This window comes from Triticum urartu, chromosome 3A (assembly GCF_056163025.1).
Source record: "Triticum urartu cultivar PI428250 chromosome 3A, HENAU_Tu73, whole genome shotgun sequence".
In the NCBI taxonomy this organism is placed as follows: domain Eukaryota; kingdom Viridiplantae; phylum Streptophyta; class Magnoliopsida; order Poales; family Poaceae; genus Triticum; species Triticum urartu.
Genome location: NC_141875.1, coordinates 216,816,628 through 216,888,716, shown reverse-complemented (window position 1 = coordinate 216,888,716; position 72,089 = coordinate 216,816,628). Strand labels below are relative to the sequence as shown.

At 44.5% G+C, this 72,089-nt stretch overlaps 2 protein-coding genes across 2 annotated transcripts; one reads left to right on the top strand and one right to left on the bottom strand.

The window, feature by feature from the left end:
* Window positions 1–22,458: 22,458 nt before the first annotated feature.
* Window positions 22,459–23,268, top strand: LOC147979262 (uncharacterized). The gene has a single exon (XM_087515114.1). It carries the CDS (start codon window positions 22,459–22,461, stop codon window positions 23,266–23,268), a length of 810 nt encoding a protein of 269 aa, XP_087371240.1.
* A 4,655-nt stretch (window positions 23,269–27,923) lies between these two features.
* On the bottom strand, window positions 27,924–65,449 carry LOC147979261 (uncharacterized). Its single transcript, XM_087515113.1, has 4 exons — window positions 65,372–65,449; window positions 29,472–29,550; window positions 28,458–29,369; window positions 27,924–28,036 (listed from the first exon to the last, which is right to left on the bottom strand). The coding sequence occupies exons 1-4, from the start codon at window positions 65,447–65,449 to the stop codon at window positions 27,924–27,926; spliced, it is 1,182 nt and encodes a 393-aa protein (XP_087371239.1).
* Window positions 65,450–72,089: the final 6,640 nt, after the last annotated feature.

The window sequence follows — 72,089 nt, the reverse complement described above, 5'->3', positions numbered from 1 at the left end:
AGAGACAGAGAGCGATTCCTATGTAGATCTGCAGCCAGGATGCATGATCCGCCCCCGGATCAAGGAATCCAATGAAGATATATGGGTTTCAACATAATTAATGGTGTAGTCCCGATAGGATTAGCGAGTAAACGGGAAAAGGAGAACAACTAAACGTGGCCAAATGGTCACAACTGACAAGGTTAGCTGACAATAACACCCTGTTTAATCGGACGTGGGGGCACTGCACATGTACATCAGTACATTCCATGCGAAAAAATGACTGTTGTCCAAGACATTCTGGCGGGAACAACAGATCATTACGGTCTCCGTGTTAATTGTAAGATTGAATAGAACTATGTTTTTCTATATAATTGCAGCCGTATATATGAGATTATATAGGAGGGTACAAACCGACTAAGGCTATTACAAAACAACTAGGACTTCTAATTAACTTGAGATCCAAGTAATAGTCTAACATCCCCGCAATATCAACGGAAGGCTCGACGATGTTGAAACTGAATCGAATGTCTTCAAACTGTGTAGTAGCCAGGCCTTTTGTAAATATATCAGCAAATTAAGCTGTAGTAGGAACGTGAAGGACCCGAACTTGTCCGAGAGCCACCTTCTCGCGAACAAAATGAATGTGAATCTCGATGTGTTTAGTCCGTCGATGTTGAACAGGATTCCCAGACATGTAGACAGCTGATATGTTATCACAATAAACAATGGTAGCCTGTTTAATTGGTCGATGTAACTCTAAGAGCAACTGACGGAGCCAAATAGTATCAGCAACAGCATGTGCCACTGCACGGTACTCAGCTTCAGCGGACGAGCGGGAGACCGTTACCTGCTTTTCAAGGACCAAGAAATCAAATTATTACCAAGAAAAACACAGAAACTAGATGTAGATCATCGAGTGTCTGGACAACCAGCCCAGTCTGCATCAGAATACGCGGTGAGAGAAGTAGGAGAAGAATTATTGATGTGGATACCATGATCAAAAGTACCTTTCGAATACCGAAGAATACGTTTGACGTGATTATAGTGAGGAAGACGAGGATCATGCATGTAGAGACAGGCTTGCTGGACAGCAAAAGAGATTTCAGGACGAGTGATGGTTAGATATTGGAGGGCACCAGTGAGGCTAAGATAAGAGTAGTATCGGGAAAAGGTTCACCAGTAGCAAAGAGTTTGAAACTGGTGTCGACAGGGATGCGAGAAGATTGACAGTCAAGCATACCAGCACGATTGAGAAGATCAAGAATGTATTGCCGTTGGGAAAGAAAAAGACTAGAAGAATCCCGAAGAACAGTAATACCCAAGGAAGTGATGAAGAAGACCAGGATCGGTCATAGAGTACTCAACGCGAAGTTGAGTAATAATATGGTCCAAAAAGTCTTGAGAAGATGCATTGAGAATGATTTCATCAACGTAGAGGAGTAAGTAGGCAATTTCAGAATTGTGATGGCAGACAAAGAGAGATGTGTCCAAAAGAGAAGGAAGAAAGCCTATTGTTTGAATGAAGGAGGAGAAACGCTGAAACCTGTTGGGGAACGTAGTAATTCAAAAAAAATCCTACGATCACGCAAGATCTATCTAGGAGAAGCATAGCAACGAGACGGGAGAGTGTGTCCACATACCCTCGTAGACCAAAAGCGGAAGCATTTAGTAACGCGGTTGATGTAGTCGAACGTCTTCATGATCCAACCGATCCAAGTACCGAACGTATGGCACCTTCGTGTTCAGCACACGTTCAGCACGATGACGTCCCTCGAGCTCTTGATCCAGTAGAGGGTCGAGGGAGAGTTCCGTCAGCACAACGGCGTGGCGACGGTGTTGGTGATGTGATCTGCGCAGGGCTTCACCTAAGCACTACGACAATATGACTGTCACACCCTGATTTTCATGCCACAACACTTAAGCTAATAAATCATGATAAAATGTGGTTTGACAAAAACTTTTGAGTGTTTTGGTCTTTGCTTGATTTGATTTTTGTGTGTTGGTTGCAAGTGCTCTAAAAATCAAATAAATCCTCCAACTCTTATACTCCTCCTTGAACCAAGCATTTGCCCAATGATCATGTCATGTGTATAGGACAGAATAGTATTTTCTTACAAAAATGTTTTGGCTAAAAAGTATTTTCTAAAATAGCTTTTCCAAAATCCCCTGAACTGAGACTTGAACTACAAGTACTTAATTAAGGGTCTGAAAAATCTTTCAAAAATTATATCTGAATCCTATTAGATATAGGACTCCCAGAAACCACAAAATATTATTTTAAAATTTGTTTTACTATTTTATTTAAAGGCTTTTTATTAAGGCCAGAAATGGTCTTTAATAGGTTAAAATTATTTAACTATTTCAAAAAAATTGAGAAAATTTAGGGAAACTAATAGGACATATATTGTCCATATATAAGAGTTTCAACACATGGTCATGTTCAAAATATTGGACAAAATCCTCCAAAACCATTTCTGTCCATTTCAAGAATTTGAGATATTTCTATAAGAAATATTTTCAAATAAATTCAAGAAAATTCTAGCAAGTCACATATGCATAATGTGATTATCCTGCAAAGTTTTGTCCCAATAAAAATTGCTTTGATTCACAAAAGTGCCCCAAAACCCTCTCTGTCCAAATGCATGTTTGGACAACTTTACATTGCCAACTTTTCCCAATTGACCCCAAACCTTGTGGTCATGCTCACAACCCCAAATGATGACACTACACCAAGTGGTGCAACAAGGGGAATGGTTTTGCATGACTAGATCTTGGTAAATGCATTTCTGTTGATTTCTAGGGTTTACAGAAGTTGCTTTGGCCACTTTCTCCATTTGACCTCAAAATTGGTGGGCACTACTAAATTGTAATGCCACTCACTCCTGTTAAGTTTCAAAGCAAGTTGAGCAACCCATCAAACACCTTCTGACAGAATTTAAAATTCCAAGTTTCGGCCCCTTCCACTAATCTCCTTGAGCCACAGTCTTTACCACAGCGTGTCCTAGAACCCCTCTACCACTGTAAAGAGTATGGCCTCAACTCAATTATATGGGGGTGAGAACCTCATTTTTCCTCTCTGGACATCATCATTCCCACTCTCTCTCAACCCCCTCTCTCCTATAGTGGATCCCCAGGGCATCCGATGCCATTTCCACATTGTTTACTCCCCCCTGAAGTCTCTAGACACAAGTGGACGCATGGGTGCGCGCGGAAAAGTCGCAGATGCCGGCCCAAAACACGCTCTGGAGCGCCTGGCAGGGTGTTCGATCGTTGACACCGCATCCCCCGACCACCTCCAGCCTCCCCCTTGCGCCAGTCGAGGTGCCTCGACGTCCGCAACACGCCACCGTGCTGGGGCCCCTCCTTCCCCCTCTGTCTTGTCCGTGCCGCGCGTGCCCAGAACTGCCCGAGACCACCAATGTTGTGCGAGCTCGTGGCTCCACCCGGAGCTCGCCCCGCTCCCTCTCTCTCTCTCTCTCTCTCTTCCTGGCGCCCTACTCCACCCCCACGAGCATTGCAGACAACCCCTCGCTCTCTCTCCTGGCCGCCCGAGCCGTTGCCACGGCCACCCGTGCGCCGCATCCATGGTAAGCCGCGGGTCGGCTACTTAAGGCCGTTCCAGGCCCTCCTCGCTTCTCCGTTTGCTCCCTCTCTCTCTTCCTCCCCCGCCCTCCATCCACCGCAATGGCCAGAGCGTCGCCATCAAGATCCACCTAAATTCGGGCTACCCCGAGCCCCTCCTCTCCCCTAGTCGCACCAGCGCCCTCACTTCACCACCGCAAGGCCCTATATCGTCTCCGTTCATCCCCGGGTGCGTCGTGTGCTCACGGCCAAAGATGGCCGACGGCCTCCTCCGCGACCATCCAAGCCGCCGCCACTACGGCGCTCCTCGGCGTGCGTGAAGGACCTAGGCGGATGCGGCGCGGCCTCCTGAGCATGCCGATGGGCGGAGCGTCGCCACAGACGCCCTGTAACGCCGGCAGTCGCCGTCGAGGCACCTCCTCTGTCTCTTGTCGCGCCCGCGCGGGAGGTTGAGGACGAACCTGCGAGCAGGCCCCCCGTGTCGGCCGGCCAATGAGGTTGAGCCGCTAACGGGTGGGCCCCTTCCCGTTAAGTGGAGATGGGCTCTACTGCTGCCGCCTTCGCTCGGGGAATGCGTATTCCCCTGAATATGCCTCATGTGTCGACAGCCCGCGGGCAGCCGAGCAGCTGGGCTAGGCCTAGTATGCTGCCCCGCTAAGTCTCACCCAGTGCACGTTGTTGCCGCCCAGATCCAGCCCATTTGGGTAAAAAAACCTTTTCCTTTTCTTTTCTGTACAATTTGTAAAATCCATAAATAATTCAAATTAGCTTCAAACTTGATGATTCAAATTTCTAGTAGTTTATAAATTCATGCCCTATCTCATGGTGCTAGTTGCCCATTTTTCCAGAAATATTTCTTTCACAAATAATTATCAAAATACCATTTTCCATTTCTGTCATAAACTTTAGAAAATCACAGTGGGCCTATTCTTGATCCAAATGCAATGATTCAAATTCCTAGACACATATATGTTCATAACTTAGTTTTTGAACATTTTTCCCAATGCTTTCTGTACCACATCAAATATTGGTCCAATTATCCATGTTTAACCAACTTTGCAAATCCCTAGGAAATTCCTTTGAACTCCAAATCCAATAAAACCGACTCCTAGGTGCTCCTAAAATTATTCCTTGTTAAATGGATGCATTTGCTCATTTTTTCAAATAATATTCCTATACACTTCTTGCAAATCCATAAACCCCTTGATTCCATCATATCAAAATGTTTAGAAATATCCACTGACCCAATTCCAATGAAACCACTCTGGTTATTTTTCATATGACCAGAGATGTCCCAGAAAAGTCAAATTCATATTTTTAGAGCGCTTTTTTCTGCCTTTTTGTGTTGCTTATTGTGTTTGTTTCCGATGTTAGTTGACGAAGTAGACAGAGTACCTGGAGATGGACCGGGAGAGATGAAGACTTTGCTAAACCAGGCAAGCAGCCCTTTGACCTTGTCTCTGAAACCCTTTTTATGCATGTCATATAGCACTTTATTATTGTTGCATCGGAATCATGATGAGATGGTAACCACATTGGTGGGTTCCCTCGTTACTTCCTTGTTGATACTTGCATTGTGCATCACCCTACCTTCCTATGAGGGTTATGCTGGTGGGAGTAGATAGGATGCTAAAGTCGTTGCTACGCAAGTGGGACAGGGTATATGCATGGTGATGGGGACAAAAGTATTCTCAAAGACTTTTTGAAAACCCCGTCGGGTGCCACTAATACCCGAGGGAGATGCTGAGCTAGGTAACCACTTGACAAAGAAGTGGTGTACCGAGGCAAGTGAGTGTGTTGTTTTCAAAAACGGATTGGTTTAAGTTGCGACCGTTACTCCAACCTTACATGCGCAACCACTCTACCCTTATATGAGAAAGGGCATTATTGATTACCTAGTTCGTGCTAACATGGATGCCCGCATTACTAGTGACGGGAGTGGCGTGGTCACTCTCGGGACGGGGTCGTTCCAGGTAGGGCGGCCATGACTGTTTTCACAGGGCACCGTACACATCATTGGTACCCCGTGCTTATGGTATGTGATGAATATGGGAGCGTGGCTCCACAAAAAGAATGTATTGTGTGACAATGTTTGGCACGGGGGCTGCTACCAATCGAGTGGACTCCTTATTAGTCGTGGCTAGGGAAAGGTAGTGATCGGGTGCTTACCCCGGGTACTTGAGGTACCGCGGGTCGTGGATGACATGGAAGTTCCCCGGATCTTGTGGGTAAAGTGTGCAACCTCTGCAGAGTGTAAAACTATTCGAATAGCCATGTCCACGGTCAAGGACAATTGGGTAACCGCTCTTGGGCTACGTCCACATGTTTTACAGACGTGTGTGTGTGTGTGTTCGGATAAGTGGGGAGAACTACTTGGGTCAAGTCAAAGGACTTTACATGATTGAGTTGGGTTGATGCCCGCTCCATTTATGTTGTTATCTGTAACCAGTCCCTATGGTTACTTGAATTCATATGATGCATGTTTTACCAGTTGTTGAACATGTCATAGCACAATAAAATTAGCTTTCTGCAAAAATGTACCTATATCATGCATTGTTGTATCTTGAACCAAAACATGGGTTGCTCGCGAGTACATTCAAAGTACTCATTGGCTTGCCACTGGTTATTTTATTGGCCAGGCATGAAAGAACAGGAATAGAGGAAGAGTTCTTTGGTGATGATCGTGCGATCTAGGACACTTCCCAGTCAGAGTGCCTGTAGGGTTAAGGCAGATGCCATGGGTCCAAGTTATCGACGAAGATTTCCGCTGCGAAGTTATACTCAAGACTTGACCATAATGGTCATAATTTATGTAAGACGGTATGTATGGATGTAAGACTCTTGTTATTCAGCTTCTGTGTGTTCAGTGAACATTGATCTCTGGGATCACCGTACACGTGCATTAGGTGATCACGATTTATGAGTCGGGGTCTCCACAATGACCGAGGTGGTAAACTGTGGAGGGGGGCACCGCACGCGGCTGAGGAACAATTGATGTGCCTTTGGGGTGCCCCCTGTCCCCATATATAAAGGAGGAGGGGAGGAGGCCTCCCCCCTAGGGGCACCCAAGTGTGGGGAGTCCTGAAGGGACTCCCAAGTCCTAGTAGGATTCCCCTTTTCTTTTCTGGAGGGGGAAAGAGGGAAAGGGAGAGGGAGTAGGAAAGGGCAAGGGGGTACCGCCCCCTCCCCTAATCCAATTCGGACTCCATGGGGGGTGCGCGCCTCCTCCCTTGGTATGCATCCTCTTCTCCCTTATGGCCCAATAAGGCCTAATTACTTCCCCAACGGGGTTCCGGTAACCCCTCGGTACTCCGATAAAATACCCAAATCACTCGGAACCATTCCGATGTCCAAATACAACCTTCCTGTTGGGGAACGCAGTAATTTCAAAAAAAATCCTATGCACATGCAAGATCCATCTAGTTGATGCATAGCAACGAGAGGGGAGAGTGTTGTCCACGTACCCTCGTAGACCGAAAGCGGAAGCGTTATGACAACACGGTTGATGTAGTCGTACGTCTTCACGATCCGACCGATCCTAGCACTGAAGATATGGCACCTCCGCGATCTGCACACGTTCAGCTCGGTGATGTCCCACGAACTCTAGATCCAGCTGAGGTCGAGGGAGAGTTTCGTCAGCACGACGGCGTGATGACGGTGATGATGAAGTTACCGACGCAGGGCTTCGCCTAAGCACTACAACGATATGACCGAGGTGGAAATCTGTGGAGGGGGGCACCGCACACGGCTAAACAATCAACTTGTGTGTCTATGGGGTGCCCCCCTCCCTCGTATATAAAGGAGTGGAGGAGGGGGAGGGCCTGCCCTCTCATGGCGCGCCCAAGGGGGGAGTCCTACTCCCGGTGCGAGTATGATTCCCCCTTCCCTAGTTGGAGTAGGAGAGGAAGGAAGGGGAGAGAGAGGGGAGGAAAGGGAGGCCGGCCCCCACCCAATTCGGATTGGGCTTGGGGGCGCGCCCTCCACATTGGCCGCCTCCTCCTCTCTCCCACTAAGGCCCAATAATGCCCATACACTCCCCGGGGGGTTCCGGTAACTCCCCGGTACTCCGGTAAATGCACGAACTCACCCGGAACCATTCCGATGTCCAAACATAGACTTCCAATATATCGATCTTTATGTCTCGACACTTTCGAGACTGCTCATCATGTCTGTGATCATATCCGGGACTCCGAACTACCTTCAGTATATCAAAACACATGAACTCATAATCTCCATCGTCACCGAACATTAAGCGTGCGGACCCTACGGGTTCGAGAACTATGTAGACATGACCGAGACTCACTTCTGATCAATAACCAATAGCGGAACCTGGATGCTCATATTGGTTCCTACATATTCTACAAAGATCTTTATCGGTCAAACCGCATAACAACATGCGTTGTTCCCTTTGTCATAGGTATGTTACTTGCCCGAGATTCGATCGTTGATATCTCAATACCTAGTTCAATCTTGTTACCGGCAAGTCTCTTTACTCATTTCGTAATGCATCATCCCGCAACTAACTCATTAGTCACATTGCTTGCAAGGCTTATAGTGATGTGCATTACCGAGAGGGCTGGGAGATACTTCTCCGACAATCGGAGTGACAAATCCTTATCTCGATCTGTGCCAACTCAACAAACACCATCAGAAACACCTGTAGAGCATCTTTATAGTCACCCAGTTACGTTGTGACATTTGATAGCACACTAAGTGTTCCTCCGGTATTCGGGAGTTGCATAATCTCATAGTCATAGGAACATGTATAAGTTATGAAGATAGTAATTGCAACAAACTAAACAATCATCATGCTAAGCTAACGGATGGGTCAAGTCAATCACATCATTCTCTAATGATGTGACCCCGCTCATCAAATGACAACTCTTGTCCATGGCTAGGAAACTTAACCATCTTTGATTAACGAGCTAGTCAAGTAGAGGCATACTAGTGACACTCTGTTTGTCTATATATTCACACATGTACTAAGTTTCCGGTTAATACAATTCTAGCATGAATAATAAACATTTATCATGGTATAAGGAAATATAAATAACAACTTTATTATTACCTCTAGGGCATATTTCCTTCAGTCTCCCACTTGCACTAGAGTCAATAATCTAGATTACATAGTAATGATTCTAACACCCATGGAGTCTTGGTGTTGATCATTTTTTGCTCATGAGAGAGGCTTAGTCAACGGGTCTGCAACATTCAGATCCGTATGTATCTTACAAATCTCTGTGTATCCCTCCTTGACTTGGTCGCGGATGGAATTGAAGCATCTCTTGATGTGCTTGGTTCTCTTGTGAAATCTGGATTCCTTTGCCAAGGCAATTGCACCAGTATTGTCACAAAAGATTTTCATTGGACCCGATGCACTAGGTATGACACCTAGATCGGATATGAACTCCTTCATCCAGACTCCTTCATTTGCTGCTTCCGAAGTAGCTATGTACTCTGCTTCACACGTAGATCCCGTCACGACGCTCTGCTTGGAACTGCACCAACTGACAGCTCCACCATTCAATAAAAATACGTATCCGGTTTGTGACTTAGAGTCATCCGAATCAGTGTCAAAGCTTGCATCGACGTAACCATTTACGACGAGCTCTTTGTCACCTCCATAAACAAGAAACATATCCTTAGTCCTTTTCAGGTATTTTAGGATGTTCTTGACCGCTGTCCAGTGATCCACTCCTGGATTACTTTGGTACCTCCCTACTAAACTAATAGCAAGGCACACATCAAGTCTGGTACACAGCATTTCATACATGATAGAACTTATGGCTGAAGCATAGGGAATGAATTCCATTTTCTCTCTATCTTCTGCAGTGGTCGCGCATTGAGTCTGACTCAACTTAACACCTTGTAACACAGGAAAGAACCCTTTCTTTGCTTGATCCATTTTGAACTTCTTCAAAGCTTTATCAAGGTATGTGCTTTGTGAAAGTCCAATTAAGTGTCTTGATCTATCTCTATAGATCTTGACGCCCAATATATAAGCAGCTTCACCGAGGTCTTTCATTGAAAAATTCTTATTCAAGTATCCTTTTATGATATTCAGAAATTCAGTATCATTTCTGATCCACAATATATCATCTACATATAATATCAGAAATGCTATAGAGCTCCCACTCACTTTCTTGTAAATACAGACTTCTCCAAAACTCTATATAAAACCATATGCTTTGATCACACCATCAAAGCGTATATTCAAACTCCGAGAGGCTTGCACCAGTCCATAAATGGATCACTGGAGCTTGCACACTTTGTTAGTACCTTTTGGATCGACAAAACCTTCTGGTTGCATCATATACAACTCTTCTTTAAGATAACCATTAAGGAATGTAGTTTTGACATCCATTTGCCAAATTTCATAATCATAAAATGCGGCAATTGCTAACATGATTCGGGCGGACTTAAGCATCGCTACGGGTGTGAAGGTCTCATCGTAGTCAACTCCTTGAACTTGTCGAAAACCTTTTGCAAAAAGTCGAGCTTTGTAGACAGTAACATTACCATCAGCGTCAGTCTTCTTCTTGAAGATCCATTTATTCTCTATGGCTTGCCGATCATCGGGCAAGTCAACCAAAGTCCACACTATGTTCTCATACATGGATCCCATCTCAGATTTCATGGCCTCAAGCCATTTTGCAGAATCTGGGCTCATCATCGCTTTCTCATAGTTCGAAGGTTCGTCATGGTCAAGTAACATGACCTCCAGAACAGGATTACCATACCAGTCTGGTGCGGATCTTACTCTGGTTAACCTACAAGGTTCGGTAGTAACTTGATCAGAAGTTTCATGATCATCGTCATTAGCTTCCTCACATACTGGTGTAGGAATCACTGGAACTAATTTCTGTGATGAACTACTTTCCAATAAGGGAGCAGGTACAGTTACCTCATCAAGTTCTACTTTCCTCCCACTCACTTCTTTCGAGACAAACTCCTTCTCTAGAAAGGATCCGTTCTGAGCAATGAATATCTTGCCTTTGGATTTGTGATAGAAGGTGTACCCAATAGTCTCCTTTGGGTATCCTACGAAGACACATTTCTCCGATTTGGGTTTGAGCTTATCAGGTTGAAGCCTTTTCACATAAGCATCACAACCCCAAACTTTAAGAAACGACAACTTGGGTTTCTTGCCAAACCACAGTTCATAAGGTGTCGTCTCAACGGATTTCGATGGTGCCTTATATAACGTGAATGCAGACGTCTCTAAAGCATAACCCCACGATAGTGGTAAATCAGTAAGAGACATCATAGATCGCACCATATCTAATAAAGTGCAGTTACGACGTTCGTACACACCATTACGCTATGGTGTTCCAGGTGGCATGAGTTGCGAAACTATTCCGCATTGTTGCAAATGAAGACCAAACTCATAACTCAAATATTCACCTCCACGATCAGATCGTAGAAACTTAATTTTCTTGTTACGATGATTTTCCACTTCACTCTGAAATTCTTTGAACTTGCAAATGTTTCAGACTTATGTTTCATTAAGTAGATATACCTGTATCTGCTCAAATCATCTGTGAAGGTTAGAAAAAAACGATACCCACCACGAGCATCAACACTCATTTGATCGCATACATCAGTATGTATAATTTCCAATAAGTCTGTTGCTCGTTCCATTTTTCCAGAGAACGGAGGCTTAGTCATCTTGCCCATGAGGCATGGTTTGCAAGCATCAAGTGATTCATAATCAAGTGATTACAGAAGTCCATCAGCATGGAGTTTCTTCATGCGCTTTACACCAATATGACCTAAACGGCAGTGCCACAAATAAGTTGCACTATCATTATTAAACTTATATCTTTTGGCTTCAATACTATGAATATGTGCGTCACTACTATCGAGATTTAGTAAAATCAAACCAGTCATAAAGGGTGCATGACCATAAAAGATATTACTCATATAAATAGAACAACCATTATTCTCTGATTTAAATGAATAAGCGTCTCGCATCAAAAAAGATCTAGATATGATGTTCATGCTTAACGCTGGCACCAAATAACAATTATTCAGGTCTAATACTAATCCCGAAGGTAGATGTAAAGGTAGCGTGCTGATGGAGATCACATCGACTTTGGAACCATTTCCCACGCGCATCGTCACCTCATCCTTAGCCAATCTTCGCTTAATCCGTAGCCCCTGTTTCGAGTTGCAAATATTAGCAACAGAACCAGTATCAAATACCCAGGTGCTACTACGAGCATTAGTAAGGTACACATCAATAACATGTATATCAAACATACCTTTCACTTTGACATCCTTCTTATCCGCCAAATACTTGGGGCAGTCTGCTTCCAATGACCAATCCCTTTGCAATAGAAGCACTCAGTCTCAGGCTTAGGTCCAGACTTGGGCTTCTTCACTTGAGCAGCAACTTCTTGCTGTTCTTCTTGAAGTTTCCCTTCTCCCCTTTGCCCTTCATCTTGAAACTAGTGGTCTAGTTGACCATCAACACTTGATGCTCTTTCTTGATTTCTACCTCCGCAACCTTTAGCATTGCGAAGAGCTCAAGAATTGTCTTATCCATCCCTTGCATATCATAGTTCATCACGAAGCTCTTGTAGCTTGGTGGCAGTGATTGAAGAACTCTGTCAATGACACTATCATTAGGAAGATTAACTCCCAGCTGAGTCAAGTGGTTGTGGTACCTAGACATTCTGAGTATATGGTCACTGATAGAACTATTCTCCTCCATTTTGCAGTTGTAGAACTTATTGGAGACTTCATATCTCTCAATCCGAGCATTTGCTTGAAATATTAACTTCAACTCCGGGAACATCTCATATGCTCCATGATGTTCAAAACGTCGTTGAAGTCCCAGTTCTAAGCCATAAAGCATGGCACACTAAACTATCGAGTAGTCATCAGCTTTGCTCTGCCAGATGTTCTTAACATTGTCAATAGCATCTACAGCACGCTTGTCACCCAGCAGTGCTTCCAGGACGTAATTCTTCTATGCAGCAATGAGGATAATCCTCAAGTTATGGACCCAGTCCATGTAGTTGCTACCATCATCTTTAAACTTAGCTTTCTCTAGGAACGCATTAAAATTCAACGGAACAACAGCACGGGCCATCTATATATAACAACATAGACATGCAAAATACTATCAGGTACTAAGTTCATGATAAATTAAAGTTCAATTAATCATATTACTTAAGAACTCCCACTTAGATAGACATCCCTCTAATCATCTAAGTGATCACGTGATCCATATCAACTAAACCATGTCCTATCATCACGTGAGATGGAGTAGTTTTCAATGGTGAACATCACTATGTTGATCATATCTACTATATGATTCACGCTCGACCTTTCGGTCTCAGTGTTTCGAGGCCATATCTGCATATGCTAGTCTCGTCAAGTTTAACCCGAGTATTTTGCGTGTGCAAAACTGGCTTGCACCCGTTGTATGTGAACGTAGAGCTTATCACACCCGATCATCACGTGGTGTCTCAGCACGACGAACTGTAGCAACGGTGCATACTCAGGGAGAACACTTGTACCTTGAAATTTAGTGAGAGATCATCTTATAATGCTACCACCGAACTAAGCAAAATAAGATGCATAAAGGATAAACATCACATGCAATCAAATATAAGTGATATGATATGGCCATCATCATCTTGTGCCTTTGATCTCCACCTCCAAAGCACCGTCATGATCACCATCGTCACCGGCTTGACACCTTGATCTCCATCGTAGCATCATTGTCGTCTCGCCAACTATTGCTTCTACGACTATCGCTACCACTTAGTGATAAAGTAAAGCAATTGCATGGCAATTGCATTTCATACAATAAAGAGACAACCATATGGCTCCTGCCAGTTGCCGATAACTGTGTTACAAAACATGATCGTCTCATACAACAATTTATATAATCACGTCTTGACCATATCACATCACAACATGCCCTGCAAAAACAAGTTAGATGTCCTCTACTTTGTTGTTGCAAGTTTTACGTGGCTGCTACGGGCTTCTAGCAAGAATCGTTCTTACCTATGCATCAAAACCACAATGTAGTATAGTGATTGCTCTTTGATCTTCAGAAAGAACCATGTTCATTGAAACTGATTCAACTAAAGTTGGAGAAACAGACACCCATTGAATCAGCCTCGCGTAAGCGTACGCGTAATGTCGGCCTGAGCCGCTTCATCCAACAATCCTGCTAAATCAAGAATCAACTAGTGACGGCAAGCAATATGTATATACTCACGCCCACAACTCCTTTGTGTTCTACTCGTGCATATAACATCTACGCATAGACCTGGCTCGGATGCCACTGTTGGGGAACGCAGTAATTTCAAAAAAAAATTGCTACGCACATGCAAGATCCATCTAGGTGATGCATAGCAACGAGAGGGGAGAGTGTTGTCCACGTACCTTCGTAGACCGAAAGTGGAAGTGTTATGACAACGCGGTTGATGTAGTCGTACGTCTTCATGATCCGACCGATCCTAGCACCGAAGATACGGCACCTCCGTGATCTGCACACATTCAGCTCGGTGACATCCCACAAACTCTAGATCCAGCTGAGGTCGAGGGAGAGTTTCATTAGCACGATGGCGTGATGATGGTGATGATGAAGTTACCGACGCAGGGCTTCGCATAAGCACTACGACGATATGACCGAGGTGGAAATCTATGGAGGGGGGCACCGCACACGGCTAAACAATCAACTTATGTGTCTATGGGGTGCCCCCCTCCCTCGTATATAAAGGAGTGGAGGAGGGGGAGGGTCGGCCCTCTCATGGCGCGCCCATGGGGGGAGTCCTACTCCCGGTGGGAGTAGGGTTCCCCCTTCCCTAGTTAGAGTAGGAGAGGAAGGAAGGGGGAGAGAGAGGGAGGGAAGGGGGGTCGGGCCCCCACCCAATTCAGATTGGGCTTGGGGGGCACGCCCTCCACCTTGGCCGCCTCCTCCTCTCTCCCACTAAGGCCCAATAAGGCTGATACGTCTCCAACGTATCTATAATTTTTGATTGCTCCATACTATATTATCTACTGTTTTGGACATTATTGGGCTTTATTATCCACTTTTATTATTTTTGGGACTAACCTACTAACCAGAGGCCCAATCCATAATTGTTGTTTTTTGCCTATTTTAGGGTTTCGAAGAAAAGGAATATCAAACGGAGTCCAACACAGAATGAAACCTTCGGGAACGCGATTTTCTCACTGAACATGATCCAGAGGACTTGGACCCTACGTCAAGAAACAAAAGAGGAGTCCACGAGGTAGGGGGCGCGCCTACCCCCCCCCCCTAGGCATGCCCTCCACCCTCGTGGGCCCCCTGTTGCTCCACCGACATACTCCTTCCTCCTATATATACCTACGTACCCCCAAACGACCAGATACGGAGCCAAAACCCTAATTCCACCGCCGCAACTTTTTGTATCCACGAGATCCCATCTTGGGGCTTGTTCCGGAGCTCCGCCGGAGGGGGCATCGATCACGGAGGGCTTCTACATCATCACCATAGGCCCTCCGATGAAGTGTGAGTAGTTCACCTCAGACCTACGGGTCCATAGTTATTAGCTAGATGGCTTCTTCTCTCTTTTTGGATCTCAATATAATGTTCTCCCCCTCTCTTGTGGAGAACTATTCGATGTAATCTTTTTTTGCGGTGTGTTTGTTGAGACCGATGAATTATGGGTTTATGATCAAGTCTATCTATGAACAATATTTGAATCTTCTCTGAATTCTTTTATGTATGATTGGTTATCTTTGCAAGTCTCTTCGAATTATCAGTTTGGTTTGGCCTACTAGATTGATCTTTCTTGCAATGGGAGAAGTGCTTAGCTTTGGGTTCAATCTTGCGGTGTCCTTTCCCAATGACAGTAGGGGCAGCAAGGCATGTATTGTATTGTTGCCATCGAGGATAACAAGATGGGGTTTTCATCATATTGCATGAGTTTATCCCTCTACATCATGTCATCTTGCTTAAGGCGTTACTCTGTTTTCATGAACTTAATACTCTAGATGCATGCTGGATAGCGGTCGATGAGTGGAGTAATAGTAGTAGATGCAGGCAAGAGTCGGTCTACTTGTCTCGGATGTGATGCCTATATACATGATCATACCTAGATATTCTCATAACTATGCTCAATTCTGTCAATTGCTCAACAGTAATTCGTTCACCCACTGTAGAATACTTATGCTCTTGAGAGAAGCCACTAGTGAAACCTATGGCCCCCGGGTCTATCTTCGTCATATTAATCTTCCAATACTTAGTTATTTCCTTTGCTTTTTTACTTTGCTTTTATTTTACTTTGCATCTTTATCATAAAAATACCAAAAATATTATCTTATCATATCTATCACATCTCACTCTCGTAAGTGGCCGTGTAGGGATTGACAACCCCTTATCGCATTGGTTGCGAGGATTTATTTGTTTTGTGCAGGTACGAGGGACTCGCGCGTAGCCTCCTACTGGATTGATACCTTGGTTCCCAAAACTGAGGTAAATACTTACGCTACTTTGCTGCATCATCCCTTCCTCTTCGGGGAAAACCAATGCAGTGCTCAAGAGGTAGAAAAGGCCCATACACTCCCCGGGGGGTTCCGGTAACTCCCCGGTACTCCGATAAATGCCTGAACTCACCCAGAACCATTCCGATGTCCAAACATAGCCTTCCCATATATCGATCTTTATGTCTCGGCCATTTCGAGACTCCTCGTCATGTCCGTGATCATATCCGGGAGTCCGAACTACCTTCGGTACATCAAAACACATAAACTCATAATATCGATCGTCACCGAACGTTAAGCGTGCAGACCCTACGGGTTCGAGAACTATGTAGACATGACCAGGACTCACTTCCGATCAATAACCAATAGCCGAACCCGGATGCTCATATTGGTTCCTACATATTCTACGAAGGTCTTTATCGGTCAAACCGCATAACAACATATGTTGTTCCCTTTGTCATCAGTATGTTACTTGCCCGAGATTCGATCGTCGGTATCTCAATACCTAGTTCAATCTCATTACCGACAAGTCTCTTTACTTGTTCCGTAATGCATCATCCCGCAACTAACTCATTAGTTACATTGCTTGCAAGGCTTATAGTGATGTGCATTACAGAGAGGGCCCAGAGATACCTCTCCGACAATCGGAGTGACAAATCCTAATCTCGATCTATGCCAACTCAACAAACACCATCGGGGACACCTGTAGAGAATCTTTATAGTCACCCAGTTACGTTGTGACGTTTGATAGCACACTAAGTGTTCCTCCGGTATTTGGGAGCTGCATAATCTCATAGTCATAGGAACATGTATAAGTTATGAAGAAAGCAATAGAAACAAACTAAACGATCATCGTGCTAAGCTAACGGATGGGTCAAGTCAATCACATCATTCATTAATGATGTGATCCCATTCATAAAATGACAACTCTTGTACATGGCTAGGAAACTTAACCATCTTTGATTAACGAGCTAGTCAAGTAGAGGCATACTAGTGACACTCTGTTTGTCTATATATTCACACATGTACTAAGTTTCCGGCTAATACAATTCTAGCATGAATAATAAACATTTATCATGATATAAGGAAATATAAATAACAACTTTATTATTTCCTCTAGGGCATATTTCCTTCACTTCCAATATATGAATCTTTACCTCTCGGCCATTTCGAGACACCTCGCCATGTCCGTGATCTCATCCGGGACTCCGAACAAACTTCGGTCACCAAAACACATAACTCATAATACAAATTGCCATTGAACGTTAAGCGTGCGGACCCTACGAGTTCGAGAACTATGTAGACATGACCGAGACACATCTCCAGTCAATAACCAATAGCGGAACCTGGATGCTCATATTGGCTCCTACATATTCTATGAAGATCTTTATCGGTCAAACCGCATAAGAACATACGCCATTCCCTTTGTCATCGGTATGTTACTTGCCCAAGATTCGGTCATCGGTATCCTCATACCTAGTGCAATCTCGTTACCAGCAAGTCTCTTTACTCGTTCCATAATGCATCATCCCGCAACTAACTCATTAGTTACATTTCTTGCAAGGCTTATAGTGATGTGCATTACCAAGAGGGCCCAGAGATACCTCTCCGATACACGGCGTGACATATCCGAATCTCGACCTGTGCCAACTCAACAAACACCATCAGAGACACCTATAGATCATCTTTATAATCACCCAGTTACATTGTGATGTTTGATAGCACACAAGATGTTCCTCCGGTATTCGGGAGTTGCATAATCTCATAGTCAGTGGAATATGTATAAGTCATGAAGAAAGCAATAGCAATAAAACTAGACGATCATAATGCTAAGCTAACGGATGGGTCTTGTCCATCACATCATTCTCTAATGATGTGATCTCGTTCATCAAATGACAACACATGTCTATGGTCAGGAAACTTAACCATCTTTGATTAACGAGCTAGTCAAGTAGAGGCATACTAGGGACACTCTGTTTGTCTATGTATTCACACATGTACTAAGTTTCCAGTTAATACAATTCTAGCATGTATAATAAACATTTATCATGATATAAGGAAATATAAATAACAACTTTATTATTTCCTCTAGGGCATATTTCCTTCAAAACCATGCTCTAGGAGCTTGTTTGAGACAGTATAAAGATTTTTGGAGAAGACATACGTGGTTGGGATAAGAAAGATTTTCAAAACGAAGAGATTGTTGACAATACACGGTCTCTTGGAGAGAACCATGAAGGAAAGCATTTTTGACATCTAATTGGTGGATGGGCCATGAGGAGACAACGAGACTAGGAACGATGCGAATGGTACTTGGTTTAACAACAGGAGAGAGTGTTACGTCGTAATCAATCCCATGCTGCTGAGAATAACCACGACATACCCAACGGGCTTTATAGCGGGAAAGGCTACCATCAGAGTGAAACTTCTGGTGAAAAAACCATTTGCTTGAGACAATGTTTGTGTTGATAGGGCGAGGAACAAGCTGCCATGTATATATTCTTCATGCATAGCAGCAGCCCAGTTGGGATCTGGGAGAGCAGATTTGTAGGATCTAGGAACTTGATAGAGAGTCAGGGTGGCATGAAGGTTTAGACGATCAACGGGTTGACAGAAACTAGACTTGGATCTAGTGTGCGTAGTGTGATCATTAGTAGGTGGGAGTGTTGGAACAACATGGGCTGGTAATGGAGGAGGAGGAGAAGGGTCTGGCGCAGCGGAAGATGCTGACATGAGAGGGGGTGATGGAGGGTGGAGTGCTGGTGCTGGTGGAGAGGGGCGGTGGTGAGGCGGTAGTATTTTGATCGTCGATAGGTGGAGGAGAAAGTGCTGGTGCAGGAGGTTCGGCAGTAGGAGGACTCTTCATGAGAGGGGCATAGAAAGGGAAGGGGGTACGGTGAGGAGAGGGTTTGGCCGAGGGGTTTATGATGGTGGTGGGATCAGCAGGAGGACTCGTCATGAGAGGAGCATAGAAAGGGAAGGGGGTACAGTGAGGAGAGGGTTTGGCCGAGGGGTTTATGATGGTGGTGGGATCATTGCGTTGAGCAAAAGGAAAGATGTGCTCGGCAAAGGTAACGTGCCGAGACACAAGTACCCGTCCGGTGTGCATGTCGAGACATCAATATCCTTTGTGTTCATCAGAAAAACCTAAGAGGACACACAGGACAAATCGGGAAGAGAGTTTGTTGGTACAGGTAGCGGAGGTATTCGGAAAGCAAAGACTACCAAAAACACGAATGACGGAATAGTTTGGAAGACACAAGAAAGGGAGAAATAAGGAGCGGTATTTGGATTAGCTTTGGAAGGGAGAATATTAAGAAGAAAGGTAGCGGTGTGAAGAGCTTCTGCCTAGAATTTTGGTGGCATGGAGGATTGAATAAGGGTGCGAACAATATCGTTCAAGGTACGAAGAGAGCGTTCTGCTTTGCCATTTTGGGGAGAGGTATAGGGACAATAAAACCGAATAGGAATGCCATGTTGTAAGAAGAAAGTACGGTTTTTAAGATTATCAAATTCACGGCTGTTATCACATTGAATAAAGCTAATAGGGAGAAAGAAGTGAACAGAAACATATCGCTGGAAATTGAGAAAGAGGATGTGTTCATCGGATTTGTTGTGAAGAGGAAAGGTCTAGGCAAAGTGTGTAAAATCATCTAGTATAACAAGATAGTATTTAAAGCCAGAAACACTTGCAATGGGCCATGTCCATAGATCACAATGTATTAATTCGAAAGGATAAGTGCTAGAAGAGCTAGATGAGCTAAAAGGAAGGCGCACATGTTTGCCTAATTGACAAGACCCACAAAAAGAGGAATCGTGAGAATCTCTATTACAAGGTATGGAAAATTCACTAAGAACAGAAGCTCAAACATCAAGGTTGGGGTGTCCTAAACGCTGATGCCAGAGATCAACGGACGCCATCATGCATGTTAGAGGTGCGGCAACAGAAACACCATGTAGAGAGTATAAGTCGCCGGAGCTATTGAAGCATGCGATCTCGGCCTTGGTCTGATAGTCCTTCACAGATAAGCCAAAGGGGTCAAACTCTATAGAAACTAAATTATCACAAGTGAATTCGCGAACAGAAAGTAAATTTTTGATGAGAGTTGGAGCAACAAGGACATCACGAAGAAGAAGTGGTTTACTAGGAGAGGGAAGTTGAGCCTGACCAACACAATAAATTGGAATAGTGGAACCATCACCAAGAGTGATGGATTGGAAAGAAGATGGAGTACAAGAGGACAGAAAAGTACTTGATGCAGACATATGACTGGAAGCACCAGAATCAAAGATCCAATCCGTACCTGAGTTGCCTTGAGAGACAAAATTGTTCATGGCCTGTAGAAAAGCAGCTTGATCTCAGCTCGGCATTGTAGTTGAGGTCGGTGTAGGCAGCAAGGCTGGCTGATATGATGGTATAGACTGCATAGCCGGCGGATACGATAGTGAAGGCAGGAGGGCCGGCGTTGGCGTGTAGAAGTGGCCTCCGTCGGCGTAGTAAGGTGATGGAGCGCCATAAGAAGCATAAACTAGAGCAGCATGGTATGCATGCGTCGGCTATCAGGGTGTGAGAATCCCGGGAGCACCAGTATGTGGATGAACGTCGGGCTACCAAGCGCATGTATATGCAGGTGGAGCACCGAGAGGAGACGGAGCAGACCAAGGCATGAGCCACGCCTGTACGAGCCCTGTCCAGGGATCATGCGAAGGATGGTAGGTTGGAGCCGCGGGAGAAGCGCTGGCAGCCGTCACAGCGCGTGTAGTTGGTGGTGGTGGAGGAGGCATCAAGCGTGTCGCAGGCGGCCTGTAGATGGGGTTCTTGCCGCGATAGTTGGGGCTGGGATGCCAGCCTGGAGGTGGCGCCACAGGTGAGGATGGCGGCGGCAGTGGTGGTGGAGCGCGAGGGATGGCCGTGAAGAGCTGAGGGCGAGCATCCATGTTGGATTGGGCGCGATCGGCCCACTGGAGCATGGAGCGCACTTCGGCGAAGGACGGAAGCGGCCGCGTCATGGGGATGAAGGAGGACTGCTTGTCGAATTGCTCGCTGAGCCCGACGAGGAGGATGTTGATGAGCTGCCGGTCTTCAACTGGATCACCGAGTTCACGAAGTTCATCGGAGATGGCCTTGAGGCGTTGGCAGTAGACGCTAAGAGAAGTATCTCCTTGCATTGTGTTCCTGAGCTCGGTGTGGAGGATGTTGGTGTGAGCATCAACGTTGTCCTGGAAGAGCTGTCGGAGGGCTGCCCAGAGATCGGCGGCGGCGGCAGCATCACGGAAGACAAGATTGAAAATCTCGATGGAGACACGCATGTAAATTCATTGAATGATGGCAAGATCATCCTTGACCCATTGTGGATCGTGAGGCTGCGGAACGGAGCCGACGCCAACGTGGGAACAGAGATTGCATCGTCCAAGATGGATGTCGAAGAGGTGGCGCCAATGATAGTAGTTGTGGGAATTGAGATCAAGGGTTATAGGTACTCCCTCCGTTTCTTTTTAGTCCGCATATAAGGTTTGGTCAAAGTCAAACTTTGTAGAGTTTGACTAAGTTTATATTAAAAAATATAAACATTCACAATATGAAATCAATATTATCAGATGCATCATGAAACGTATGTTCATACTATATAGTTTTAGTATTGTAGATGTTCATATTTTTTCATATAAATTTGGTCAAACTTTATGCAGTTTGACTTTGACCAAATCTTATATGCGGAGTAAAAAAACGAAGGGAGTATATAGGGGCTAACATCGGCGATTGTATCGATAAAGGAAATTGCGGGAGGCAGCGGTGGTGCTAGAGGAGGGGTGGACGAAGAGGCGACAGCGGCGGCTTTGGCGAGGATGGCGGCCCGGCACTCGAAGTAGCCGGGCGGCGGATGTTTGGGCAGCGGAGCCATACCTTAGGACTGAATATCTGATACCATGTAAGATTGAATAGAATTATGTTTTTTATATATATAATTGCAGCCGTATACACGAGGTTATATAGGAGGGTACAAACCGACTAAGGCTATTACAAAACGACTAGGACTCCTAATTAACTTGAGATCCAAGTAATAGTTTAACATTAATAATCCTACAAGCTAGAAGTCAGGTGCCTTCACAGTTAGAAGCGCCTACAAGCTCGCTGATTCTCTCAAGAGAAATAGAACGGAGATAGCAACAAGTTTCTCAAGAGATCCGGGTGACCGGAGCATATGGGATGCAATTTGGAAGGCAGATATACCGGAGAAGATAAAGGTATTCGGATGGAGAGTAGCCACAAATTCACTCGCTACCAAACACAATGCTTACAGAAGGACTCTAGCCGATGACAATGTATGTGAAATTTGCGGTACAGCTACGGAAGATGAGTACCATGCGATTATAGCATGTACGAGGAGTGTTGCCCTCCGCCAATCCATGAGGACATACTGGGACATCCCTAGGGAATCTGTACTTACATACTCTGGTGGGGATTGGCTACAACTGATGCTACTGGGACAGCATAAGGAGATCAGAACTAAGTTGATGCTAATCATGTGGCAGTCTTGGAACCTAAGAAACAATGTGATCCATGGTGATGGGAAACAAACGGTGTCAGGTGCTGTCCAATACCTGCTCAGACTCCATGACGAGATCCGATTGGCTGCACGCGAACCGATGCACGAAGGTGAGAAGAATAAACAGTCTCTATTCCCGACCAAACCGAGCATAGTGACTATAACTGGACCTAGCCATTGGACTGCACCCCCAGCAGGCTGGGCAAAGTTAAACACAGATGCGGCGTTCCTGGAGGAAACAGGAGAAGCGTGGGGCGGAGCGGTTGCGAGAGACAACAAGGGCCATGTGTTTCTTTCTGTAGGTCGGCGACTTCTCAATTGCAGTTCGGCAGAAGAGGCAGAGGCTGCAGCGGCGGCATTGGGATTATCTGAATTTGCAAAGTATTACTTTGGAAATTTGATCCTTGAGATGGACAACACCGGAGTCGTTCGGGATCTGAAGGCGGAGGAGAAATGCAGATCCTCATGGCATGCATGGATTGCGGAAACTAAGGCCCTCCTCTTGAGCTACACAAGTGCAGAGATCAACACAGTCAGAAGGGAAAAGAACAGGCTCGCGCATGAGCTAGCCTCGAACGCACGTGTCTCAGGAGATTTTATGTTCCTTGCTGATGTACCAAATGACATGAGGGATGTAGTGAGGAACGAATATGTCCCCCCCATGGTGTAGGTTGTAGCCATGGTTCTCAAAAAAAATAATCCTGAACTTCTTAGTGCTATAGATTTCTCGATGGAGTTGAGTCGATGAGCTAGAATAGATTGCCGCAGGTGCAGGTGCAGGTGACAGAGCATTGCCATAGCGTTGTCCTTGGCTTAACGTAAAGTGCGTGCAAATCAGACGCAACCCATCCATCAGCTTATGGTACGTACATGCTGTCATGACGACATGGAGACCTAAACATATTGGAATTAGCACGCGGCCGTTTGCAGCTCGGACATGATGCTCTGTAGCAGGAGCCTGGCTACTGGCTCAAGCTAAGGGCCAGTTTTTTTCGACGATTCTTCCAGAATCACCCCCTTTCCCAGCTTCTTCCAGAATCGCCACTTCATATTTTTTTTACAATTCTATCTAATTAAGGTCTAATTATTTAGGATTGTAAAAAACATATGAAGTGGTGATTCTGGGAGAAGCTGGGGGGGGGGGCGATTCTGGTAGGATCGTCTAAAAAAACTGGCCCTAAGGGTGATTTGGACGGACCCGGCAGAGATCTGGGGTTCAACGGCTGAATCACCATGCCCTGTCGTCGGTGCCTCAGTGCTTGTCGGGTTAGGTAATTATCGTTTCTGCAGCATGTGAACTCTTGGGGACGGCTGACCACAGGATGCATCGCGACAAAATAAATTCTCAGGATCACGACCACCCACATGATCATTTTTCTTCTTTATCTTTATATAAAGAAGAAGCCTGGAACAAAATTGGGAAGAAAAGAAAGCCCACTTATATCATCCGGTTGCAGGATTACCTTGAGCCAGCCCAGAATACTTGCTGGCCATCCAAAGGGCGCGTCTATGTCGGGAGCTCCTGTTCGGCGCCTTAAGCGCTCAACACGTTTAATCAGAAGAAGTGGGATTTGAACTCCAAACGCGAAACTGATTGCCCACAAGCATTAACCACTAGGACATGCTTGGTTTGTTAATTACTAATGGAAACCGATCACATTTGACCATTCATTAAGTACAAAAATTAAACATATACTAGTATTATATGCTCACCATAATTATATGTCAATAAATAAATTTCAAAAAGCATTCACAAAAAACACGAACTGAAAGAAATAGAAAAAATTCAAAAAGGTTTGTACCAATTGAAAAAAATCACAAAAAAGGAAAGAGTTCATCAATTTTTTTGTAAAATCAAAATTTCAAAATATTTCATTAAATTTTAAAAAAGCTCATAAAATTTGAAAAAAAGTTCATCGATTTTGAAAAAAAGTTCATCGATTTTGGAGAAACAAATCATGAATTAGAAAAGTAGTTCATCGATTTTGAAAAAACGTTCATCGACAATGAAGAAAGTTCATCAAATTTAGAAAAAAGTTCATCGATTTCAAAAAAAGTTCATCAATTTTGTAAAAAAGTACATTGATTTCAAAAAATGGTAATCAATCTTGAAGAAATGTTCATTGATTTTGAAAGAAATCACGAATTGCAATAAAAAGTTCATGCATTTAGCAAGAAGAAAATAATGAGAAAAAAAAGCTGAACAAAACAGTTCCCAGAAAAAAGAAAAAAAGGAAAAATAGAATAATGTTTCGCGAACTGTAGAGAATAATTGGTAAAGGCGATGTGAGTCTGCACAATCAATCGAGATGGCCTAGTGGTTACTACGCTTTGCTCGGAATGAATAACGGGCGCCTGCAGCTCCAAATAGGGAATGCCGTATATGTCTTGTTTCACGCGAGACAGACCGCCTCGCCTGAAGGCCAGCGCCGGACTATTCCGGCCCAGACATGCGAGAGACCGCTGCCTTTATTTTCCACGTTTTACTTCATTTTTTGAAAAAAAATCACTTTTGATATACTTCTAAATATTCTAAAGATATATATTACAAAAATACACTTCACCTACATTTTTGAAAAATATTAATCATGCATTTGAAAAATATTAAATCTGTATAAAAAAATCTTTCCGGTGTACATGAAAATGTATACAAAAAATATACAATCCGTATGGAAAAAAAGTAGACATAAAAATATTTTTAAAATGTTAATCATATATTTAAAAAATGTTAAACATGTGTATAAAAACTATTACGAATCGATAAAAATGTATAAAGTGTATGGAGAAAGTATACATCCAAACCTATATGTTTCAAAGTGTTAGTATATATTTAAAAAATTGCTAAACATGTACAAAAAAATGTACATCATCTATACTAAAAATATGGAATGTGTATTAAAAAATTGAACGTAAAAACATAAATTTTGAAAAAAAAACTGATTGTACATAAAAAAAGTGTTCATAATATTTGCAAAGATTTTAAATGTGCAGAAAAATGTTCCTGGCATATACAGAATACGTACAATGTGTATGAAAGGTGTAATCATCAAACACAAAAACCTTTAAAATGTTAAAACATTATTAAAAAAGTTAAACGTCTACAAAAAATGTTTCTTTTGTATACAGAATATAGAGTGTATTAAAGAAATTGAATATAAAAAATATAAAAATGTTAATCATGTATAAAAAAAGTTAATCATATATTTAAAAATTTGTAAATATGTACCCCCTCCGTTCTTAAATATAAGCCATTTAAAGGTTTCAATATGGATAACATATGGAGCAAAATGAGTGAATCTACACTCTAAAATATATCTATATACATCTATATATAGTCTGTATTAAAATCTCTAAAAAGGTTTATAATTAGAAATGGAGGGAGTATTAAAAAAATCCGCATACATACCCAAATATACATGGTTAAGAAAATATGTCATCAAAGATCAATTTTTAAAATATTAATCATGTTTACGAAAAATGTAAAACTTGTAAAAAATATTTAATGATGTCTACGTAAAATATACAAATGTGAGTAAAATGTAGGCATGTGTTCAAGAACAAGAAAAAACAAATAAAAACAGTGAAAACCTAACAAACGGAAGAAAGAAATACACCAGAAACAGAAATTCCGAGGAAACCTGTAAAAACCCATGAGCAAACCAAGAAAAACAAACGAAACTAAGGAAAACTTTGAAAGAAATAATAAAATCGAAGGAAAGTAAAGAAAACAGGAAAGGAAAAGGGAAAAGCAAATAAAAAGAGAGAACAAAGTAATTAAAAACCGAAGAAAGACGAAAGAAAAGAAAAAATCAGTAAAAAACTAAAAAGAAGAAAGCATTGATAAACACAGGGAAGAAAAAAATAAAGTTGTGAAGAAAGAAACAAACCCATAAGAAAGAACAGAGATAAAAAAAAGAAAACCGGAGCAGAATTGTAAATGCATCAAGTGCCCCCTTAGTGGTTTTGGAGTATTGAAGACAAATAGGTTGAGGAACTAATGTGTTTGTGAGTATACACAGGTAATAGAGTCCCTGAAGATTTGGTTTAACACATGGAAGACGACCCCTAAAATTGGATTTCTTCGACAAAATATATTTATTCCTATGAGATTGTGGGCGTGGATCCAAACCACCTGCAAATTTATTTATTTTTGTATTGGGAGTATTTGACAGGTTAAGGTGCTATTTCCAGTGTCGTTTTTATTTGGGTGGTGCCCTCGCTAATTGTCTTAATGCTTCATACGGAATATAAAAATATGCATGAAATGCAGACACTTCCCTCAACTTTTTACCTTCAGCTATACATTTTAACAAACCTTCAGCTACACATAGGTATAGTCCTTTTCCCGCTCAAGTACCAGGTGACTCAGATGTTGCAATCATCTTCATCATTGCTTCTTCCAAGCACCTTATTTTATTTTATTTTGCTACTATAGACTTTGTTTGATTAACGAAGACGAGGCCCTACTACCTGCGATGTTTCTAGAGCATTGTTTCCAATTATTTGTTATCTCATATTATGGTTATGAGAAGATACAACTATTTAATGTAACACCAATTTTTACAATTGTTGATATGAACTACTTGGCTATACTTTGTAGAACTTATGTGCTGACATGCATAAAATTGATTTACAACAAGAGTCTAACATAATACACAAGAAGTATCTCAAAATGGCAATATGTACATAACCTTTCATGGCGTCTCTATTCCATATCTTTTCTTAATTTGCTTATATACATTAGAATTATTTATTCCTATGAGATCACTTATGTCATATCACTGTATTTAGTAAAAGTAATGATACACTTTGCTATCTTTACAACTATACTCCAAGTACTATGTATATTGCAGTTTTTTCTCCTATATATAAGAGACCTACCATGCGAACAAATTTAGTCAACTTATGTATTCTCATGCGCATAGGACTAAGAGTTCCTGCAGCAACGCGCAGGGTATCATCTAGTACAAGCAAATGGTAAAACAAGAACATGCTCTTGTTATACCACACCAGTCACAAACAAACGCGCGAACAAGGCATACTCCTCCCTAACCTTGGCCACCGCCCGTCTAGCCCTTTTTCATCGCAAGCACGACCACCCTATGAACTGATAGTGATTTTCCTTCGACAATTCTAGCGTTGTACTCATTGTTAGTGGCGTTCACCTATTGATTGAACGTGTGTGAACTCTTCTTGTTGGTAGTTGTAACGACTCCTACATGGACACATTTTGTATTTGATGTCCTTGCGTGGACTGTTGAATCGAGGACGAGGTCTAGGGAGCATATTTGTTGTGAGCTAGGAGAACATGTCTTCTCTTTGATCTTAACTAAACTGGGTGATGTTGTTGTAAGTCGATATCTTGCTTGTTGCAAAGTCAGTAAGGTTGCACATGAGAGATGTGGACTGAATGTGGCGGGCCTGTCCGGTGTACAACACTGAAACAGGATCAGAGAACGGGAAACAAAACGACTGAAATGTTGGGCGATCACTTTTTTTCTCTTTTAAGTTACGACTCTTTGCTTCTTACTTCTATCATGGGGAAAGTCGTCGATCTCTGAAATCCTGCGCCTTTCAAAGATTTCTAAGAAGCCCGAGGAGTGTTTTCAGCACCACTTAGCCCTTCGGTTTGGCCTGCATAATGACGGTCCACTTCCAATAATTTCATTCTAGGAGCAGCATGTAACAATAACACCCTTCAACTTTCACCTTACAGATCTACAAGCTGTCATTTGGTATGGAGGAGTTTCAAGTCACTGAGGCACATCGCTGCGAACACGTGAGTCACAACCTTGAGGCGTTAACTATCTTCTAGACTATAACTATGTACAACTAACATGCCAAAACTTTGTCGCACACTTGAGATAACATCAAACTGGCTATAAAAAGCTAGCCAGCCACTAGATGAAATATGCACTCTGGTGTCAATAGTCATCAAAAAGTTAGAAAGCTGCTCATCAGTCCATTCTGGTACAGAAGCCACTGAAACCATCTTATGACTGGAAGGTAATGTTCCGCCGGTGGCAGACATTGAGCAATTTTCTTGAGTTGGCTGGAGGATACCCACACTTGTGCCATGGATGTCCTTTTGCTGATGCTCGAGCTTCCTGATCGAATTGTGATCACCGAGGAAATCATCTGCTATGTCATCTAGACCATTGCCATCGGAGAGCATTGCGTCACTCTTAAGTTTTTTACTACGAGGCTGCATCGATTCATCGCTAGAGAGTTTCCTCAGATTTTCAGTATAGGAAGCTTGTGAACAATCTTTGCTTCCAGCCATAACTGAGCTTCCACCTAGAATCGACTGTGTGCATCTTGTATCTGCAACCGGGTTTTGCTGTTGATGCTCATCCCTGTTGTTGATCATTTCACCACATGTGATTTTTCTCATTATATCGTCAGCCGAAGTTTCAGCTTCACTGCTCATTCCATACTTGGGTACGCTTCCTCCTTGTTTCAGCTGGCAATTAGCTAGATTCATGCTAGAAATGATTTTATGCAGCTGCTGGCTGGTGTTTAAGCCTGACAAATTCTTTATTTGAGAACTTGAATACATTTGCTCCATCCGTTTCTCGTGATGATTTTTTACACCATGAGTATCTTTGTCCGTTCTCAGAATACTACTGTTAACAGCTTTTGCTGCACCACCATTATCACAAAGTAAGTCGACTATCCGTCCATCCTTGGTCCTCGAGAGCTTACTGAAGATCGTTGTCATTCCATCAGTTGTTTCCGCTCCAGCTTCCCTTTCCATGTTATCTCCTTGGCCTGCGAAACTCATTGTTACTTTGCATTTCACTATGGAAAGCACGGCAAATCACCATCAAATTTTATTGGGGGGATGAATAAAGAAAGAGATTTGTAAGTCACCAGACTGTTGGCTTTGCCTTTCAGAATTACTTGATGGAACTGCTTGCTTACATGGGGAGACATTGTCATTTTGCAGCACCTGGAAATGTGACCATTATTATGAGTTCAATGACCTAAGATGAACTTCTGTGATGCAACAGTTACAACATAAAACATAACGGCAATTCAAAACTGAGGAGATATCATCTCGAAAGTGATGGCAAAAGATGATTACACAGTTTTCAGGTCCTGAAACTTGAGAAGCAATTAAATTCAGGTAATTTTGCTGACAAAACAAGTACCAGTGCATATAACTAGAACTCCGCTCTATCTTGTCTATTAATATAACCAGGTAATCTCTTTTGCCGCGTTTCAAAAAAAGAACTCCAATCTATGACACACATCCTTAATTTAAGTCTGAACAATTACATAAAAACATGCGCATCTAAGTGCAAGTAAGCTTCAATAGTGTTCCCTAATCTGCTTCATTAATAATGGGTTGCAGGATTACCTCGAGCCAGCCCAGAATACTTGCCTGACCATCCAATGGGTGCGTCTATGTCGGGAGCTCCTATTCGGCGCCTTAAGCGCTCAACACGTTTAATCAGGAGAAGCGAGATTTGAACTCCAAACATGAAACTAATTGCCCACAAGCATTAACCACTAGGACATGCTCGGTTTGTTGATTACTAATGGAAACAGATCGCATTTGACCATTCATTAAGTACAAAAATTAAACATATACTAGTATTATATGCTCACCATAATTATATTTCAATAAATACATTTTAAAAAGCATTCACAAAAAACACGAACTAAGAGAAATAAAAAAAATCAAAAAGGTTTGTATCAATTGAAAAAAATCGCAAAAATGGAAAGAGTTCATCAATTTTTTTTGTAAAATCAAGATTTCAAAACATTTCATCAAATTTTAAAAAAGCTCATCGAATTTGAAAAAGAGTTCATCGATTCTGGAAAAAGTTCATCGATTTTGAAAAAAAACTTCATCGATTTTGGAGAAACAAATCATGAATAAGAAAATAGCTCATCGATTTTGAAAAAAGTTCATCAAATTTGGAAAGATGTTCATTGATTTCGAAAAAAAGTTCATTAGTTTTGTAAAAAAGTACTCCCTCCATTTTTATATACAAGGCCACAAACTCAAATTACAGGTACCAATATAAAATTTAATGCTTGCTTTGCAAGTCAGCTTTTCTTTTCGTTTACGTGCATACAAGAACTCTGAGTGGAGGAAGTAGCTGGTTGTTATTATGACTACATGCATACAACTATTAAACATGTTGCTAGTATGATAAAATAGCATTAATTTTTGCTTCGATTACTGTTGGTGGCCTTGTATAGATGCAAAATGTATATTCCATAGTGGTCTTGTATATAAAAATAAAGGGAGTACATCGATTTCAAAAAAACGATAATCAATCTTGAAGAAATGTTCATTGATTTTGAAAAACAAAATCACGAATTGGAATAAAAAGTTCATGCATTTAGCAAAAAGGAAATAATGAGGAAAAAAAGCTGACCAAAACAGTTCCCAGAAAAAATAAAAATAATAATAAGAGAATAAAGTTTCGCGAACTGTAGAGGATAATGGTAAAAGCGATGTGAGTCTGCACAATCAATCGAGATGGCCTAGTGGTTACTGCGCTTTGCTCGGAATGAATAACGGGCGCCTGCAGCGCCAAATAGGGAATGCCGTATATGTCTTGTTTCACGCGAGACAGAGCGCCTCGCCTGAAGGCCAGCGCCGGACTATTCCGGCCCAGACGCGTGAGAGACCACTGCCTCTCTTTTTTCCACGTTTTACTTTATTTTTTGATTTGTTTTCACTTTTGATATACTTCTAAATATTCTAAACATATACATATTACAAAAATAAACTTCACCTACATATTACAAAAATAAACTTCACCTACATTTTTGAAAAATATTAATCATGCATTTGAAAAATATTAAGTCTGTATAGAAAAAATCTTTTCTGTGTACATGAAAATGTATACAAAAAATATACAATCCGTATGGAAAAAAGTAAACACAAAAATATTTTTAAAATGTTAATCATATATTTACAAAATATTAAACATGTGTATAAAAACTATTACAAATCGATAAAAATGTATAAAGTGTATGGAGAAAGTATACGTCCAAACCTATATGTTTCAAGGTGTTAGTATATATTTTAAACAATTGCTAAACATGTACAAAAAATGTTCATCATCTATACCAAAAATATGGAATGTGTATTAAAAAATTGAACATAAAAACATAAATTAAAAAAAACTGATTGTATATAAAAAAAGTGTTAACAATATTTTCAAAGATTTTAAACGTATAGAAAAATGTTCCTGGCATATACAGAAAACGTACAATGTGTATGAAACATGTAATCATCAAACACAAAAACCTTAAAAATGTTAAACGTCTACAAAAAATGTTTCTTTTGTATACAGAAATATAGAGTGCATTAAAGAAATTGAATATAAAAATATAAAAATGTTAATCGCGTATAAAAAATGTTAATCATATATTTAAAAATTTGTAAATATGTACCCCTCCGTTCTTAAATATAAGCCATTTTAAAGGTTTCAATATGGATAATATATGGAGCAAAATGAGTGAATCTACACTCTAAAATACATCTATATGTAGTTTGTATTAAAATCTCTAAAAAGTTTTATAATTCGAAACTGATGGAGTATTAAAAAATGTTCCGCATATATATCCAAATATACATGGTTAAGAAAATATGTCATCAAAGATAAATTTTTAAAAATATTAATCATGTTTACAAAAAATGTAAAACTTGTAAAAATATATTTAATGATGACTACGTAAAATATACAAATGTGAGGAAAAATGTAGGCATGTGTTCAAGAACAAGAAAAAAACAAATAAAAATGGTGAAAACCTAACAAACGGAAGAAAGAAATACACCAGAAATAGAAATTCCGAGGAAACCCGTAAAAACCCATGAGCAAACCAAGAAAAACAAACGAAATTGAGGAAAACTAAGAAAGAAATAATAAAATCGAAGGAAAGTAAAGAAAATAGGAAAGGGAAAACAAATAAAGAGAGAACAAAACAATAGAAAACCGAAGAAAGACGAAAGAAAAGAAAAAACCAGTAAAAATAAAAAGAAGAAAGCAGTGATAAACACATGGAAGAAAAAAACAAAAGTTGTGAAGAAAGAAACAAACCCATAAGAAAGAACAGAGATAAAAAATAGAAGAGAACCGGAGCAGAACTGTAAGTGCATCAAGTGCCCCCTTAGTGGTTTTGGAGTATGGAAGACAAATAGGTTGAGGAACTAATGTGTTTGTGAGTATACACAGGTAATAGAGTCCCTGAAGATTTGGTTTAACACATGGAAGACGACCCCTATAAATGGATTTCTTGAAGTGAAGAATTTGGTGATGAAATTGGTACGTCCTTCGAAGAAATTGATGTGAAGACTTTGAATCTTGAAGACTTTGTTTTCATAGTTTCTTTTCTTCTTATTTGAGTCATAGGAAAAACCATACTGTTAAAGGCAGTCTAGGTGACACATATTTCACATTTCCAAAGTGATGCTCAAACTTACTCAAACCCATACACAAAAGCCAATTCGAGTGAAGCCTTTGGAAATCTCGAGTACAGCTAACGCATTTGCTAGCGACACTGACGAAGTTCATCTGGTCGCTGACGAATTTGGTCACGCTGAGGAGTTAGGAGTTCGCCAGTACAATCTGCCTAAAAGTGAGGAAAATGAGTGCCCGATAAATTTGAGAGTTCAAATTCCGACCGTCGTTGCGTCGCGTGCCAGCTGTTGAGTGGATCCTTATCCTGACAACGGTTGAATCAGAGAAAGGCATTTATGACAATTCATGTTGGGTTGACCTTGGCTATAAATAGACACGCCCACAACCACTTGTTGGTTTGCTGCTCAGAGAGAACTTTTCACTTATCATAAGAGAGCAACCCATCCTCTGACGACTTTGAGAGTATCCTAAGTGAGGAAAAACCCAGAGCCAAAGTGATTGAGCGTCACTGAAGAGATTGACCTGTGTGATCTGACGCCTGTTACCTTTGAAGACTGTCATTCTTCCAGACGGTTAGGCGTCAAGTTCTGAGTACACAAAGAGTCATTATGGTGTGCGGGTGTGTGATAGCCTGGCTTATTAGGGATGATAAACTACTCATATCAATAAGGAATTCCTTCTTTTCCGGGAGCCCATCCGGACAGAACTCCAAAGTTAAGCGTGCTCAGCTTGGAGTAATTTCAGGATGGGTGACCGACCGGGAAGTTGCTCCCGGGTGCGCACGAGTGAGGACAAAGTGTACAGAAAAGACTAGTAATGATCAATGGGGCCAGTCTATATCCCGCCAGGAGTAACGACCACCGGCGGGTGTGTCCGGGCGTTACAAGTTGGTATCAGAGCCGACCCTTGCGGATACACGGATGTTTGCGGACAGGTGCGCAGTCATGTTGTTCATGATGTTTGTGACCTGTCATGGCACACGACATGGCACATGTACCGGACTGGATGCACAGACGTATGTGCCAAGAGAGAACGTTCCTGTGGCCCGACGAGGACGTCAGTTCCTCTGAGTGGGGGTGTATATGATAGCCTGGCTTATTAGGGATGATAGGCTACTCATATCAATAAGAAATTCCTTCTTTTCCGGGAGCCCATTCGGACAGAACTCCAAAGTTAAGCATGCTCAGCTTGGAGTAATTTCAGGATGGGTGACCGACCGGGAAGTTGCTCCCGGGTGTGCACGAGTGAGGACAAATTGCGCAGAAAAGACTAGTATTGATCTGTGGGGCCAATCTACATCCCGCCAGGAGTAACGACCACCAGCGGGTGTGTCTGGGGCGTTACACGGTGAACAAGTCTGTGAAGATTTTGGAAGTCTATCTTGAAGACTTACCACGAGTGATTGGGCGAGGTCTGCGGGCCTTAGCTCAAGAGGAATACGGTAAGGACTGTGTGTCCTCTGAGTTGCGACTTAGTCGCCTCAACCAGATGTACAGCAGATGTACAGTTGATGTAGCAACTGAAATTGGTCTACCAAATTCCATTGTCTTCACCGAGCCAACCTGGTTTCAAATTCATCACCCTCCCTTATATTATTCCGTTGCTGAAGAATTTGTGACCTGTCCTCTGACGAATTTGAACTAAAGAATTTCATCACGCTATCTTTCATTTCCTCAGTTCATATTCTTTATGCGTGTATGATTACATGTTTTTCACTCTTACGTATCCTGATTGCATGTACTCTGATTCTGTAATTACTTAGTTTACCCTGTGTTTCTATTTCTTCACTGTGATCTTCGTCAAATTCTTCAGAGTTTGACAAATTTCTAAAAATCTCCCATTCACCCCTGTCTGGGAGATAACCTATGCTTTCAATTGGTATGAGAGAAAGCTACTCCCTTTTTCTGTGTGATTTTGCCTTAACCACTTGGAGTTTTAGTTATGTTGACCTCGGGTATGAAGAAAGTGTCCGCTGCATGCCCCATCTTTGATGTCTATGACTATCCCAAGTGGAAAGTCATGATGAGGAAGTGTCTCCTATCCATGAACAATGATCTTTGGAACGTCACTGAGATATGATTGATTGATATATGCAAGATGGCCAATGCTGATGACATTCACAAGTACACTCAGCTAGATATGCGGGCAAAGGATGTCATCTTCTCCAGTCTATCCAGAGATGAGTTCAGGCAGATCATGCATCTGGCAAATGCGAAGCTCATTTGGGACAGGATCTCTGATGTCTATGAAGGACACCGCATGTGTCAGGATCCCTGGTTCCTTGAGATCAAGGAATCCCTGAATTCCATGCAATTTGATCTAGATTCATCATCCTCAGCAACATGCCTCATGGCCAAAGGTGTCAAGGTACTCAAACAACCCGCATCTTCTTCAAGTGAAGGTGAATCTAATGAAAACATGACTCCTAGCTACTCCAAACTTGCTAACATGGTTGCAAAGCAACAAACTGCCATGGAAAGGATTCGCAAACTGCTTGATAAAAGTGACGACCTGTTGAACGATGAAATGGGACGGTCTCAAATTTTGACTGAAGACCTTGAGCGTCTCTAGTCAAAATATGACGAACTTGAAAGTCGTCATGTGGCCCTCTCAGCTGCACATGAGAAGTTGTCCTATGAATTTCTTCAAAGGAAGCAAGAACTCGAAAAGTTGAGAGTGTCTCATGATGATCTTCCAAAAGACAATGATTCATTACTCTCCCAACAAACCAACGCTACTCAGGAAGAATTTGTGATGCTTAAAATGCCTTGATCATGATAATGCAAATTCTTTAGCTGAATGTTCAAATGCTTCAACTACTGCTATTTCTTCAAATATCTCTATGGTTTCAATCCCCTCATCTGAGGAGACCACAAGTGTTACTGATGAAAATGCAGGTCTGAAGGAATTTTACGTCACAGGCATGTACAAAAGCCTCAAAGGGCACCAAACTCTATGATGTGCTCAAGAAGCAGATTCTAAACAGGAGCCCTAGGAAAGAGGGTATTGCTTTTGAGAGAAATTTGAACGCTAATGGATCGTATTGGAAACCTGAGCAGTATCCCAAAACCACATGGGTTGCCGCAAAAGGACCTCCAGTTGATCCATCCACTCTATCTGGCTATAACTATGATACTCCACATTCTTTTGATGTGTCATTTGACTCCAACTATAAGCTATTCGAAAATTAGAATGGAGAAGTATTTGCTAGATCTGTTGGTACTAACTGCAGGAATGGTTCCCCAGTGAAGAAAATCTGGGTGCCCAAAATTGTTCTTCAAAATCTTCAGGTGAATGTCATCATGACACCACCGAATAAAAGGAACAACCCCAGGGCAAATTCTTCATCTGGACCAAAGTTGTCAAATGGACGCAGGCCAACTCATGCTCGTGCTAACACTTCAATACAGGGAAACAAACAACGATCTGATGAACATGTGCATTATTCTTCAAATCCCTATGTGCACAAAATTGCTAAGAATTTCATAACCTTGGTGTGCAGGTACCATTTACATAGTGTTGCTTGGTTCTCCTACTAGATTGATAACCTTGGTTTCATAACTGAGGGAAATACTTACCTTTGTTGTGCTGCATCATCCTCTCCTCTTCGGGGAAATACCAACGCAGATATAAGCAATCAGTCCATGGCTGCCATGGCTTCCAGAGGGCAAAACCCCCTCCGAGATTGGGTCTCTCTCTCCGTTCTCTTCTCTTTCGCGTTCCTATTTTCTGGCCGAAAACAATTTCTTATATTCCCGGAGATCGCAATGCAATATGACAATGAATATGTATGTCATAAGAACAGAACGGTGGAAGTCGCATGGCAATATATCTCGGAATGGCTATGGAAATGCCATAATAGGTAGGTATAGTGGTTGTTTTGAGGAAGATATAAGGAGGCTTATGTGTGATAGAGCGTATCATATCATGGGGTTTGGATGCATTCGTGAAGTTTGCACCAACTCTCGAGATGAGAATGCACGGTACCGAAGAGGCTAGCAAATTGCGGGAAGGTGGGAGTGTGTATAATCCATGGACTCGCATTAGTCATAACGAACTCACAGACTTATTGTGAAAGCCTATTATCCCTCGAAGAAAAGTACTACTTGCATGCCCCTAGGTAGGAGGTTGGTATGAATTAACCATCATGCATTCTCGATTATAACAACACAAATGATTTCAATCAAGGATAAATTATGCTCCAACTTCATCGCAAAACTAGAGCTATACGTGCATGCTTCGGGAATCACAAACCTTAACATTGATATTTTTACTAAAGCACAATCATCCACTAGTACACCCACACATTACTGTCTTAATATCGCAAAACTATTGCAAGGAATCAAACATATCATATTTAGTGATCTACAAGTTTTATGTAGGATTTTATGACTAACCATGTGAATGACCAATTCCCGTTGACTCTCTAAATAGATATAAGTGAAGCATGAGAGTTTAATTCTTTCTATAAAAGACCACACTCTAATAAATATAAGTGAAGCAAAAGAGCATTCTACAAATAACGGTTTTCTAAATGTAGAGAAACATGCATCCAAACTTCAAACGATATAAGTGAAGCACGTCAAGCATTCTATAAAGCCATACTCAAAAGATATAAGTGAAGTGCAAAGAGCATTATATAAATCAACCAAGGACTATCTCATACCATCATTGTGCAATACTAAAAGAAAAATAAAAAGCACAATGATAATTGGCGAAGCGAAGAAGAGAGATAGGATGCCTTATGGGGCATCGCCAAGCTTAGATGCTTGAGTCTCCTTGAATATTTACTTGGGGTGCCTTGTGCATGCCCAAGCTTAAACTCTTGCCTTTCCTATTCTACTCATATTGATAGCTCCTCGATCTTCGAACACTTCATTCACACAAAACTTAACTGAACTTTTTTATTAGAGGGGTTAGTACATATAACATCAAATCCCATCGTGTCCTGCTGTAACATTATTATATAATTATAATAAAACACTACCCACTATATGCTATTACAATTCTATGGCTCCCAAATCAACGAGGCTCAACAAGATTTCAAACATAAGCAAATAAAGAAAATATAACAACAATCTATGAAAACAGGACAATTTCTAAAGATGCAGATGGTATGCATACTTCTGTAACTCAAAAATTATGAAAAATCAGGACATACTAAAACATTTGCATATAATTACTGTGTAAAATTTTCAAAAAATTGCATGTTCCAGTAAATTATCATAATTCAAGCACTACAACAAAAGTTTATGTTTTTGCCATGCACATACCAAACAAGCAATTTAAACATCCTAAAGGTAAATCTTGCCACATTATTTTTATAATACAATGGATTTGTACAAGGGGATAATTATTTTTTGATTTTTTTTGTAATCAAGGTTCACAAAGTTTCCATGGTCGTGAACAAAGTTCAAGGATATCCCCCACTTCAACGGTGCTCATCTTTCTCACTTTCAGTTTTATTTTTGAAGAGTTTTATGTCCCATCTATATATTTTTGTTTTTAAACTTTTTAAAAGCACACAACAGAATAAAAACTCCTGGGTTGTCTGCCAGGCAGCCCTTCCTTTAAAGCCATTAAGCTAGGCATAAAGTGCTCAAGTAATTGATCCACCTGGATCCCAAGGTATATCAAAGTCAATTTTAATTAACAATGATTCATAATTTAGTAGTGAGCATCAAGCAACATATATCACATAACAACGGAGTTTAACTCCCTTCCTATGCATCAGCATGTCATAAAAGAACAATTCATGCACACATAATAAAGCCCAATACATAGTATAAACAGTTTCTTGCAATTTTATCGTATTGGAAACATAGAGAGGTGGAGATGTAGTTCATGTCTCATAATAATTGCAATTAGGAGCATCAAGCACATGCATATTATATTCATCAAAATCATCATGTGTAATGGTAAAACGCAACCCATCAATATAATCCTTAATAAGCGCAAACTTCTCTGATATAGTGTAGCTGGGAGAATTCAAAAAGATAATAGCACTATCATGTGTGGGTGCAATAGCAACAATCTCATTCTTAACATAAGGAACTATAGCAAGTTCATATCCATAAGCATAATTCAAATTGGCATCTTGGCCACAAGCATAGAAAGCATCAAGTTCATCAAAAAGGGATGTTTCAAATGAATCAACGGGATCATAGCATTCATCCTTCAGTAAGCATGAAGGGAAATTAAACAATGTATGAGTTGAAGAGTTACTCTCATTAGAAGGTGGGAACAAGTGATCAATCCGCTCTTCCTCCTTTTGTTCTTAGCTCTCCTCGTCATCTTTTTCATCTAATGAGCTCACAGTTTCAACAATTTCTTCTTCCATAGATTCCTGCAAAATGTTAGTCTCTTCTTGGAGAAAGGAGGCTTCCTCAATATATTCTTTAACATAAGCATTAGAAGCATAGTTTTCATAGCAATATTTAAGTATGGTAAAATTTTCAGATTTGTAAAGAGTAGCATCATACTTTTCAATCAAAGAAGCAATTTCATAGGCACCCCTAAAAGAAACAAATTCTGCAATTTGTACAATATCATGGTAATTATAAACACCTTTGGCATAAGAAGATAAGATTCCATTATCCTTAAAATCACATTGGAAGGGAGGGTGTTTTTAGGATCTTGAGAACAACAAGTAAAATAATGTATTTCACATAAATTCCAAGCATAACAATGCAAACAATTAATTTGATCCCATCAGAGTTTTCCTTTTTGAGATAAGAGGTAATGCAAAAATAAGCATGCTCATCTCATGATTTCCCTCAACTAGGCTAGTTGGGTTTCCAGCACGAGCACAAATGGATCGAAGATGATCCAAGTAAAAAGCTTCAGCGGTATGGTAGATTTTGGGTGGTTCCTCAACCACTGGGTTAGAAAGTACAACTAATTTGTTTTGTATTTTGCATTTCTTACCCATAACTAAAGATAGAAAACAAGAACAGAAATAAAATGTACTTAGTGATAAAGCCAACAAGCACACACGAGAATATTCACCCCGCGTTATTGATCTGCAGCAACGGCAGCAGAAAAATATCTTGATAACCCACAAATGTAGGGGACCAATTGTAGCTTTTTTGATAAATACGAGTGTCGAACTCAACAAGGAGCTAAAGGTAGAATTTATATTATCTTCAAGTTCTATCAACCATCGATACAACTCTACGCACACCAAATGTTCGCTTTACCTAAAACAAGTATGAAACTAATTTGCGGGAATAAAACTAAGTATTTTGCGAGAATAAAACTAGGAGTAATTTGCAAGATAATAAAAGTTAGTTGTTTAGTAAAAAGCTTGTTGTAACACAAGGGACGGATTTGTCCCTAGGCAATTGATAACTAGATCGGTAATCATTATTGCAATTATATATGAGGGGGGACATGAACTAACATACTTTCTGTACTTGGATCACATGAACTTATGATTGGACCTCTATCAAGCATCCACAACTACTAGAAATCATTAAGGTAAACCCAACCATAGCATTAAGTAACAAGTCCCCTTTACTCCCATATCCAACAACCCCATTACTCGGGTTTAAGCTTCTGTCTGATGGAAATATGCCCTAGAGGAAATAATAAAATGGTTATTATTATATTTCCTTAATCATGATAAAGGTTTATTATTCATGCTAGAATTGTATTGACCGGAAACTTAAATACGTGTGTGGTTACATAAACAAATACCGTATCCCTAGTGAGCTACTAGACTAGCTCATTGATCAACAGATGGTTAAGGTTTCCTAACCATAGGCATGAGTTGTCATTTGATAATGGGATCACATCATTAGGAGAATGATGTGATGGACAAGACCCAACCGTTAACAAGCATATGATCGTTCAGTTTATTGCTACTGCTTTCTTAATGTCAAATACATGTTCCTTTGTCCATGACATCATGCAACTCCCGGATACCAGAGGAATACCTTGTGTGCTATCAAACATCACAACGTAACTGGGTGATCATAAATATTCTCTACAGGTATCTCCGAAGGTGTCTGTTGAGTTGGTATGAATCGAGACTGGGATTTGTCACTCCATGTATCGGAGAGGTATCTATGGGACCTCTCAGTAATACACATCACACGAAGCTTGCAAGCAAAGTGACTAAGGAGTTAGTTGCAAGAGGATGTATTACATAACGAGTAAAGAGACTTGCCGGTAATGAGATTGAACTAGGTATAGAGATATTGACAATGGAATCTCGCGCAAGTAACATACCGACAGACAAAGGGAATTACGTATGTTGTCATAAAGGTTCGACCGATAAAAGATATTTGTGGAACACATAGGAATCAATATGGGCATCTAGGTCCCGCTATTGGTTATTGACCGGAGAGGTGTCTCGGTCATGACTACATAATTCCTGAACCCATAGGGTCGCATGCTTAACGTTCGTTGATGCTAGAGTAGTATTGTGATATTTGATGAGTGGTAAACAAATGCTGTTAGGAGTCCCAGATGAGATCCAGGACATCATGAGGAGTCTCGGGGTCGAGAGGTAAATATTTATATATGGGAAGTCATATTTTGGGTTCCGAAAAAAGGTGCAGTTTTTTCAGTATTGTATCGGGAAGCTTCCAGAGGATTCCGGAGGGGTCCAGAAGTCCACAAGTGGCTCCACCACGACCCAAGGGCTATCATGGGCTGCAGGAAGGTGCGCTAGACTTATTGGGCTAGGTGCACCAAGTCCTCAAAAGCCCATGTGTCTAGGGAAGGCAAAAAAGGAAGGAGTCCTAGTAGGAATAGGATTGGACTTGGAGTCCAAGTCCTCTCCCCCTTAGCTGCACCCTAGGGATTGGAGGGGCTGTTTCCCACGCCCCTCCACCTATATATAGAGGGGAGGGGCGCCCCAAGAGGATACACCAAGCCCTTGGCGCCCCTCTCTCTCCTGTTACTCTGCAGTTCCACCGCCTCGTCCCAGCAACGCTTAGCGAAGTGCTGTCGGTGCTCCATCACCACCAGCCATCATGTTGGTTGTGATCCCATCTACTTATCCTCTCCCGCTTAATGGATCAAGAAGGAGGAGATGTCATCAAGCCGCACGTGTGCTAAACTCGGAGGTGCCATCCGTTTGGCACTAGATAGGTTGGATCTTGATCGAATCGCGAAGAGTATGACTACATCAATCGCGTGATAAACGCTTCCACTTAGCGATCTAAAAGGGTATGTAGATGCTCTCCCCCTCTCGTAGCTATGCATATCCATGCATAGATCTCGCGTGTGCATAGAATTTTTTTGTTTTCCATGCAATGTTCCCCAACAGTGGCATCATGAGCCAGGTCTATGCATAGATGATATGCACGAGTAGAACACAAAGAAGTTGTGGGTGGTGATGATCATACTGCTTACCACCAACGTCTTATTTTGATTCAGCGGTATTTGTGGGATGAAGCGGCCCGGACCAACCTTACATGTCCACGCACATGAGACTGGTTCCACCGACTGACATGCAACTTGCTTTGCATAAAGGTGGCTGGCGGGTGTCTGCTTCTCCTACATTAGTTGAATCGAATTTGACTACGGCCAGTCCTTGAAGAAGGTTAAAACATCAAACTTGATAATCACCGTTGTTGTTTTGCGTAGTTAAGAACGGTTCTTGCTAGTTGCCCGTAGCAGCCATGTAAAACTTGCAACAACAAAGTAGAGGGCGTCTAACTTGTTTTTGCAGGGTATGTTGTGATGTGATATACATGGTTGTATGAGATGATCATGTTTTATAATATTGACAACCGGCAGGAACCTTAGGGTTGTCTCTTAATTATTGTATGAAATGCAAGCACCATGTAATTGCTTTACTTTGTCGCTATGGGTTAGCAATAGTTGTAGAAGCAATAGTTGGCGAGACTACCCCGAAGCAACGATGGAGATCAAGGTGTCGAGCCGGTGACGATGGAGATGATGCCGATGCTTTGGAGATGGAGATCAAAAGCACAAAATGATGATGGCCATATCATATCACATATTTTGATTGCATGTGATGTTTATCCTTTATGCATCTTATTTTGCTTAGAATGATGGTAGCATTATAAGATGACCCCTTCACTTAATTTCAAGATAAAAGTGTTCTCCCTGAGTATGCACTATTGCCAAAGTTCTCCGTTCCGAAGCACCACGTGATGATCGGGTGTGATAGACTATGTTCGCATACAACGGGTGTAAACCCGTTTTGCACACGCAAAATACTTGGGTTAAACTTGAAGAGCCTAGCATTTACAGACATGGTTTTGGAACACTGGAGACCAAAAGGTCAAACATGAATCATATAGTAGATATAATCAACATAGAGATGTTCACCATTGATGACTACCCCATCTCACGTGATGATCGGACATGGGTTAGTTGATTTGGATCATGTATCACTAGATAACTTGAGGTATGTTAATTTAAGTGGAAGTTCATTAGTAATTTGATTAATTGAACTTAATTTATCACGAACTTAGTCTTGACAGTATTTGCATAGCTATGTTGTAGACAAATGGCCCGTGTTACCGTTGCCTTGTATTTTAATGCGTTCCTAGAGAAAACTAAGTTGAAAGATGATGGTAGCAATAATGCGGACTAGGTCCGTGATCTGAGGATTATCCTTATTGCTGCACAGAAGAAGTATGTCCTTGATGCACTGATGTCTACTACGCAACTTTATTCTTATAGACACGTGTTGGGCCTCCAAGCGCAGAGTTTTGTAGGATAGTAGCAATTTTCCCTCAAGTGGATGACCTAAGGTTTATCAATCCGCGGGAGGCGTAGGATGAAGATGGTCTCTCTCAAACAACCCTGCAATCAAATACAAGAAATCTCTTATGTCCCCAACACACCCAATACAATGGCAAATTGTATAGGTGCACTAGTTCGGCGAAGAGATGGTGAACAAAGTGTAATATGGATGGTAGAAATATATTTTTATAATCTGAATAAATAAAAACAACATGGTAGAAAATAGTAAATGGGCACAAAAATGGTATTGCAATGCTTAAAAATGAGGCCTAGGGTCCGTACTTTCACTATTGCAATCACTCAACAATGCTAATATAATTGGATCATATAACCATCCCTCAACGTGCAACGAAGAATCACTCCAAAGTTCCTATCTAGCGGAGAACATACGAAGAAATCATTTGTAGGGTATGAAACCACCTCGAAGCTATTCTTTCTGATCGATCTATCCAAGAGTTCGTACTAAAATAACACCAAATAATTTCATATTCATAATACTCAATCCAACACAAAGAACATCAAAGAGTGCCCCAAGATTTCTACCGGAGAAACAAAAGACGAGAATGTGCATCAACCCCTATGCATAGATTACCCCAATGTCACCGCGGGAATCCGCGAGTTGAATGCCAAAAACACATATCAAGTGAATCAATATGATACCCCATTGTCACCATGAGTATTCATATGCAAGACATATATCAAGTGCTCTCAAATCCATAAAAGTATTCAATCCTATAACAACAAAATCTCAAAGGGAAAAACTCAATTCATCACAACAAGATAGAGAGGGGAAAGCACCATATGATCCGACTATATTAACAAAGCCCGCGATACATCAAGATCGTGACATCTCAAGAAAACGAGAGAGAGAGAGATTAAACACATAGCTACTCATACAAAGCCTCAGCCCCGAGGGTGGACTACTCCCTCCTCATCGTGGTGGCCGTTGGGATGATGAAGATGGCCATCGGAGATGACTCCCCCCTCCGGCAGGGTGCCAGAACAGAGTCTAGATTGGTTTTTCGTGGCTACAGAGGCTTGTGGCGGCGGAACTTCTGATCTAGGGTTATTTCTGATGGTTTCTCTATTTATAGGGTTTTTTGACGTCGGTTTCACGTGAAGATGGGCCTCAAGGTGACACAACCCACCAGGGCGAGCCTGGCTCACCAGGCGCGCCCTGGTGGGTTGTGCCCTCCTTGTGGATCCTCTGGCCCTTCCACAAAGCTTCGGGGGTCTCTTTTGTTCCAAAAAAATCATCAAAAAGTTTTAGCTCATTTGGAGAACTTTCATTTCTGCACAAAAAACAACACCACGATAATTTTGCTGAAAACAGCGTCAGTCCGGGTTAGTTCCATGCAAATCATACCAAAACCATATAAATTGCTGTAAACATGGCATGAATACTTCATAAATTATAGACACGTTGGAGACGTATCATGCACCGCTAGGTGACAGACCTGCTGCAGGAGCTGATACAGACATTATGAACATTTGACAAGCTCGATCTGATGACAGTTGCTTCACGATTCGATTCTCTTCCATCGAAGAATTCACCTTGAAAGCCGATACATACAATAGCCCAAACGGCGGGGTTATGTCCAATAATATGCATTTTCATTTTATGCTTCCAACTAGCAAAATTAGTACCATCAAAGTAAGGACCTCTACAATGATAATTTCCCTTACTAGATGCCATACTCTCCTAGGTTGTGAAACCAAGGCTATGATCACCAAAGCTATGAAATCAAGGCAAATGGAGACCAAAGCTCTGATACCACTTGTAGGATCGAAAGTAGGTCTAGAGGGGGGTGATTAGACTACTTGACCAAATAAAAATCTAGCCTTTTCCCGATTTTAAGTCTTGGCAGATCTTAACAACTTAGCACAAGTCAAGCAATCAACCTACACATGCAATTCTAAGAGTATATCAGCGGAATGTAAAACATTGCATATGAAGATAAAGGGAGGGGTTTGGAAAGGAAAACGCAATGTAGACACGAAATTTTTTGGCGTGGTTCCGATAGGTGGTGCTATCATACATCCACGTTGATGGAGACTTCAACCCACGAAGGGTAACGGTTGCGTGAGTCCACGGAGGGCTCCACCCACGAAGTGTCCATGAAGAAGCAACCTTGTCTATCCCACCATGACCATCGCCCATGAAGGACTTGCCTCACTTGGGTAGATCTTAATGAAGTAGGCGATCTCCTTGCCCTTACAAACTCCTTGGTTCAACTCCACAATCTTGACGGATGCTCCCAAGTAACACCTAACCAATGTAGGAGACACCACTCTCCAAAAGGTAATAGATGGTGTGTTGATGATGAACTCCTTACTCTTGTGATTCAAATGATAGTCTCCCCAACACTCAGCTCTCTCTCTCACACACAGATTTGGCTATGGTGGAAAGATTATTTGAGTGGAAAGCAACTTGGGGAAGGCTAGAGATCAAGATTCTTGTGGTTGGATTGGAATGTCTTGGTCTCAACACATGAGTAGGTGGTTCTCTCTCAGAAAATGTATGCTGGAAGTGTAGGCACGTTCTGATGGCTCTATCTCAAATGGAGAGGAGGGTGGAGGGGTATATATAGCCTCCACACAAAATCTAACAGTTACACACAATTGAGTCAACTCGGTCAGACCGAATATATGAACTCGGTGAGACGGATTTAGTTCAAAATGTGAATGTTAGGCTTTTTGGTGGGACCAACATGATCAACTTGGTGGGACTGATGAGCTAGGTTTAGGGCAAACCTCATCTCGGTTTGACCGATTACGTGAACTTGGCGAGACCAATTTTAGTAATAGGCTAATAGAGAGTTGGTCACGCAAACTCGATGGGACAAATCGCTCCTTTCGGTGATACCGAAATGTTACGAAAGGAAAACAGAGAGTTTGCACTGCGAACTCGGTGGGACCGATTGCTTATTTCGGTGAGACCGAAATGTTACGAAGGGAAACAGACAGTTTGCAATCCCATCTAGGTGAGACCGAGATCCCTATAGGTGAGACCAAACTGATTAGGGTTTCTGGCTATGGCTCTGTCAAGTGAATTCGATGGCGCCGGATGAATCAAATCTGTGGGGCCGAGTTTGACTTTAGGTTTTGGACATATTTGGATTTGAGAACGTGGTTGAGGGCTTTGGAGGACATCACTAAGCATTTTAAGCAAGTAGGCCATTAAGCAACACCTCATCCCCTTTTAATAGTATTGGCTTTTCCTATGGACTCAATGTGATCTTGGATCACTAAAATAGAAATGAAGAGTCTTGAGCTTTTGCCAATATTTGTCCTTAGCATTTTGAGGGGTCCACATCTCTAGTCCATGCCATGCCAATCATTGAACTTTCTGAAATAATCAACTTGAAAGGATATTGGTTCAATGAGCTATATGTTGTTATGAATTACCAAAACCACGCAGGGATTAGTTGCACTTTCAACTAGTTTTAAGAAAAAGGGCAAGGGAAATAAAGGGAACTTCAAGAAGAACAACAAGAAAGTTGCCGCTCCCATGAAGAAGCCCAAAGCTGGACCCAAGCCTGAAACTGAGTGCTTCTACTACAAAGGAAATGGTCACTGGAAGCAGAACTACCCCCAAATACTTGGCAGATAAGAAGGATGGCAAAGTAAACAAAGGTATATTTGATATACATGTTATTGATGTGTACCTTACCGGTGCTTGTAGTAGCCCCTGGGTATTTGATACCGGTTTAGTTGCGGAGATTAGTAACTCAAAACAGGAGTTGCAGAATAGACGGAGACTAGTTAAGGGCGAGGTAACGATGTATGTTGGAAGTGTTTCCAAGATTGATATGATCACCATCGCACACTCCCTCTACCTTCGGGATTAGTGTTGAGCCTAAATAAATGTTATTTGGTGTTTGCGTTGAGCATGAACATGATTAGATCATGTTTAATGCAATACAATTATTCATTTAAGTTAGAGGATAATTGTTGTTCTATTTACATGAATGAAACCTTCTATGGTCATACACCCAATATAAATGGTTTATTGAATCTCGATCGTAGTGATACACATATTCATAATATTGATGCCAAAAGATACAAAGTTGATAATGATAGTGCAACATACTTGTGGCACTGCCGTTTAGGTCATATTGGTGTAAAGCGCATGAAGAAACTCCATGTGAATGGACTTTTGGAATCACTTGATACTTGCGAACCTTGCCTCATGGGCAAGATGACCAAAACTCTGTTCTCCGGAACAATGGAGCGAGCTAATGACTTACTGGAAATAATACATACTGATGTATGTGGTCCGATGAGTGTTGAAGCACGCGGCAGGTATCGTTATTTTCTCACCTTCACAGATGATTTGAGTAGGTATGGGAATATCTACTTGATGAAACACAAGTCTGAAATGTTTGAAAAGTTCAAAGAATTCCAGAGTGAAGTGGAGAATCATCGTAACAAGAAAATAAAGTTTCTATGATCTAATCGCGGAGGCGAATATTTGAGTTACGAGTTTGGCCTTCATCTAAAACTATGTGGAATAGTTTCACAACTCACGTCACCTGGAATACCATAGCGTAATGGTGTGTCTAAACATCGTAACCGTACTTTATTAGATATGGTGCGTTCTATGATGTCTCCTACCGATTTGCCACTATCGTTTTGGGGTTATGCATTAGAGACAGCTGCATTCACATTAAACAGGGCGTCGTCTAAATCCATTGAGATGACACCATATGAACTGTAGTTTGGCAAGAAACCTAAGCTGCCGTTTCTTAAAAGTTTGGGGATGCGACGCTTATGTCAAAAGGCTTCAGCCTGATAAGCTCGAACCCAAAGCGGAGAAGTGTGTCTTCATAGGATAGCCGAAAGAAACTATTGGGTATAACTTCTACCACATATCCTAAGGCAAAATCTTTGTTGCTAAGAATGAGTCCTTTTTAGAGAAGGAGTTTCTCTCGAAAGAAGTGAGTGGGAGGAAAGTAGAACTTGATGAGGTAGTTGTCCCTTCTCTCGAATTGGAAAGTACTACATCAGAGAAAGCCGTTCCCGTGATGTCTACACCAACCAGAGAGGAAGAAAACGATGATGACCATGAAACTTCAGATCAAGTTACTACTAAACCTCGTAGGTCAACCATAACACATTCCACACCAGAGTGGTACGTCAATCCTGTCCTGGAAGTCATATTGTTGGACAACATCGAACCTACGAACTATGAAGAAACTATGATGAGCCAAGATTCTGAAAAATGGCTTGAGACCATGAAATCTGAGATAGGATCCATGTATGAGAACAAAGTGTGGACTTTGGTGAATTTGCCGGATGATCGGCAAGCCAAAAGCATAAATATATCTTTAAGAGGAAGACAGATGTTGACGGTAATATCACTATCTACAAAGCTCGACTTGTTGCGAAAGGTTTTCGACAAGTTCAAGGGATTGACTACGATGAGACTTTCTCACAGGTAGCGATGCTTAAGTCTGTTTGAATCATGTTAGCAATTGCCGCATTTTATGATTATGAAATCTGGCAAATGGATGTCAAAAACTTGCATTCCTTAACGGGTTTCTTGTGGAAGAGTGTTATATGATGCAACCGGATGTTTTTGTCAATCCTAAAGGTGCTAACAAAGTGTGCAAGCTCCAGCGATCCATCTATGGACTGGTGCAAGCATCTCGGAGTTGGAATATATGCTTTGATGAGATGATCAAAGCATATGGTTTTATACAGACTTATGGTGAAGCCTGTATTTACAAGAAAGTGAGTGGGAGCTCTGTAGCATTTCTGATATTATATGTGGATACATATTGTTGATTGGAAATGATATCGAATTTCTGGATAGCATAAAGGATACTTGAATAAGAATTTTTCAATGATAGACCTCAGTGAAGGTACTTACATATTGAGCATCAAGATCTATAGGGATAGATCGAGACACTTAATAGAACTTTCGTAAAGCACATACCTTGGCAAAGTTTTGAAGAAGTTCAAAATGGATCAGTTAAAGAAAGGGTTCTTGCCTGTGTTGCATGGTATGAAGTTGATTAAAGAGTCAAAGCCCGACCGACAGAAGATAGAGAGAGAATGAAAGTAATTCCCTATAGGTTATATAAAATATGCCATGCTGTGTACCAGACCTGTTGTGTGCCTCGCCATGAGTTTGGTAAGGGGGTACAATAGTGATCCAGGAGTGGATCACTGGACACCGGTCAAAATTATCCTTAGTTACCTAAGAGGACTAAGGAAATGTTTCTCGGTTATGGAGGTGATAAAGAGTTCGTCGTAAAGGGTTACGTCGATGCAAGCTTTGACATCGATTCGGATGACTCTGATTCTCAATATGGATACGTATTGAAAGTGGGAGCAATTAGCTAGAGTAGCTCCATGTAGAGCATTGTAGACATAGAAATTTGCAAAATACATACAGATCTGAATATGGCAAACCGTTGACTAAACCTCTCTCACAAGCAAAACATGATCATACCTTAGAACTCTTTGGGTGTTAATCACATGGAGATGTGAACTAGATTATTGACTCTAGTAAACTCTTTGGGTGTTAATCACACGGCGATGTGAACTATGGGTGTTAATCACATGACGATGCGAACTAGATTATTGACTCTAGTGCAAGTGGGAGACTGATGGAAATATGCCCTAGAGGCAATAATAAAATTGTTATTATTATATTTCCTTAATCATGATAAATTTTTATTATTGATACTAGAATTGTTTGACCGTAAACTTAAATACATGCGTGGATACATAAAAAAATACCGTGTCCCTAGTGAGCCTCTACTAGACTAGATCGTTGATCAACTGATGCATAGGTTAAGGTTTCCTAACCATAGACATGAGTTGTCATTTGATAATGGGATCACATCATTAGGAGAATGATGTGATGGACAAGACCCAACCATTAGAATAGCATATGATTGTTCAGTTTATTGCTACTGCTTTCTTAATGTCAAATACGTGTTCCTTCGACCATGAGATCATGCAACTCCCGGATACCGGAGGAATACCTTGTGTGTTATCAAACGTCACAACGTAACTGGGTGATCATAAAGATGCTCTACAGGTATCTCTGAAGGTGTCTGTTGAGTTGGTGTGAATCAAGACTGGGATTTGTCACTCCATGTATCGGAGAGGTATCTCTGGGCCCTCTTGGTAATACACATTACACGATGCTTGCAAGCAAAGTGACTAAGGATTTAGTTCCAAGATGATGTATTACGGAACGAGTAAAGAGACTTGACGGTAACGAGATTGAACTAGGTATAGAGATAGCGCCAATCGAATCTCACGCAAGTAACATACCGACAGACAAAGGGAATTACATATGTTGTTATAAAGGTTCAACCGATAGAAGATCTTCGTGGAATATGTAGGAATCAATATGGGCATCCAGGTCCTGCTATTGGTTATTGACCGGAGAGGTGTCTCGGTCATGACTACATAATTCCCAAACCCATAGGGTCACACGCTTAGGCCTCATTTGGTTTCCCAGTTTCCCCTTGGGATCCCTGCCTGTTCCCCGGGCTGGGAACCCACGAGCCAAGTTAGCCCTGGGTGATCTACCCAGCCATTTGGCAGCCCACGATATCGGGGTAGCCCGGCCCATTCCACGTCTTTTCCCTGGGAGCGCCTTCCACGCCTGCAGTGGTCGGGGAGGAAACCCTCGTTCTCTTGGTCTCACGAATGAGAGGCGACGGCGGCAAGATCCAAGCACGACGCGCCACCACGCTCCGCCCTCCTTCGGCCAAAGCTCCGCCCGACAATTGGAAGCGATGCACCACCACGCTCCGGCCTGTACCTCCATGATCTGTCCCTCCGGCGGGGGCGACGACGACTGGGCTCGTCATCCCCTTCTTCCCGGATCTCTTCCCTCCCTCGAAGCATCATCCACCTCCGGCGAAGATGACGGCCATAGACCATCCTCCTCTTTCTCATCAATGTTATTGAGGGAGTCCTAGATTAGGGGGTCTTTGAATAGCCGGACTATATCCTTTGGCCGGACTGTTGGACTACGAAGATACAAGATTGAAGACTTCGTCCCGTGTCCGGATGGGACTCTCCATGGCGTGGAAGGCAAGCTAGGCAATACGGATACATAGATCTCCTCCCTTGTAACCGACCTTGTGTAACCCTAGCCCCCTCCGGTGTCTATATAAACCGGAGGGTTTAGTCCGTAGGACAACATACAATCATACCATAGGCCAGCTTCTAGGGTTTAGCATCTATGATCTCATGGTAGATCAACTCTTGTAATACTCATATCATCAAGAACAATCAAGCAAGACGTAGGGTATTACCTCCATCAAGAGGGCCCGAACCTGGGTAAACTTCGTGTCCCCTGCCTCCTGTTACCATCTGCCTTAGACGCACAGTTCGGGACCCCCTACCCGAGATCCGCCGGTTTTGACACTGACATTGGTGCTTTCATTGAGAGTTCCACTCTGTCGTCACCATAAGGCTTGATGGATCCTTCAATCATCGATAGCGATGCGGTCTAGGGTGAGGCTTTCCTCCCCGGACAAATCTTCGTATTCGGCGGCTTCACACTGCGGGCCAATTCGCTTGGCCATCTGGAGCAGATCGAGAGCTACGCCCCTGGCCATCAGGTCAGATTTGAAAACTTAAACTACACTACCGACATCCGTGGAGACTTGATCTTCGACGGATTCGAGCCCGTGTTAGGTGCACCGCATAGTCACGACGAGCACGACATAACTCTGTCGTCGGACAATGTTCGGGAGATCGCATCTGCAACTACTCCGGCCTTCAATCCGGAGCAAATTGCGCCATCCAAGGACGGAGGGATAGACCCCTCCATGGAGGCCACACTCTCAGTGGCGATGGAGCCGGATACTGACTTCACCCCTTACGAGAGCCATGTCGCCAAACCACTGGATTCGTCTCCGGCCACGGACTCCGAACCGCCTGCATCCGTGCCCATCGAATCCGACTAGGCGCCAATCATGGAGTTCACCTCTGCGGATATCTTTCAGCACTCACCCTTCGGCGATGTGATAAATTCATTAAAGTCTCTCTCCCTGTCAGGAGAACCTTGGCCGAACTATGTCCGACTAGAATGGGATGCGGACGACGAAGAAATTCGCTGCCCACCCACCACCCACTTAGTAGCCACTATCGACGATTTAACCGACATGCTCGACTTCGACTCCGAAGACATCGACGGTATGGATGACGATGCAGGAGACGAGCAGGAACCACCGCCCACAGGGCGCTGGACCGCTACCTCATCATACAACATATACATGGTGGACACCCCTAAAGAAGGCAATGGCGACGAGACAGCAGAGGATGACCCCTCCAAGAAGCAACCCAAGTGCCGACGTCAGCGGCGCCGCTCTAAGTCCCGCCACAGCAAAAGTAGTGATACCGGCACAGGAGATAATAACACTCCGGATAGTGCCAAAGACAACCACAATCCCCTCCAGCACGATGTAGAGCCGGAGGATGAACAAGCTAGCCCTCCAAAGCAGGCAGCAGACGGAGAACCGGAGGAGGACAATTACATGCCTCTCTCCGAAGACGAGGCGAGCCTCGGCGACAAAGAATTTATCGTGCCTGAGGACCCCGTCGAGCAGGAGGGCTTCAAGCGCCAGCTTCTGGCCACAACAAATAGCGTGAAGAAAAAGCAACAACAGCTTCAAGCTGATCAAGACTTGCTAGCAGACAGATGGACTGAAGTCCTTGCAGCCGAGGAATACGAACTCGAGCGCCCCTCCAAGAGTTACCCAAAACGCAGGTTGATACCTCACCTTGAGGAGGAAGCATTGAAACCTCATTCACCAGTGTACGATGCTGCTGACCGGCCACTGCGTGGCCGAGCCAGAGAGGTGTTTCAGCCTGAAGTTCAGCCTGCACCCCGCCGCCACTCAATCAAAAATACGAAGGCCCGGGGCAACACACGGGACCTGCGAGACGTATTGGATAGTAAGGCAAAACTTGCAAGGTCAATATACGGGTCACGGGCACGCGCGCCAACACGGGACGATGATCGTCGTGCCGGATACACCAAAAGAAAATCTGGACGGGCTGAATACAACAGACAAGACTCATATGAACTGCGTCGTGATATAGCCCGGCACAGAGGCGCCGCACCCCCCTATGCTTCACCGATGAAGTTATGGATCACGAATTCCCGGAGGGTTTCAAACCCGTAAATATCGAATCATATGATGGTACAACAGATCCCGCTGTATGGATTGAGGATTTCCTCCTTCACATCCACATGGCTCGCGGTGATAATCTACATGCCATCAAGTACCTCCCACTAAAACTCAAAGGACCAGCTCGGCATTGGCTGAATAGCTTGCCAGCAGACTCCGTTGGCAGTTGGGAGGATCTGGAAGACGCATTCCTTGACAACTTCCAGGGCACTTATGTGCGACCACCGGATGTTGATGACTTGAGCCATATAACTCAGCAGCCAGGGGAATTGGCCAGACAATTCTGGACTCAGTTCCTGACTAAGAAAAACCAAATTCTAGACTATCCGGACGCAGAGGCCCTAGCGGCATTCAAGAACAACATCCGTGATGAGTGGCTTGCCCGCCACCTTGGCCAGGAGAAGCCGAAGTCTATGGCAGCCCTCACGACACTCATGACCCGCTTTTGCGCGGGCGAGGATAGCTGGCTGGCTCGCAACAATAACACATCGAGGAATCCAGGCACTTCGGATACCAAAGTTGCCAATGGCAGACAACATCGTAACAGACCAAAGTGCCTCAATAACGGCGATAACACCGAGGATACGACAGTTAATGCCGGATTCAGAGGCTCTAGATCCGGTCAGCGGAAAAAGCCATTTAAAAGAAGTACTCCGGCTCCGTCCAGTTTGGATCGCATACTGGATCACTCGTGTCAAATCCACGGCACCCCCGACAAGCCAACCAATCACAACAACATAGAATGCTGGGTGTTCAAGCAGGCCGGCAAGTTAAATGCCGAAAACAAGGACAAGGGGCTGCATAGTGATGATGATGAGGAGCCCCGGACACCGAGCACGGGAGGATAGAAGGGGTTCCCCGCACAAGTGAAGATGGTGAGCATGATATACGCAACCCACATTCCCAAGAGGGAGCGGAAGCGTGCACTAAGGGACATCTGTGATGGAGCCCGTCGCCCCAAAGTTCAACCCATGGTCTGCTTGCCCGATCACCTTTGATCGCGGGCACTGATGAAGCTATGTACCTAGGGTAGGGTCATGGATCTGTTCAAAATACCCTCCCCAAGGACATCCCTAAAGATACCAGGGGCATTCGAAGAAAAATCGTCATCCACATGACCATGAAGTTATGTTCCACTCAACAATCCTGAAGACACTCGACTGTACAGATAATCACTCGACTACCAGAAGATCTAGAGCCACTCCACTCTGCAACGGTCGAGAATTAAGTCATAGCTTTAATGGTCATTATGTATCTTTATTGCAGGCGTTACCAGTAATGCCCCCATCTTTATGTACCTTAAACCCTCTGTGACGTGGGCCGGCTGGGGTCCTGGCGCACTCTATATACGCCACCCCCCTCCACAGGCACAGGGGTTCGCACTTTCTGTAACACACACACGCATATAATCCAGTCGACTGCCTCCGGGCTCCGAGACGTAGGGCTGTTACTTCCTCCGAGAAGGGCCTGAACTCGTAAAACTCCTGTGTACAACTCCTCCATAGCTAGGATCTTGCCTCTACATTCCTACCCCCATTCTACTGTCAGACTTAGAACCACGACAGTTGGCGCCCACCTTGGGTCCGGTGTCTTAGCGACTTGTTGGAGAAGTTACAATTTTTCCGATCCCCTTCATCATGGTTTCAGGCGGAGGTTTGGCTGAGGGCCGCGAGATTCATCTCGGCGCGCTCGTGTTTGTCGCCGACGACTTCGGTTGGCTTCAGGAGGCTCCACTCGACATCGACGCACTCCCCATCCGCGGGGCAACGCACTTTCGCGCGTGCGTCCGCGGCGTCCTCCTGCGGCAGCCGTTGACCCAGTATCGGTCGGCTCCTGTAGCTTCCCCCCTCCCTGCGGCCCGCCGGAGCAAACGTTCCGGTCGATCGAGGCTTCAGTGATGGGTGAAGCATGCGGTGGCTCGCCAGTCGGCCACCCCCCAAGTTGCGGCAATCAGGCCCGACGAAACCCTCTACGGCCTGTTCGATCTGTCGACTGGCTCCGTAGAGACTGCATCCGAGTGCGACAGCAGCGACCCTGCGGCGGAAGTTTTGATGGTCAATGGACCACGCAGTCCTCCTGGCTTCACCCGTGAAGACGGAGGCAATGGGGGCGGCGATCTGTCACGTGTTCATGAAGAGTACCGCCCCGAACCCCTCTCTTCGCAGCGGAGAGAAGAACTTCGCCGCCGGAACAGGGATGCACTTCACACTCCTATCGTTGGAGAAACCCTTGAGGCCCAGGCCTTGGAGGAGGCGCGCCTAGCCAACTTGGCTGAGCGCACTCGACTGGAGAACCTCCAGCGCGCACTCGACGAGCATGCTCGACAGCGTGCTCCCGAATCCAGTCGACGTCAACTTTTTCTGCCTCCGACTCAGGTATACCGAACTCCAATCTAGAATCTTGCAGCTGCGGCCCAAATAGCGGAATCAATTCAACCTTCCCAGTCAGAAGCTGGTCGGGGTTTGGTGCAGATCCGGGCCTTGCTCCGAGCCGCGGGTGAACAGAACACAGTAGTATCTCAGTCGCGGAATTGGATTCACAGCAGATCCGTGGTTGCAGACACAGTCCAGTCGGCTCACAGCCCAAGATCGCCCCTGAGGCGTGAGGAACGTGGAGATCGACGAGATCAGTACAGAAACCGTGAGCAGTATGATCACCAAATCGATTGCGATGATCGTCGTCGAGTGCCCACGCCTCCCCCAAGGAGTGGGTCATACGTGCCTCGGCAACATGATGACAGGCGCCCTCACAGTGTTGGGCGAGGGATTCCAGTCGACCCCAGAGAGCCAGGCTTTGATGCGAGATCTATTCTCGTTCAGGGCTTGGTCGAGAGAAACAGAGCTCACCGAGAAGGTCATGACAGAGATCTACCAACCAGCAGCAGAGTGCATGTCTCAGGTCTGGAGTGCTTCAACAGAGCCATCAGGGCTGCAGTGATTTCCCCCCAACTTCAGGTTGGTGACTGGAGTCAGTAAGTTCACTGGTGAGTCCAAGCCTGACACTTGGCTTGAAGACTACCGAGTGGCTGTTCAGATTGGTGGCGGCAATGATGAAGTGGCCATGAAACACCTTCCTCTGATGCTGGAGGGCTCGGCCAGAGCATGGTTGAATCAGTTAGCACCTGGTAGTATTTATACTTGGGAAGATCTTGCTCGAGTATTTGTTAGGACATTTGAAGGTACTTGCAAGCGGCCAGCAGGGTTGACAGAATTACAGTGTTGCGTTCAGAAACCGAATGAAACTTTGAGGGATTATATCCAGAGATGGATCACATTGCACCACACGATGGAGAATGTGTCTGATCATTAGGCAATTTGTGCCTTTAAAGAGGGCGTCAAATATCGGGAGTTGAATCTGAAATTCGGTCGGACAGGAGATATGACTCTGACTCGGATGATGGAAATTGCCACCAAGTACGCCAACGGTGAAGAAGAAGACCGACTCCGGAGTGGCAAGCACAAAACAGTCGCCCACGAAACCGGGGGAGGAAACTCCAGTCGGAAGCAGAAGTGCAAAGCCGGGCCAACCGCTCCTGGTGAAGCCTTAGCCATGACTCAAGGAAAGTTCAAGGGGAAGCCCAAAGGGCCGTGGAACCCCAAGAAAGTAAAAGATCAAGATGCAAATGATGTGCTGGATTTACCATGCCACATTCACACCAAAAAAGATGAAGATGGTAATTTCATTTACCCGAAGCATACCACTCGACAGTGTCGACTCCTGATCCAGCAATTCCAAGAGAAACAGTCCAAGGAAAAGGAGAAAGAAGCAGACAAGGTTGAGGACGAGGAAGAGGATGATGATGTTTATCCCCACGTGAATTCCACTCTGATGATTTTTGCTAACGTTGAGAGTAAGAGTCGACTGAAAGTCATCAATAGAGAAGTGAGTATGGTCGCTCCGGTGACACCCAGTTATTTGAAGTGGTCTCAGACTGCCATTACATTCGACCAGTCCGATCACCCAGCGCACATAGCCACCCCTGGGAGGCAAGCATTGGTGGTCGACCCAGTAGTCGAAGGCACCCGATTGACTAAGGTTCTGATGGATGGTGGTAGTGGCCTGAATATACTGTATGCAGAGACATTGAAAGGAATGGGCATTCTGATGTCCAGACTCAGTGAAAGCAATATGAGTTTCCATGGAGTCATTCCCGGCAAGATGACTACATCACTCAGTCAGATCGCCCTTGATGTAGTGTTCGGTGATTCCAAGAATTACCGCAAAGAAAAGTTGACATTTGAAGTTGTGGATTTCCAGAGTGCCTATCATGCTATTATGGGCAGGCCAGCTTATGCATGTTTTATGGCTCAACCATGTTATGTGTACCTCAAATTGAAGATGCCTGGTCCCAAAGGGGTGATCACTGGTAGTCGAAAGAAGGTGGAAGAGTGCTTCCAGAAGGGCTCAAAGATCGCCGATGCACAAATGGCCGTAGCGGAATTGCAGGAATATCAAAAAAAATGCAGATCCGAGTGTTTTGTTGCGAGCCAAGAAGCCTGCCTCGGATTCAGCATTCCAGTCATCTGGCGAAACCAAGTCGATTCACATTCACCCGACAGATCTAATGCTGCTCCGACTCACATTTCAACAACACTTGACTCCAAATAGGAAGAAGCGCTCATCCAGTTCCTTCGTGAGAAATGGGACATCTTTGCATGGAAACCTTCGAACATGCCAGGTGTTCCCAGGGGACTGGCTAAGCATCGTTTGCGAGTCGACCCAAAAGTGAAACCAGTCAAAGAACATCTTCGACGGTCCGCCGTACAGAAGAGGAAGGCAATCAGTGAAGAAGTGGCTTGGCTTCTGGCAACTGAGTTTATCCATGAGATTTACCACTCCGAGTGGTTAGCTAATGTTGTCATGGTCCCAAAGAAGGACGACTCACTTTGCATGTGCATCGACTTCAAACATATCAATCGGGCCTGCCCGAAAGATCACTTTCCTCTCCCTCGCATCGACCAAATAGTCGACTCGACTGCGGGGTGTGAGCATTTGTCCTTTTTGGACGCCTATTCCGGGTATCATCAGATCCGTCTGTACGGATCCGACGAGATAAAAACAGCTTTCATCACCCCATTTGGGTGCTCCTGTTATGTCACTATGCCATTCGGTTTGAAGAACGCTGGAGCCACATTCATGCGGATGATTCAGAAGTGCCTGCTCACTCAGATCAGTCAGAATGTGGAAGCATACATGGATGACATTGTGGTCAAGTCACGTAAAGGTTCCGACCTACTGGCTGACCTTGCTGAAACCTTTGCCAACCTCAGAAGGTATGATATCAAGCTCAATCCATCAAAGTGCACGTTTGGAGTTCCAGGCGAAAAATTACTCGGTTTTCTTGTTTCCGAATGAGGGATTGACGCTAACCCAGAGAAAGTGGGTGCCATACTCCAGATGAAATGCCCTGTGCATGTGCATGATGTCCAGAAACTTACTGGTTGTTTGGCCGCCCTAAGTCGATTCATTTCTCGCCTCGGTGAGAAGGCACTGCCTCTTTACCGACTGATGAAGAAATCAGATAAGTTTGAGTGGACTCCTGAAGCTGATGCAACATTTGCAGAGCTAAAAGCCCTGCTTTCCACCCAGTCGGTGCTTGCTGCCCCAATCAGCAAAGAGACTTTACTGCTTTATATAGCAGCCACTGGACAAGTCGTCAGTACAGTACTTACGGTCGAGCGGGAAGAAGAGGGAAAAGCCTATAAAGTTCAGCACCCGGTTTATTATGTTTCTGATGTTTTGACTCCGTCAAAGCAGAGATATCCACACTATTAGAAGCTTGTTTATGGGATTTACATGACCACGAAGAAGGTTGCACACTATTTCTCTGATCACTCTGTTACAATTGTTAGCGACGCTCCATTGTCGGAGATTCTGCACAACAGAGATGCAACTGGTCGAGTGGCAAAATGCGCGATTGAACTCCTTCCTTTAGATATCAAGTTTGAGGCAAAGAAAGCTATTAGGTCCCAAGCAGTGGCAGATTTCCTCGCCGAGTGGATCGAACAACAACTGCCGACTCAAGTTCACTCGGAGCACTGGACCATGTTCTTTGATGGATCCAAGATGCTGAACGGTTCTGGTGTTGGGGTGTTACTGGTACCCCCCCGAGGAGACAAGCTCAGATACGTCCTCCAGATTCACTTTGATTCCTCCAATAACGAAGCAGAATATGAAGCACTCCTATATGGGTTACGTATGGCCATTTCACTCGGCGTCCGTCGCCTCATGGTTTACGGCGACTCAGATTTGGTGGTCAATCAAGTGATGAAAGAATGGGATGTTAGAAGCCCAGCTATGACTGGTTACTGCAATGCAGTGAGGAAGTTGGAAAAGAAGTTTGAGGGGTTAGAGCTCCATCACATACCCCGTCTGAAAAATCAAGCAGCCGATGATTTGGCAAACATAGGTTCCAAGAGAGAAGCCATTCCCAGCAATGTGTTTTTGGAACATATTCACACACCGACAGTTCAGGAAGATCCTTTTACTAAAGAGCCCCCGTAGCCTAAGAGCGCCACAGATCCGACTGAAGTCGAGGTCCCAGCCGTGGTCGATCTAATCATGGAGGTTCTGGTCATTACTCCCGACTGGACAGTGCCATATATTGTGTACATCCTTAGGAAGGAACTCCCAGAGGATGACGAGGAGGCTCGACAGATCGTCCGTCGATCCAAGGCCTTTACTGTGATAAGAGGACAACTGTTCAGGGAAAGCGTGACTAGAGTCGGTCAGAGATGCATAACGCCAGAAGAAGGTCGAATGATCCTCAACGACATCCACTCGGGGACCTGTGGTCACCATGCGTCCTCTCGGGCCATCATGGCTAAAGCATATTGAGCCAGATTTTATTGGCCACAAGCAAATGAAATGGCGAAAGATATAGTCGACAGATGTGAAGGCTGCCAGTTTTACTCTGACATGTCTCACAAGCCAGCGTCAACCCTGAAGACCATTCCCCTCGTCTGGCCCTTTGCTGTTTGGGGATTGGATATGGTTGGACCACTGAGAACTGGTAGGAGCGGCTTCACTCATGTGCTCATAGCAGTCGACAAGTTTACCAAATGGATTGAAGCTAAACCTATCAAGAATCTTGAAGCCAGCACCGCTGTCAGTTTTATCAGAGAATTGACATTCGGATATGGAGTTCCACACAACATCATCACTGACAACGGGTCGAACTTCGATTCTGATGAGTTTAGAGCTTTCTGCGCTTCTCAAGGCACACGAGTCGACTATGCTTCAGTCGCTCACCCGCAGTCGAACAGACAAGCAGAAAGAGCGAATGGCCTAATTCTCAAAGGACTGAAACCCTGACTAATGCGTGATCTCAAACACGCAGTAGGCGCTTGGGTCGATGAACTTCCGTCAATTCTTTGGGGTTTGAGGACAACTCCCAATCGATCGATTGGACGAACTCCTTTATTTTTGGTCTATGGAGCCGAGGCTATCCTGCCAAGTGACCTGCTCCACAACGCACCCCGAGTCGAGCTCTTCTCCGAAGAGGAAGCAGAACAGGCCCGACAAGATTCAGTCGATCTCTTAGAGGAGGAAAGAGAGATGGCCTTGATCCGGTCGACCATTTATCAGCAAGACTTGCGTCGATTCCATGCCAGAAACGTGAGGGGTCAAACCTTTCAAGAGGGAGACTTGGTTCTTCGAGTGGATCAACAGAAACCACACAAGCTCGCCCCTGCTTGGGAAGGCCCCTTCATCATCACCAGAGTTCTCCACAATGGAGCATACCATCTTTACAGCGTCGAGCATTAAAAGGACGAGCCACGGGCTTGGAACGCGGAGCTGCTCCGCCCCTTTTATACTTAAGCACTCGTTCAAATAAAATGTAATAAGAAATACCTTTGTAATTTTTTCATCAAAGACAAGAGCTCTACAGTCTTCTCGCACGATTGTTGTTGTTTTTATTTACCTCTGAAATCCCCCAGTGGGTGGGCTTAGCCGTGAATCCGTTTCGCCTAAGTTCGAAAGAAAATCCGAATGATGAGCAAGCCTCTCACTCGGGGGCTTAGCCGCGAATCCGTTTCGCCTAAGGTTGTAAAATCCTACCGAGTGGTGAGCAATCCTCCCACTCGGGGGCTTAGCTGCAGTCCAGTACTTGCCTAAGTTTGTAAAATCCTATCGAGTAGTGAGCAATCCTCCCACTCGGGGGCTTAGCTGCAGTCCAGTACTCGCCTAAGTTTTTAAAATCCTACCGAGTGGTGAGCAATCCTCCCACTCGAGGGCTTAGCTGCAGTCTAGTACTCGCCTAAGTTTGTAAAATCCTACCGAGTGGTGAGCAATCCTCCCACTCAGGGGCTTAGCTGCAGTCCAGTACTCGCCTAAGTTTTTAAAATCCTACCGAGTGGTGAGCAATCCCCTCACTTGGGGGCTTAGCTGCAGTCCAGTACTAGCCTAAGTTCGTAAAATCCTACCGAGTGGTGAGCAATCCTCCCACTCGGGGGCTTAGATGTAGTCCAGTACTCGCCTAAGTTTTTAAAATCCTACCGAGTGGTGAACAATCCCCTCACTCGGGGGCTTAGCTGCAGTCCAGTACTCGCCTAAGTTCGTAAAATCCTACCGAGTGGTGAGCAATCCTCTCACTCGGGGGCTTAGCTGTAGTCCAGTACTCGCCTAAGTTTGTAAAATCCTACCAGTGGTGAGCAATCCTCTCACTCGGGGGCTTAGCTGCAGTCCAGTGCTCGCCTAAGTTTGTAAAATCCTACCGAGTGGTGAGCAATCCTCCCACTCGGGGGCTCAGCTGCAGTCCAGTACTCGCCTAAGTTTGTAAAATCCTACCGAGTGGTGAGCAATCCTCCCACTCGAGGGGCTTAGCTGCAGTCCAGTACTCGCCTAAGTTTTTAAAATCCTACCAAGTGGTGAGCAATCCTCCCACTCGGGGGCTTAGCTGCAGTCCAGTACTCGCTTAAGTTTGTAAAATCCTACCGAGTGGTGAGCAATCCTCCCACTCGTGGGCTTAGCTGCAGTCCAGTACTCGCCTAAGTTTTTAAAATCCTACCGAGTGGTGAGCAATCCTCCCACTCAGGGGGCTTAGCTGCAGTCCAGTACTCGCCTAAGTTTTTAAAATCCTACTGAGTGGTGAGCAATCCTCCCACTCGGGGGCTTAGCTGTAGTCCAGTACTCGCCTAAGTTTTTAAAATCCTACCGAGTGGTGAGCAATCCCCTCACTCGGGGGCTTAGCTGCAGTCCAGTACTCGCCTAAGTTTGTAAAATCCTACTGAGTGGTGAGCAATCCTCCCACTCGGGGGCTTAGCTACAGTCCAGTACTCGCCTAAGTTTGTAAAATCCTTTCCCTAAGAGCTGCACCACTAGTACAACGTACGCTCCATCCCTACCCGCAAGGACGACGAGGTGCAGGTCGACCGCGGCCCTCTTCTCCGAGCTACGCCACAAATACAACGTACACTCCATCCTTGTCCGCAAGGACGACGAAGCGTAGGTCGACTGCAACCTTCTCCTCCGAGCTACGCCACAAATACAACGTACGCTCCATCCTTGTCTGCAAGGACGACGAAGCGCAGGTCGACTGCAACCTTCTCCTTGGAGCTACGCCACAAGTACAACGTGCGCTCCATCCTTGTCCGCAAGGACGGCGAGGCGCAGGTCAACTGCAACCTACTCCTCCGAGCTACACCACATATACAATGGAGCAGATCCCAAAAGCAACCGCAAGTATACTCAAAAGCAATTTGGATAAATCCTAAAGTTCCAAGCAACAAATCAAAAGTATTCGAGCATCAAGCCCGAAGGAGTTTAATGGTTACAGCAACCACTCGGCATTCTGAGGCAAATTTAAGACATGTTTAAATCTCATAGTTTGTTCACTCGGCAGGAGGAGGGCTGGAAGATTCGACGAATTCGTCCAAGTCGATTCCATCCGCGATCCGAGTGGCAGCAGCGATGAAAGTCTCCATAAAGGACTGGAAGTTGTGCCTTTTGGTGTTGGCGACCTTGATCGCCGCCAGCTTGTCTTCGCGAGCTTCCTTGCAGTGGACTCTGACCAAAGACAATGCCATGTCAGCACAACACCGGGCAGAGGACTTCTTCCATTCTTGCACTCGACCAGGGATCTCGTTGAGCCGAGCCATTAGAGATTCCAGGTCATTTTGAAGCATCGCCCCTGGCCAGAGTGATGAGTCGATCCGTGAAACTGCTATCTTCAGGCGTGCGAGATAACTTGTGACGCTGGCGACACGGGATTCCAGTTGAAGCACGTTCATGGCAGTCTCGTCGCAGACCGGAGAAACGATAGGGTCTAGACCAGTCTCGATCCTTCCGGTTTCCTTGTCAAAGTTTTGGCAGAATTCTGTAGTCAAAGAATTAGTGAATCGACTGGACAGGATTAACTTGCAAGCAGCAAAGTAGTCGGATCAAAAGGAGTACCTTCCAGCATAAGATAGAGCTTCTTGGCAAGAGTTCTCAGATAGGCTTCCGTGTCATTTCTCTTGCGGACCGTAGACTCCAGCTTCTCATTCAGGGCAATCTTATACTTCTTCAGATGACTTACTTCTCGGTTAGACTCATTGAGACAGGACTTCAGCTTGTTCACCTCCCCTTCCAACGCTCCGACCGAAGCCAGCTTCTAGTCTGCAAGAGCAGTCTTGTCTTGAGCTTCCTTCTGTGCAGCTACAAGATCCAAGTCCTTCTTCTCCAGAGCTAACCTCATTTTCTCTGCAAAAGAAGCAATCAGATCAAACAAGAGATCAAAGAAATATCTTAAAAGATGATCAACATGAACAGTCGACAGGCAGCTACCTTCCATACCAGCAGCTTCATCTTCGGCTTTCTTCAACTTTTGTCGGGCCAACTCCAAGTCGAGGTTGAGTTGCCTCTGCTTCTCCTCAAACTCGGCAAACTTAGAAATGAGAGAACAAGATTTCTGCAGGAGGTAAAAGACGTGTCAATCGACAAGATCAAAGGTTATTTACTTCCGAGTGAATAAAACTTAAAAAGTTTACTTAGACCCTAGCCGACTGCCCGCAGTCGACTGCGGTCTCGGGGACTACACCCAGCGGGTGCACTTGGCGTGCCCCCACTGATTCAGATCCAACTTGACTGGTCCGCCCAGGTCAAGTCAAAAAAAAACTATTCAGACCCCGGTCGACTGCCAGCAGTCGACCGCGGTCTCGGGGACTAAACCCAGTGGGTGCACTTGACGTGCCCCCACTGGTTCAGATCTCATTCGACCGGTCCGCCCGGGTCGAGTGGAAGAAAAGAAAGGAAAAAGAACTCAGACCCCAGTCGACTGCCCACAGTCGACTGCGGTCTCGGGGACTACACCCAGTGGGTGCACTTAGCGTGCCCCCACCGATTCAGATCCTACTCACCCAAACCAAGTGGAAGAGTGCAAATACCAAAGGCAACAAAACACCCAGTGGGTGTACAGGTTCGACGCAAGCGATAAGAGATTGTATGAAAAAATATTTCGGGTAGCATATCCTAATAGAACAAGGTCAGTCGAAAGTTTACTTACCTGGACATTGGCCCGGAGAGCAGCGCTGGCGTCGTAAGCATCCTGGCTATGCTCGTGCACTGTCTTCATCCGCTCCATCATCACGTTAGCCGGACGGATGGCTTCCGCAGCCGCGTCCGACTGGTTTTTTCCGGAACATGGTAGTTGGTGAAGAAGGGGGCAGACGACCCAGGTGCGGCAGCTTGGAGCTCCAAAGCGTGAGGTTGGACGACTGAAGGGAACACCGGTTCAGTCGACGGTGTAGGGCGCTCACTCGACAATGGTACAACAAAAGTTACAGAGGCCCCGCCTGCGTCTTCAGATTGCCGGGCGGTTGGTGTGGTCGTCGGTCCCTGCTGAGACGTCTTGCCAACCGCTACTTTTTTGTTCTTTCTGGGCCTAGGGGCCACATCTTCATCATCATCTGGAAGATCGATGATGTTGGGTGGAGCTGCAGAGAAATCAGTCGACCCCAAGTGAATCGCTAGAATTTAATCGACCAAGTAATCAAGAACAAGATCATAAGAGTTTTTACCTGGGTTGGAGGTAACCGCGTCTTCCATCTCCTCATCTCGATATTGGTAGGAAGAAGTTCCAGATGAAGCAGCACTGCAAATGTCAACATTCAGTCGGTTACGCTCTGTTGCTCGAGTCGACCAAAGGAGCAGATTAGATATTTAGCCGGAGATGGTGGGGACAGTCACTTTGATTCTGGGCAAAGCCTTCAGTGGTTTACAGGAGGTGGCTTTCGATGCTTTTGGCGCAGGAGGCGGCACAATCTTGGGCTGTTTCGATATCTTCTCAATTGGCGCTGGCGAAGACATCCGAGGGCGCTTCGAAGATGGCCCAGTCGGTGCAGCCGCAAGGACCGGGATGCTCGCCGGGTCTTAAGCGTGCTTGGATCTTCTCTCTCTGCGAGGAGGCGAGTTGACCTCCTCGTCATCACTCGAGTCGTCGCTCTCCTCGTCCTCCTCCGCATCCGAGTGCCACTCGCCACTCTCGCCCCCGCTCGCCCCTTCCTCGACGTCTTGCTTCTGCACTCCATTGGGCATCGAGTACATATCAATAAGAGCCTGAAAAGACAATGAACGAAAGAAATACAGTCGATCGTCAACAAGGTGTTACACAGTGAATCGGGCAGATACTTGGCAAAGCAGAATCATACCTGTTCCGCTGGCGCTAGTGGTCGAATGGAATCACCCTCCTAGACCCCCGGGGATTATCTTTGTTGCCGGTGATTCCTCTCAGCCACTTCTCCACCGTGTCTTCACTAACGTCCTCCTGGTGGATCCTAGTGGAGTCCTCGAGTCCCGAGTACATCCACATCGGATGGTCACGGGCTTGAAGTGGTTGGATGCGTCGACTGAGAAAGACCTCCAGCAGGTCCATTCTAGTCACCCCGTCACGAAAAAGTTGGACGACCCGCTCGACTAACGCCTTCACCTGCGCCTTCTCTTCCGGGATCACCCTCAGGGAGGAGGGCTTCTCCACTTGAGCCAATGAAAAGGGGGGAAGTCCAGTCGACTGACCCGGGGTCGGCTGGTCCTTACAGTAAAACCAGGTCGATTGCCAGCCCCGGACCAAGTCAGGAAGGATCATAGCTGGGAAGGTGCTCTTATTCCTCATTTGGATTCCAAGGCCCCCGCACATCTGAATCACGTGCGTCCTCTCGTCACTCAGGTTGGCCTTCTTGACCGACTGAGAGCTGCAGGTGAATATGTGCTTGAATAGACCCCAGTGCGGTCGGCAACCCAAGAAATTTTCACACATCGACACAAAGGCAACAAGATACACTATAGTGTTTGGAGTGAAGTGGTGGAGTTGAGCCCCGAAGAAGTTTAAAAAGCCACGAAAGAAAGGATGGGGAGGCAAAGAGAACCCATGGTCGACATGGGTGGCGAGGAGAACACACTCACCCTCCAGCGGTCGCGGCTCAGTCTCGTTCCCCGGGAGCCGCGCCGACTCGTGGGGGATCAATCCTCCCTCAACCAGGTCGTTGAGGTCGTCCTGGCTGATCGTCGAGCGTATCCAATCGCCCTGGATCCAGCCCGGCGGCAGGCCAGACCTTGACGAGGACCCGCCCCAGCTGGTCCTCTTTCCTTTTGCCTTCGCGGTCGCCTTCTTTGCGTGCTCCAACGCCACCGTCTTCTCCTTTCCCATGGCGGCGGATCGAGTCCGAGCCAGGCTACGACGCCGAGAGCGGAAGCGGGTGCAGCGGAGAAATCTGAGGAAGAAGAAAGTGAATGAGGGCGCACTGTTCAAAAGCCCGGTTCGGCGCCTTTTATAAGGTCACTTCCGAGTGACTGACTTGTAGGCCCGGACGATCTAAACAAATCCCGCAACAGTCGCGCGCGTGATACGTGGCGAAAAAGGTGGTGCGGGAATTGAGGCGACCTGCCTAATCCGTCCCGATTACCACGGCCTCGCCCGTCCGGCGCGCTTCCCAAAATTCGAATCTTGCGAAATCCGCGGACAGTAGAACAACTTGTCAGACAGAAAACATCCTCCGCATCGTCATCCAGAACCCTATCGTAAAAGTTCACTCGACAAAAACTAAGAATGGACCAAGGCAACTGAAAAAGAAGCTGGTGTTATCCCCTTAGTTCATTGATCCAGAGCAAGATATACTCATAGCACGAAAAATGAGTCGGAAGTGTTCTTAACTCCTTCCTCACTCAAACCCTGATCCATTCAGGGGCTAATGATGAAGCTATGTACCTAGGGTAGGGTCATGGATCTGTTCAAGATACCCTCCCCAAGGACATTCGTAAAGATACCAGGGGCATTCGAAGAAAAATCATCATCCACTCGACCATGAAGTTATGTTCCACTCGACAATCCTGAAGACACTCGACTGTACAGATAATCACTCGACTAGAAGAAGATCTAGAGCCACTCCACTCTGCAACGGTCGAGAATTAAGTCATAGCTTTAATGGTCATCATGTATCTTTATTGCAGGCGTTACTAGTAACGCCCCCATCTTTATGTGCCTTAAACCCTCTGTGACGTGGGCTGGCTGGGGTCCTGGCGCACTCTATTTAAGGCACCCCCTCCACAGGAACAGGGGTTCGCACTTTCTGTAGCACACACACGCATATAATCCAGTCGACCGCCTCCGGGCTCCGAGACGTAGGGCTGTTACTTCCTCCGAGAAGGGCCTGAACTCGTAAAACTCCTGTGTACAACTCCTCCATAGCTAGGATCTTGCCTCTACATTCCTACCCCCCATTCTACTGTCAGACTTAGAACCACGACAGGGACCACCCCACTAGTATCCATCATGGTGGATCCTCCGCACTGGTCCTAGACCCCATCATCAACGGATTTCACCTCACTCGAGTCCTTATGGACGGCGACAGCAGCCTGAACCTGCTCTATCAGGATACAATGCGAAAAATGGGCATCAATCCCTTGAGGATCAAACCCACCCAAACCACCTTTAAGGGCATCATCCCAGGTGTAGAGGCCCATTGCACGGGCTCAATCACACTGGAAGTGGTCTTCGGATCACTGGACAACTTCCGAAGCGAGGAGTTAATCTTCGACATCGTCCTGTTTCACAGTGGCTATCATGCACTGCTCGGACGAACTGCATTTGCAAAATTCAATGCAGTACCGCAATACGCATACCTCAAGCTCAAGATGCCAGGACCTCAGGGGGTCATAACAGTGAATGGAAACACAGAACGCTCGCTCCACACGGAAGAGCACACTGCGGCCCTCGCAGCAGAAGCACAAAGCAGCCATTCAAGGCAAACCACTAATTTGGCGATACAGCCCCCGAACACCTTCAAGCGTGTCTGGAGTAAACTGCAATAGGATCGCCTGGCACGTTAAGAGCTCGCCTAGCAATTTGGCCCCCATCCCAGTCCCAGTCAAGTCTCTGCCGCGCGTACATAATTACGCACTGAAAATACCATGGACATAGGCGGGGGCACGATCAGGGCACGTCCCACAATGCGGCTTAATCGCCCTAGGGGCTGTATATCTTTATCATTTCTTTTCTCTTTCAGGGCCTAACTCTCTGGAAGCCCTTTCCGGCAGTATGATTGCCGGACACATTACGGGAAGGAACAACCAAGGCGGCAAGAAGCTAAGATGTACATGGGAACCCCCAGGTGGTCTCTAATAATAATACCCGCTTTCTACAATCCATACGCAGCTTGCCCTTGGATAGGACATTTCGAATAGTCCTACTTTCTGCTTATTGCACTACCTGTACCAGTAAGATTTGACGTATTATTTAAATAACAATGCATAGCATTAGTCTATTATTGCATTATTCATTATTTTTTTTCTTCCTTTATGTCCATTTACGACAATCTGCACCCATATATTCGGGGACGGTCAGTACGCCAGGGGCTTTCGTTTACCCCATAATACGGCGCGAGAAGTCCGAACACTTTCGATAGTGCGACACCCCGATCTTATAGCACTATATGCATCAGCTCCGAATCATGTCTTGGGTCAATAGTTGGGTTTGCCCAGCTCCCATGCTTTGGTAGCTTACATTCTGCTATATCGGCTAAGGTAGCGGTGGGAGAACTACTGCAATTGTGTCCCGGTTCTTCCGGACGAGCACCTCAGTAGAGAAAGCCGAAAACTGACTATCATGATAAGGCGAGAGACTGGTCGCTGTTCGAGAGGTCTCAAGTCCTTCAAGACTTTTTCTGCCTCGGGCGAGGAGTCGGCCTTGTCCGGCTTAGGCGTGTATAGCGCCCCAAATTCGGCCTTCCGAATACTAGGGGCTTCGCCAAAATTTAAATTTGTAGACTTCTATGGCTAAGTGAGAGTGATAAAGCCTTATAGTCCGATTGCCTGGTTCGTTGCGCTGAACACCTCCCTTGAAGGACCCAAAATTGGGGTAAAGAGTGCTCAGGTTTATCCCGAACACCCCAGTACTAGTTACATGGGGGCAGAAGCCGACGACTGGCCAACTCTTAGACTTTATAAACGGACACACATAAGGTAATATTTTCAATTAAAAAAGTGTTGCATAGCGCAGATGAACACATTTCACATTATCATGAACATGTTCATTAAAAAATTACATACTTGGCGCATTCATCCGCCACAAGGCGGGAACCCTTCAGGACACTCTCATAATACATCTCGGGGCAGCAATGCTCCTTGCCCTCCGGCGGCCCCTCCTTCACCAGCTTCATGGCGTCCATCTTCGCCCAGTGCACTTTCGCCCGGAAAAAGCCCTGCACGCACCCTCGATGCAGATGGACCGCTTGATGACTTCAAGCCGTGGGCAGGCATCCACAAGTCGCCTCACCAGACTGAAGTAGCTACCGGACAGGGGCTCGCCGGGCCACATCCGGACTACAATGCCCCTCATGTCCTGTTCGGCCGCCTTGTGAAGCTCGACCAATTGCTTCAGCTGGTCACTCAAGGGCATTGGGTGTTCGGTCCCAATATACTGAGACCAGAACAACTTTTCCGTCGAGCTCCCCTCTGAGGGAGTCCTGGATTAGGGGGTGTCTGGATGGCCGGACTATACCTTCAGTCGGACTCCTGGATTATGAAGATACAAGATTGAAGACTTCGTCCCGTGTCCGAATAGGACTTTCCTTGGCGTGGAAGGCAAGCTTGGCGATACGGATATACAGATCTCCTACCATTGTAACTGACTCTATGTAACCCTAACCCTATCCGGTGTCTATATAAACCGGAGGATTTTAGTCCGTAGGACAACATACACATCAACAATCATACCATAGGCTAGCTTCTAGGGTTTAGCCTCCTCGATCTCGTGGTAGATCTACTCTTGTACTACCCATATCATCAATATTAATCAAGCAGGACGTAGGGTTTTACCTCCATTGAGAGGGCCCGAACCTGGGTAAAACTTCATGTCCCTTGTCTACTATTACCATCCGGCCTAGACGCACAGTTCGGGACCCCCTACCCGAGATCCGCCGGTTTTGACACCGACATTGGTGCTTTCATTGAGAGTTCCTCTGTGTCGTCGCCGTCAGGCTCGATAGCTCCTATGATCATCGATAGCGATGCAGTCCAGGGTGAGACCTTCCTCCCCGGGCAGATCTTCGTCTTCGGCAGCTTTGCACTGCGGGCCAATTCGCTTGGCCATCTGGAGCAGATCGAAAGCTACGCCCCTGGCCGTCAGGTCAGATTTCGAAGTTTAAACTACACGGCTGACATCCGCGGGGACTTGATCTTCAACGGATTCGATCCACTGCTGAACGCGCCGCACTGTCACGACGAGCATGATCTAACTCTACCGCCGAACAGTGCCCTGGAGGCCGCACCCGCATCGGCTCCGACCCTTAATTCAGAGCCAACTGCGCCGATCGAGGATGGGCGGTTGGACGTCACCTTGGGGGCTGCGACCCCAACGGTGATTGAGCCAAGCACCAGCCCCGTACTCTACGAGACTCGTGACTCCAAGGAGCCAGACTCCTCTCCGGACTCCGAACCCTCTGCGGCCCTGCCGATCGAATCCGATTGGGCGCCGATCATGGAGTTCACTGCCACGGACATCTTTCAGCACTCGCCTTTCGGCGATATCCTGAAGTCACTGAAGTCTCTCTCTTTATCAGGAGAGCCCTGGCCGGACTACGATCAGCAAGGTTGGGGTATGGACGATGAAGAAATTCAAATCCCACCTACCACCCACTTTGTAGCCACTGTCGACGACTTAACCGACATGCTCGACTTCGACTCTGAAGATATCAACGGTATGGACGCCAATGAAGGAGATGATGAAGAAC

What these genes read in the sequence shown, in the direction of transcription:
- LOC147979262 (XM_087515114.1), top strand. Translation starts at nt 22,459, where the DNA reads ATGAGGACATACTGGGACATCCCTAGGGAATCTGTACTTACATACTCT.
- LOC147979261 (XM_087515113.1), bottom strand. Translation starts at nt 65,449, where the DNA reads ATGGAGCGGATGAAGACAGTGCACGAGCATAGCCAGGATGCTTACGAC. An exon ending in CTCTCCGGGCCAATGTCCAG is followed by an intron (nt 29,551 to 65,371) that starts GTAAGTAAACTT and finishes TCACATTTCCAG; the next exon opens with GTGCTGCAAAATGACAATGT. An exon ending in AAGGCAAAGCCAACAGTCTG is followed by an intron (nt 29,370 to 29,471) that starts GTGACTTACAAA and finishes TGAGTTTCGCAG; the next exon opens with GCCAAGGAGATAACATGGAA.